The sequence below is a fragment of the Antedon bifida genome, chromosome 6, assembly GCF_963402885.1.
Source record: "Antedon bifida chromosome 6, ecAntBifi1.1, whole genome shotgun sequence".
Classification (NCBI taxonomy): Eukaryota; Metazoa; Echinodermata; class Crinoidea; order Comatulida; family Antedonidae; genus Antedon; species Antedon bifida.
The window spans coordinates 12,162,917-12,235,005 of record NC_136231.1 but is presented as its reverse complement, the minus strand read 5'-3'; the positions used below and the strand labels follow the sequence as shown (position 1 = coordinate 12,235,005).

At 31.8% G+C, this 72,089-nt stretch overlaps 3 protein-coding genes and 1 long non-coding RNA gene across 6 annotated transcripts; 2 read left to right on the top strand and 2 right to left on the bottom strand.

Moving 5' to 3' along the window:
* Nucleotides 1-33,348: 33,348 nt before the first annotated feature.
* LOC144845635 (uncharacterized) lies at nucleotides 33,349-35,307 on the top strand. The gene has a single exon (XM_078703070.1). It carries the CDS (start codon nucleotides 33,349-33,351, stop codon nucleotides 35,305-35,307), a length of 1,959 nt encoding a protein of 652 aa, XP_078559196.1.
* Nucleotides 35,308-35,659: 352 nt separating this feature from the next.
* On the bottom strand, nucleotides 35,660-37,996 carry LOC144845634 (uncharacterized). The gene is made up of 6 exons (XM_078703069.1): nucleotides 37,904-37,996; nucleotides 37,473-37,802; nucleotides 37,241-37,384; nucleotides 36,946-37,153; nucleotides 36,541-36,837; nucleotides 35,660-36,451 (listed from the first exon to the last, which is right to left on the bottom strand). The coding sequence occupies exons 1-6, from the start codon at nucleotides 37,994-37,996 to the stop codon at nucleotides 36,438-36,440; spliced, it is 1,086 nt and encodes a 361-aa protein (XP_078559195.1). The 3' UTR covers nucleotides 35,660-36,437.
* An 85-nt stretch (nucleotides 37,997-38,081) lies between these two features.
* Nucleotides 38,082-42,847, top strand: LOC144844592 (uncharacterized). Of its 2 annotated transcripts, none has more exons than XR_013612444.1 (6): nucleotides 38,082-38,366; nucleotides 39,045-39,154; nucleotides 39,617-39,687; nucleotides 40,465-40,606; nucleotides 41,458-41,492; nucleotides 41,874-42,847. It is a non-coding gene; the product is annotated as an uncharacterized LOC144844592 (long non-coding RNA). The 2 variants fall into 2 exon arrangements; XR_013612443.1 differs by having other exon boundaries at nucleotides 38,082-38,372.
* On the bottom strand, nucleotides 39,136-41,620 carry LOC144844591 (uncharacterized). Of its 2 annotated transcripts, XM_078701568.1 has the most exons (9): nucleotides 41,542-41,620; nucleotides 41,154-41,384; nucleotides 40,989-41,065; nucleotides 40,665-40,861; nucleotides 40,234-40,563; nucleotides 40,002-40,145; nucleotides 39,707-39,914; nucleotides 39,302-39,598; nucleotides 39,136-39,212 (listed from the first exon to the last, which is right to left on the bottom strand). In XM_078701568.1, the coding sequence occupies exons 1-9, from the start codon at nucleotides 41,589-41,591 to the stop codon at nucleotides 39,199-39,201; spliced, it is 1,548 nt and encodes a 515-aa protein (XP_078557694.1). In that variant the 5' UTR covers nucleotides 41,592-41,620; the 3' UTR covers nucleotides 39,136-39,198. The 2 variants fall into 2 exon arrangements, with proteins under 2 accessions (XP_078557694.1, XP_078557693.1); XM_078701567.1 differs by lacking the exon at nucleotides 39,136-39,212 and having other exon boundaries at nucleotides 39,232-39,598.
* Nucleotides 42,848-72,089: the final 29,242 nt, after the last annotated feature.

Sequence of the window (72,089 nt, the reverse complement as noted above, 5' to 3'; positions counted from 1 at the left end):
GTTTCACACAAAACATCAAAGTGTGCAGAATAGCTTCAAATCGCATTTGGAGACGTTTTAGACCAATTTGTGATTTTCGAAAAAACTTGGTTACAGAAAAACATCAAAGTGCTTTAAATCTCATTAGAAACCGTTTTAGACCATTTTGAGCAATTCGATAAAACTTTTCACACAAAAACATCAAAGAGCACAAAATAGCTTAATATCGTATTTAAAAACGTTTTAGACCATTTTGAGCATTTCGACAAAAATTTTTCACAAAAAACATCAAAGTCTACAGAATAGCTTCAAATCGCATTTGGAGACGTTTTAGACCATTTTGTGATTTTCGAAAAAACTTGTTAACATAAAAACACCAAAGTGCTTAGAATAGCTTCAAATCGCATTTGGAGACGTTTTAGACCATTTTGTGATTTTCGAAAAAACTTGGTTACACAAAAACATCAAATTGCTTAAAATCTCATTATAAACCATTTTAGACCATTTTGAGCAATTCGATAAAACCTTTCACATAAAAACATCAAAGAGCACAAAATAACTTAATATCGTATTTAAAAACGTTTTAGACCATTTTGAGCATTTCGACAAAAATTTTTCACACAAAACATCAAAGTGTGCAGAATAGCTTCAAATCGCATTTGGAGACGTTTTAGACCATTTTGTGATTTTCGAAAAAACTTGTTAACATAAAAACACCAAAGTGCTAAGAATAGCTTCAAATCGCATTTGGAGACATTTTAGACCATTTTGTTATTTTCGAAAAAACTTGTTAACATAAAAACACCAAAGTGCTTAGAATAGCTTCAAATCGCATTTGGAGACGTTTTAGACCATTTTGTGATTTTCGAAAAAACTTGGTTATAGAAAAACATCAAAGTGCTTAAAATCTCATTAGAAACCGTTTTAGACCATTTTGAGCAATTCGATAAAACTTTTCACACAAAAACATCAAAGAGCACAAAATAGCTTAATATCGTATTTAAAAACGTTTTAGACCATTTTGAGCATTTCGACAAAAAATGTTCACACAAAACATCAAAGAGCACAAAATAGCTTAATATCGTATTTAAAAACGTTTTAGACCATTTTGAGCATTTCGACAAAAATTTTTCACAAAAACCATCAAAGTGTACAGAATAGCTTCAAATCGCATTTGGAGACGTTTTATACCATTTTGTGATTTTCGAAAAAACTTGTTAACATAAAAACACCAAAGTGCTTAGAATAGCTTCAAATCGCATTTGGAGACGTTTTAGACCATTTTGTGATTTTCGAAAAAACTTGTTAACATAAAAACACCAAAGTGCTTAGAATAGCTTCAAATCGCATTTGGAGACGTTTTAGACCATTTTGTGATTTTCGAAAAAACTTGTTATCATAAAAACACCAAAGTGCTTAGAATAGCTTCAAATCGCATTTGGAGACGTTTTAGACCATTTTGTGATTTTCGAACAAACTTGGTTACAGAAAAACATCAAAGTGCTTAAAATCTCATTAGAAACCGTTTTAGACCATTTTGAGCAATTCGATAAAACTTTTCACACAAAAACATCAAAGAGCACAAAATAGCGTAATATCGTATTTAAAAACGTTTTAGACCATTTTGTGATTTTCGAAAAAACTTGTTAACATAAAAACACCAAAGTGCTTAGAATAGCTTCAAATCGCATTTGGAGACGTTTTAGACCATTTTGTGATTTTCGAAAAAACTTGTTATCATAAAAACACCAAAGTGCTTAGAATAGCTTCAAATCGCATTTGGAGACGTTTTAGACCATTTTGTGATTTTCGAAAAAACTTGGTTACACAAAAACATCAAAGTGCTTAAAATCTCATTATAAACCGTTTTAGACCATTTTGAGCAATTCGATAAAACTTTTCACACAAAAACATCAAAGAGCACAACATAGCTTAATATCGTATTTAAAAACGTTTTAGACCATTTTGTGATTTTCGAAAGAACTTGTTAACATAAAAACACCAAAGTGCTTAGAATAGCTTCAAATCGCATTTGGAGACGTTTTAGACCATTTTGTGATTTTCGAAAAAACTTGGTTACACAAAAACATCAAAGTGCTTAAAATCTCATTATAAACCGTTTTAGACCATTTTGAGCAATTCGATAAAACTTTTCACACAAAAACATCAAAGAGCACAAAATAGCTTAATATCGTATTTAAAAACGTTTTAGACCATTTTGAGCATTTCGACAAAAATTTTTCACACCAAACATCAAAGTGTGCAGAATAGCTTCAAATCGCATTTGGAGACGTTTTAGACCATTTTGTGATTTTCGAAAAAACTTGTTAACATAAAAACACCAAAGTGCTAAGAATAGCTTCAAATCGCATTTGGAGACATTTTAGACCATTTTGTTATTTTCGAAAAAACTTGTTAACATAAAAACACCAAAGTGCTTAGAATAGCTTCAAATCGCATTTGGAGACGTTTTAGACCATTTTGTGATTTTCGAAAAAACTTGGTTATAGAAAAACATCAAAGTGCTTAAAATCTCATTAGAAACCGTTTTAGACCATTTTGAGCAATTCGATAAAACTTTTCACACAAAAACATCAAAGAGCCCAAAATAGCTTAATATCGTATTTAAAAACGTTTTAGACCATTTTGAGCATTTCGACAAAAATGTTTCACACAAAACATCAAAGTGTGCAGAATAGCTTCAAATCGCATTTGGAGACGTTTTAGACCAATTTGTGATTTTCGAAAAAACTTGGTTACAGAAAAACATCAAAGTGCTTTAAATCTCATTAGAAACCGTTTTAGACCATTTTGAGCAATTCGATAAAACTTTTCACACAAAAACATCAAAGAGCACAAAATAGCTTAATATCGTATTTAAAAACGTTTTAGACCATTTTGAGCATTTCGACAAAAATTTTTCACAAAAAACATCAAAGTCTACAGAATAGCTTCAAATCGCATTTGGAGACGTTTTAGACCATTTTGTGATTTTCGAAAAAACTTGTTAACATAAAAACACCAAAGTGCTTAGAATAGCTTCAAATCGCATTTGGAGACGTTTTAGACCATTTTGTGATTCTCGAAAAAACTTGGTTACACAAAAACATCAAATTGCTTAAAATCTCATTATAAACCATTTTAGACCATTTTGAGCAATTCGATAAAACCTTTCACATAAAAACATCAAAGAGCACAAAATAACTTAATATCGTATTTAAAAACGTTTTAGACCATTTTGAGCATTTCGACAAAAATTTTTCACACAAAACATCAAAGTGTGCAGAATAGCTTCAAATCGCATTTGGAGACGTTTTAGACCATTTTGTGATTTTCGAAAAAACTTGTTAACATAAAAACACCAAAGTGCTAAGAATAGCTTCAAATCGCATTTGGAGACATTTTAGACCATTTTGTTATTTTCGAAAAAACTTGTTAACATAAAAACACCAAAGTGCTTAGAATAGCTTCAAATCGCATTTGGAGACGTTTTAGACCATTTTGTGATTTTCGAAAAAACTTGGTTATAGAAAAACATCAAAGTGCTTAAAATCTCATTAGAAACCGTTTTAGACCATTTTGAGCAATTCGATAAAACTTTTCACACAAAAACATCAAAGAGCACAAAATAGCTTAATATCGTATTTAAAAACGTTTTAGACCATTTTGAGCATTTCGACAAAAAATGTTCACACAAAACATCAAAGAGCACAAAATAGCTTAATATCGTATTTAAAAACGTTTTAGACCATTTTGAGCATTTCGACAAAAATTTTTCACAAAAACCATCAAAGTGTACAGAATAGCTTCAAATCGCATTTGGAGACGTTTTATACCATTTTGTGATTTTCGAAAAAACTTGTTAACATAAAAACACCAAAGTGCTTAGAATAGCTTCAAATCGCATTTGGAGACGTTTTAGACCATTTTGTGATTTTCGAAAAAACTTGTTAACATAAAAACACCAAAGTGCTTAGAATAGCTTCAAATCGCATTTGGAGACGTTTTAGACCATTTTGTGATTTTCGAAAAAACTTGTTATCATAAAAACACCAAAGTGCTTAGAATAGCTTCAAATCGCATTTGGAGACGTTTTAGACCATTTTGTGATTTTCGAACAAACTTGGTTACAGAAAAACATCAAAGTGCTTAAAATCTCATTAGAAACCGTTTTAGACCATTTTGAGCAATTCGATAAAACTTTTCACACAAAAACATCAAAGAGCACAAAATAGCTTAATATCGTATTTAAAAACGTTTTAGACCATTTTGTGATTTTCGAAAAAACTTGTTAACATAAAAACACCAAAGTGCTTAGAATAGCTTCAAATCGCATTTGGAGACGTTTTAGACCATTTTGTGATTTTCGAAAAAACTTGTTATCATAAAAACACCAAAGTGCTTAGAATAGCTTCAAATCGCATTTGGAGACGTTTTAGACCATTTTGTGATTTTCGAAAAAACTTGGTTACACAAAAACATCAAAGTGCTTAAAATCTCATTATAAACCGTTTTAGACCATTTTGAGCAATTCGATAAAACTTTTCACACAAAAACATCAAAGAGCACAAAATAGCTTAATATCGTATTTAAAAACGTTTTAGACCATTTTGTGATTTTCGAAAGAACTTGTTAACATAAAAACACCAAAGTGCTTAGAATAGCTTCAAATCGCATTTGGAGACGTTTTAGACCATTTTGTGATTTTCGAAAAAACTTGGTTACACAAAAACATCAAAGTGCTTAAAATCTCATTATAAACCGTTTTAGACCATTTTGAGCAATTCGATAAAACTTTTCACACAAAAACATCAAAGAGCACAAAATAGCTTAATATCGTATTTAAAAACGTTTTAGACCATTTTGAGCATTTCGACAAAAATTTTTCACACAAAACATCAAAGTGTGCAGAATAGCTTCAAATCGCATTTGGAGACGTTTTAGACCATTTTGTGATTTTCGAAAAAACTTGTTAACATAAAAACACCAAAGTGCTAAGAATAGCTTCAAATCGCATTTGGAGACATTTTAGACCATTTTGTTATTTTCGAAAAAACTTGTTAACATAAAAACACCAAAGTGCTTAGAATAGCTTCAAATCGCATTTGGAGACGTTTTAGACTATTTTGTGATTTTCGAAAAAACTTGGTTACAGAAAAACATCAAAGTGCTTAAAATCTCATTAGAAACCGTTTTAGACCAGTTTGAGCAATTCGATAAAACTTTTCACACAAAAACATCAAAGAGCACAAAATAGCTTAATATCGTATTTAAAAACGTTTTTGACCATTTTGAGCATTTCGACAAAAATTTTTCACACAAAACATCAAAGTGTGCAGAATAGCTTCAAATCGCATTTGGAGACGTTTTAGACCATTTTGTGATTTTCGAAAAAACTTGGTTACAGAAAAACATCAAAGTGCTTTAAATCTCATTAGAAACCGTTTTAGACCATTTTGAGCAATTCGATAAAACTTTTCACACAAAAACATCAAAGAGCACAAAATAGCTTAATATCGTATTTAAAAACGTTTTAGACCATTTTGAGCATTTCGACAAAAATTTTTCACACAAAACATCAAAGTGTGCAGAATAGCTTCAAATCGCATTTGGAGACGTTTTAGACCATTTTGTGATTTTCGAAAAAACTTGTTAACATAAAAACACCAAAGTGCTAAGAATAGCTTCAAATCGCATTTGGAGACATTTTAGACCATTTTGTTATTTTCGAAAAAACTTGTTAACATAAAAACACCAAAGTGCTTAGAATAGCTTCAAATCGCATTTGGAGACGTTTTAGACCATTTTGTGATTTTCGAAAAAACTTGGTTATAGAAAAACATCAAAGTGCTTAAAATCTCATTAGAAACCGTTTTAGACCATTTTGAGCAATTCGATAAAACTTTTCACACAAAAACATCAAAGAGCCCAAAATAGCTTAATATCGTATTTAAAAACGTTTTAGACCATTTTGAGCATTTCGACAAAAATGTTTCACACAAAACATCAAAGTGTGCAGAATAGCTTCAAATCGCATTTGGAGACGTTTTAGACCAATTTGTGATTTTCGAAAGAACTTGTTAACATAAAAACACCAAAGTGCTTAGAATAGCTTCAAATCGCATTTGGAGACGTTTTAGACCATTTTGTGATTTTCGAAAAAACTTGGTTACACAAAAACATCAAAGTGCTTAAAATCTCATTATAAACCGTTTTAGACCATTTTGAGCAATTCGATAAAACTTTTCACACAAAAACATCAAAGAGCACAAAATAGCTTAATATCGTATTTAAAAACGTTTTAGACCATTTTGAGCATTTCGACAAAAATTTTTCACACAAAACATCAAAGTGTGCAGAATAGCTTCAAATCGCATTTGGAGACGTTTTAGACCATTTTGTGATTTTCGAAAAAACTTGTTAACATAAAAACACCAAAGTGCTAAGAATAGCTTCAAATCGCATTTGGAGACATTTTAGACCATTTTGTTATTTTCGAAAAAACTTGTTAACATAAAAACACCAAAGTGCTTAGAATAGCTTCAAATCGCATTTGGAGACGTTTTAGACTATTTTGTGATTTTCGAAAAAACTTGGTTACAGAAAAACATCAAAGTGCTTAAAATCTCATTAGAAACCGTTTTAGACCAGTTTGAGCAATTCGATAAAACTTTTCACACAAAAACATCAAAGAGCACAAAATAGCTTAATATCGTATTTAAAAACGTTTTTGACCATTTTGAGCATTTCGACAAAAATGTTTCACACAAAACATCAAAGTGTGCAGAATAGCTTCAAATCGCATTTGGAGACGTTTTAGACCATTTTGTGATTTTCGAAAAAACTTGGTTACAGAAAAACATCAAAGTGCTTTAAATCTCATTAGAAACCGTTTTAGACCATTTTGAGCAATTCGATAAAACTTTTCACACAAAAACATCAAAGAGCACAAAATAGCTTAATATCGTATTTAAAAACGTTTTAGACCATTTTGAGCATTTCGACAAAAATTTTTCACACAAAACATCAAAGTGTGCAGAATAGCTTCAAATCGCATTTGGAGACGTTTTAGACCATTTTGTGATTTTCGAAAAAACTTGTTAACATAAAAACACCAAAGTGCTAAGAATAGCTTCAAATCGCATTTGGAGACATTTTAGACCATTTTGTTATTTTCGAAAAAACTTGTTAACATAAAAACACCAAAGTGCTTAGAATAGCTTCAAATCGCATTTGGAGACGTTTTAGACCATTTTGTGATTTTCGAAAAAACTTGGTTATAGAAAAACATCAAAGTGCTTAAAATCTCATTAGAAACCGTTTTAGACCATTTTGAGCAATTCGATAAAACTTTTCACACAAAAACATCAAAGAGCCCAAAATAGCTTAATATCGTATTTAAAAACGTTTTAGACCATTTTGAGCATTTCGACAAAAATGTTTCACACAAAACATCAAAGTGTGCAGAATAGCTTCAAATCGCATTTGGAGACGTTTTAGACCAATTTGTGATTTTCGAAAAAACTTGGTTACAGAAAAACATCAAAGTGCTTTAAATCTCATTAGAAACCGTTTTAGACCATTTTGAGCAATTCGATAAAACTTTTCACACAAAAACATCAAAGAGCACAAAATAGCTTAATATCGTATTTAAAAACGTTTTAGACCATTTTGAGCATTTCGACAAAAATTTTTCACAAAAAACATCAAAGTCTACAGAATAGCTTCAAATCGCATTTGGAGACGTTTTAGACCATTTTGTGATTTTCGAAAAAACTTGTTAACATAAAAACACCAAAGTGCTTAGAATAGCTTCAAATCGCATTTGGAGACGTTTTAGACCATTTTGTGATTTTCGAAAAAACTTGGTTACACAAAAACATCAAATTGCTTAAAATCTCATTATAAACCATTTTAGACCATTTTGAGCAATTCGATAAAACCTTTCACATAAAAACATCAAAGAGCACAAAATAACTTAATATCGTATTTAAAAACGTTTTAGACCATTTTGAGCATTTCGACAAAAATTTTTCACACAAAACATCAAAGTGTGCAGAATAGCTTCAAATCGCATTTGGAGACGTTTTAGACCATTTTGTGATTTTCGAAAAAACTTGTTAACATAAAAACACCAAAGTGCTAAGAATAGCTTCAAATCGCATTTGGAGACATTTTAGACCATTTTGTTATTTTCGAAAAAACTTGTTAACATAAAAACACCAAAGTGCTTAGAATAGCTTCAAATCGCATTTGGAGACGTTTTAGACCATTTTGTGATTTTCGAAAAAACTTGGTTATAGAAAAACATCAAAGTGCTTAAAATCTCATTAGAAACCGTTTTAGACCATTTTGAGCAATTCGATAAAACTTTTCACACAAAAACATCAAAGAGCACAAAATAGCTTAATATCGTATTTAAAAACGTTTTAGACCATTTTGAGCATTTCGACAAAAAATGTTCACACAAAACATCAAAGAGCACAAAATAGCTTAATATCGTATTTAAAAACGTTTTAGACCATTTTGAGCATTTCGACAAAAATTTTTCACAAAAACCATCAAAGTGTACAGAATAGCTTCAAATCGCATTTGGAGACGTTTTATACCATTTTGTGATTTTCGAAAAAACTTGTTAACATAAAAACACCAAAGTGCTTAGAATAGCTTCAAATCGCATTTGGAGACGTTTTAGACCATTTTGTGATTTTCGAAAAAACTTGTTAACATAAAAACACCAAAGTGCTTAGAATAGCTTCAAATCGCATTTGGAGACGTTTTAGACCATTTTGTGATTTTCGAAAAAACTTGTTATCATAAAAACACCAAAGTGCTTAGAATAGCTTCAAATCGCATTTGGAGACGTTTTAGACCATTTTGTGATTTTCGAACAAACTTGGTTACAGAAAAACATCAAAGTGCTTAAAATCTCATTAGAAACCGTTTTAGACCATTTTGAGCAATTCGATAAAACTTTTCACACAAAAACATCAAAGAGCACAAAATAGCGTAATATCGTATTTAAAAACGTTTTAGACCATTTTGTGATTTTCGAAAAAACTTGTTAACATAAAAACACCAAAGTGCTTAGAATAGCTTCAAATCGCATTTGGAGACGTTTTAGACCATTTTGTGATTTTCGAAAAAACTTGTTATCATAAAAACACCAAAGTGCTTAGAATAGCTTCAAATCGCATTTGGAGACGTTTTAGACCATTTTGTGATTTTCGAAAAAACTTGGTTACACAAAAACATCAAAGTGCTTAAAATCTCATTATAAACCGTTTTAGACCATTTTGAGCAATTCGATAAAACTTTTCACACAAAAACATCAAAGAGCACAACATAGCTTAATATCGTATTTAAAAACGTTTTAGACCATTTTGTGATTTTCGAAAGAACTTGTTAACATAAAAACACCAAAGTGCTTAGAATAGCTTCAAATCGCATTTGGAGACGTTTTAGACCATTTTGTGATTTTCGAAAAAACTTGGTTACACAAAAACATCAAAGTGCTTAAAATCTCATTATAAACCGTTTTAGACCATTTTGAGCAATTCGATAAAACTTTTCACACAAAAACATCAAAGAGCACAAAATAGCTTAATATCGTATTTAAAAACGTTTTAGACCATTTTGAGCATTTCGACAAAAATTTTTCACACCAAACATCAAAGTGTGCAGAATAGCTTCAAATCGCATTTGGAGACGTTTTAGACCATTTTGTGATTTTCGAAAAAACTTGTTAACATAAAAACACCAAAGTGCTAAGAATAGCTTCAAATCGCATTTGGAGACATTTTAGACCATTTTGTTATTTTCGAAAAAACTTGTTAACATAAAAACACCAAAGTGCTTAGAATAGCTTCAAATCGCATTTGGAGACGTTTTAGACCATTTTGTGATTTTCGAAAAAACTTGGTTATAGAAAAACATCAAAGTGCTTAAAATCTCATTAGAAACCGTTTTAGACCATTTTGAGCAATTCGATAAAACTTTTCACACAAAAACATCAAAGAGCCCAAAATAGCTTAATATCGTATTTAAAAACGTTTTAGACCATTTTGAGCATTTCGACAAAAATGTTTCACACAAAACATCAAAGTGTGCAGAATAGCTTCAAATCGCATTTGGAGACGTTTTAGACCAATTTGTGATTTTCGAAAAAACTTGGTTACAGAAAAACATCAAAGTGCTTTAAATCTCATTAGAAACCGTTTTAGACCATTTTGAGCAATTCGATAAAACTTTTCACACAAAAACATCAAAGAGCACAAAATAGCTTAATATCGTATTTAAAAACGTTTTAGACCATTTTGAGCATTTCGACAAAACTTGTTAACATAAAAACATCAAAGTGCTAAGAATAGCTTCAAATCGCATTTGGAGACATTTTAGACCATTTTGTGATTTTCGAAAAAACTTGTTAACATAAAAACACCAAAGTGCTTAGAATAGCTTCAAATCGCATTTGGAGACGTTTTAGACCATTTTGTGATTTTCGAAAAAACTTGGTTACAGAAAAACATCAAAGTGCTTAAAATCTCATTATAAACCGTTTTAGACCATTTTGAGCAATTCGATAAAACTTTTCACACAAAAACATCAAAGAGCACAAAATAGCTTAATATCGTATTTAAAAACGTTTTAGACCATTTTGAGCATTTCGACAAAAAATTTTCACACAAAACATCAAAGTGTGCAGAATAGCTTCAAATCGCATTTGGAGACGTTTTAGACCATTTTGTGATTTTCGAAAAAACTTGGTTACAGAAAAACATCAAAGTGCTAAGAATAGCTTCAAATCGCATTTGGAGACATTTTAGACCATTTTGTTATTTTCGAAAAAACATGTTAACATAAAAACACCAAAGTGCTTAGAATAGCTTCAAATCGCATTTGGAGACGTTTTAGACCATTTTGTGATTTTCGAAAAAACTTGGTTACAGAAAAACATCAAAGTGCTTAAAATCTCATTAGAAACCGTTTTAGACCATTTTGAGCAATTCGATAAAACTTTTCACACAAAAACATCAAAGAGCACAAAATAGCTTAATATCGTATTTAAAAACGTTTTAGACCATTTTGTGATTTTCGAAAAAACTTGCTAACATAAAAACACCAAAGTGCTTAGAATAGCTTCAAATCGCATTTGGAGACGTTTTAGACCATTTTGTGATTTTCGAAAAAACTTGGTTACACAAAAACATCAAAGTGCTTAAAATCTCATTATAAACCGTTTTAGACCATTTTGAGCAATTCGATAAAACTTTTCACACAAAAACATCAAAGAGCACAAAATAGCTTAATATCGTATTTAAAAACGTTTTAAACCATTTTGAGCATTTCGACAAAAATTGTTCACACAAAACATCAAAGTGTGCAGAATAGCTTCAAATCGCATTTGGAGACGTTTTAGACCATTTTGTGATTTTCGAAAAAACTTGATTACACAAAAACATCAAAGTGCTTAAAATCTCATTATAAACCGTTTTAGACCATTTTGAGCAATTCGATAAAATTTTTCACACAAAAACATCAAAGAGCACAAAATAGCTTAATATCGTATTTAAAAACGTTTTAGACCATTTTGTGATTTTCGAAAGAACTTGTTAACATAAAAACACCAAAGTGCTTAGAATAGCTTCAAATCGAATTTGGAGACGTTTTAGACCATTTTGTGATTTTCGAAAAAACTTGGTTACACAAAAACATCAAAGTGCTTAAAATCACATTATAAACCGTTTTAGACCATTTTGAGGATTTCGATAAAACTTTTCACACAAAAACATCAAAGAGCACAAAAGAGCTTAATATCGTATTTAAAAACGTTTTAGACCATTTTGAGCATTTCGACAAAAATTTTTCACACAAAACATCAAAGTGTACAGAATAGCTTCAAATCGCATTTGGAGACGTTTTAGACCATTTTGTGATTTTCGAAAAAACTTGTTAACATAAAAACACCAAAGTGCTAAGAATAGCTTCAAATCGCATTTGGAGACATTTTAGACCATTTTGTTATTTTCGAAAAAACTTGTTAACATAAAAATACCAAAGTGCTTAGAATAGCTTCAAATCGAATTTGGAGACGTTTTAGACCATTTTGTGATTTTCGAAAAAACTTGGTTACAGAAAAACATCAAAGTGCTTAAAATCACATTATAAACCGTTTTAGACCATTTTGAGGATTTCGATAAAACTTTTCACACAAAAACATCAAAGAGCACAAAATAGCTTAATATCGTATTTAAAAACGTTTTAGACCATTTTGAGCATTTCGACAAAAATTGTTCACACAAAACACCAAAGGGCTAAGAATAACTTCAAATCTCATTTAGAGACGTTATAGACCTATTTGTGATTTTCGAAAAAACTTGTTAACATAAAAACACCAAAGTGTTAGAATAGCTTCAAATCGCATTTGGAGACGTTTTAGACCATTTTGTGATTTTCGAAAAAACTTGTTAACATAAAAACACCAAAGTGATTAGAATAGCATCAAATCGAATTTGGAGACGCTTTAGACCATTTGGGTGATTTTCGAAAAAACTTGTTAACATAAAAACATCAAAGTGCTTAAAATCTCATTAGAAACCGTTTTAGACCATTTTGAGCAATTCGATAAAACTTTTCACACAAAAACATCAAAGAGCACAAAATAGCTTAATATCGTATTTAAAAACGTTTTAGACCATTTTGTGATTTTCGAAAAAACTTGTTAACATAAAAACACCAAAGTGCTTAGAATAGCTTCAAATCGCATTTGGAGACGTTTTAGACCATTTTGTGATTTTCGAAAAAACTTGGTTACACAAAAACATCAAAGTGCTTAAAATCACATTATAAACCGTTTTAGACCATTTTGAGGATTTCGATAAAACTTTTCACATAAAAACATCAAAGAGCACAAAATAGCTTAATATCGTATTTAAAAACGTTTTAGACCATTTTGAGCATTTCGACAAAAATTTTTCACACAAAACATCAAAGTGTGCAGAATAGCTTCAAATCGCATTTGGAGACGTTTTAGACCATTTTGTGATTTTCGAAAAAACTTGTTAACATAAAAACACCAAAGTGCTAAGAATAGCTTCAAATCGCATTTGGAGACATTTTAGACCATTTTGTGATTTTCGAAAAAACTTGTTAACATAAAAACACCAAAGTGCTTAGAATAGCTTCAAATCGCATTTGGAGACGTTTTAGACCATTTTGTGATTTTCGAAAAAACTTGGTTACAGAAAAACATCAAAGTGCTTAAAATCACATTATAAACCGTTTTAGACCATTTTGAGGATTTCGATAAAACTTTTCACATAAAAACATCAAAGAGCACAAAATAGCTTAATATCGTATTTAAAAACGTTTTAGACCATTTTGAGCATTTCGACAAAAAATTTTCACAAAAAACATCAAAGTGTACAGAATAGCTTCAAATCGCATTTGGAGACGTTTTAGACCATTTTGTGATTTTCAAAAAAACTTGGTTACAGAAAAACATCAAAGTGCTTAAAATCTCATTAGAAACCGTTTTAGACCATTTTGAGCAATTCGATAAAACTTTTCACACAAAAACATCAAAGAGCACAAAATAGCTTAATATCGTATTTAAAAACGTTTTAGACCATTTTGTGATTTTCGAAAAAACTTGTTAACATAAAAACACCAAAGTGCTTAGAATAGCTTCAAATCGCATTTGGAGACGTTTTAGACCATTTTGTGATTTTCGAAAAAACTTGGTTACACAAAAACACCAAAGTGCTAAGAATAGCTTCAAATCGCATTTGGAGACATTTTAGACCATTTTGTTATTTTCGAAAAAACTTGTTATCATAAAAACACCAAAGTGCTTAGAATAGCTTCAAATCGCATTTGGAGACGTTTTAGACCATTTTGTGATTTTCGAAAAAACTTGGTTACAGAAAAACATCAAAGTGCTTAAAATCTAATTAGAAACCGTTTTAGACCATTTTGAGCAATTCGATAAAACTTTTCACACAAAAACATCAAAGAGCACAAAATAGCTTAATATCGTATTTAAAAACGTTTTAGACCATTTTGTGATTTTCGAAAAAACTTGTTAACATAAAAACACCAAAGTGCTTAGAATAGCTTCAAATCGCATTTGGAGACGTTTTAGACCATTTTGTGATTTTCGAAAAAACTTGGTTACACAAAAACATCAAAGTGCTTAAAATCTCATTATAAACCGTTTAAACCATTTTGAGCAATTCGATAAAACTTTTCACACAAAAACATCAAAGAGCACAAAAGAGCTTAATATCGTATTTAAAAACGTTTTAGACCATTTTGTGATTTTCGAAAAAACTTGTTAACATAAAAACACCAAAGTGCTTAGAATAGCTTCAAATCGCATTTGGAGACGTTTTAGACCATTTTGTGATTTTCGAAAAAACTTGGTTACACAAAAACACCAAAGTGCTTAAAATCTCATTATAAACCGTTTAAACCATTTTGAGCAATTCGATAAAACTTTTCACACAAAAACATCAAAGAGCACAAAATAGCTTAATATCGTATTTAAAAACGTTTTAGACCATTTTGTGATTTTCGAAAGAACTTGTTGACATAAAAACACCAAAGTGCTTAGAATAGCTTCAAATCGCATTTGGAGACGTTTTAGACCATTTTGTGATTTTCGAAAAAACTTGGTTACACAAAAACATAAAAGTGCTTAAAATCTCATTATAAACCGTTTTAGACCATTTTGAGCAATTCGATAAAACTTTTCACACAAAAACATCAAAGAGCACAAAATAGCTTAATATCGTATTTAAAAACGTTTTAGACCATTTTGAGCATTTCGACAAAAATTTTTCACACAAAACATCAAAGTGTGCAGAATAGCTTCAAATCGCATTTGGAGACGTTTTAGACCATTTTGTGATTTTCGAAAAAACTTGTTAAAATAAAAACACCAAAGTGCTAAGAATAGCTTCAAATCGCATTTGGAGACATTTTAGAACATTTTGTTATTTTCGAAAAAACTTGTTAACATAAAAACACCAAAGTGCTTAGAATAGCTTCAAATCGCATTTGGAGACGTTTTAGACCATTTTGTGATTTTCGAAAAAACTTGGTTATAGAAAAACATCAAAGTGCTTAAAATCTCATTAGAAACCGTTTTAGACCATTTTGAGCAATTCGATAAAACTTTTCACACAAAAACATCAAAGAGCACAAAATAGCTTAATATCGTATTTAAAAACGTTTTAGACCATTTTGAGCATTTCGACAAAAATTTTTCACAAAAACCATCAAAGTGTACAGAATAGCTTCAAATCGCATTTGGAGACGTTTTAGACCATTTTGTGATTTTCGAAAAAACTTGTTAACATAAAAACACCAAACTGCTTAGAATAGCTTCAAATCGCATTTGGAGACGTTTTAGACCATTTTGTGATTTTCGAAAAAACTTGGTTACACAAAAACATAAAAGTGCTTAAAATCTCATTATAACCCGTTTTAGACCATTTTGAGCAATTCGATAAAACTTTTCACACAAAAACATCAAAGAGCACAAAATAGCTTAATATCGTATTTAAAAACGTTTTAGACCATTTTGAGCATTTCGACAAAAATTTTTCACACAAAACATCAAAGTGTGCAGAATAGCTTCAAATCTCATTTGGAGGCGTTTTAGACCATTTTGTGATTTTCGAAAAAACTTGTTAACATAAAAACACCAAAGTGCTAAGAATAGCTTCAAATCGCATTTGGAGACATTTTAGACCATTTTGTTATTTTCGAAAAAACATGTTAACATAAAAACACCAAAGTGCTTAGAATAGCTTCAAATCGCATTTGGAGACGTTTTAGACCATTTTGTGATTTTCGAAAAAACTTGGTTACAGAAAAACATCAAAGTGCTTAAAATCTAATTAGAAACCGTTTTAGACCATTTTGAGCAATTCGATAAAACTTTTCACACAAAAACATCAAAGAGCACAAAATAGCTTAATATCGTATTTAAAAACGTTTTAGACCATTTTGTGATTTTCGAAAAAACTTGTTAACATAAAAACTCCAAAGTGCTTAGAATAGCTTCAAATCGCATTTGGAGACGTTTTAGACCATTTTGTGATTTTCGAAAAAACTTGGTTACATAAAAACACCAAAGTGCTAAGAATAGCTTCAAATCGCATTTGGAGACGTTTTAGACCATTTTGTGATTTTCGAAAAAACTTGGTTACAGAAAAACATCAAAGTGCTAAGAATAGCTTCAAATCGCATTTGGAGACATTTTAGACCATTTTGTTATTTTCGAAAAAACTTGTAAACATAAAAACACCAAAGTGCTTAGAATAGCTTCAAATCGCATTTGGAGACGTTTTAGACCATTTTGTGATTTTCGAAAAAACTTGTTAACATAAAAACACCAAAGTGCTTAGAATAGCTTCAAATCGCATTTGGAGACGTTTTAGACCATTTTGTGATTTTCGAAAAAACTTGGTTACATAAAAACACCAAAGTGCTAAGAATAGCTTCAAATCGCATTTGGAGACGTTTTAGACCATTTTGTGATTTTCGAAAAAACTTGGTTACAGAAAAACATCAAAGTGCTAAGAATAGCTTCAAATCGCATTTGGAGACATTTTAGACCATTTTGTTATTTTCGAAAAAACTTGTTAACATAAAAACACCAAAGTGCTTAGAATAGCTTCAAATCGCATTTGGAGACGTTTTAGACCATTTTGTGATTTTCGAAAAAACTTGGTTACAGAAAAACATCAAAGTGCTTAAAATCTAATTAGAAACCGTTTTAGACCATTTTGAGCAATTCGATAAAACTTTTCACACAAAAACATCAAAGAGCACAAAATAGCTTAATATCGTATTTAAAAACGTTTTACACAGCTGTTTCAACTAGTGTTAAGATATTAGAAAAAGTCAAGCGCCCTCAGTGTTAGCAGACGAGGCTCCCCGAGTCGCGCGAACATATAATTTTTGTTTACAAACCATTATTTCGCGAACGCCAAATTAAATTTCGCTATCGTGAGTTTTTATGTAGTAAAAACATTTTTTACAAAACAAAACGATTAAAAAAAGTGTATATTCAATTAAAAAATAAATATTTTATTGTTTCTTTACTATAAATTAATAAATAAACGACGATATTGTCCATTTTACTGAAATATTCTCCCGCACATAAACCAGGAAGTCGAGATAAACTGTGTAATGAAATAGTAAACAATCGTAAGTAGAAAATATCATTGTATTCTTTACTTATTTTTTGGATATAATTCATTTTTTTAGAAAAAGAACGAACTAGAATATAGTCCATCATTATTATATAAACAAAATAATACAAGTTTTGTTAATATAGCCTGGTTCAGTTTTTAGTAAAACTCGCATATTTTGCAACCCCTTTATACATTGTTATTGTTATCGGCGAGAAAACGGTTTGGCGATAGGCTTAGAACGTGCGTTGACGCCCGCGATGACCGTGACAGTAATGTGGGCCTAGAATGACGCTAGGCCCAAACATAGAAAATTCGTAATAGTTAAACCTTTTATTACCCTAATCCTAAATTTAATCATTATAACTGTTACCAAATAATTAATGGCATGTGTTTATAATAATAATTATTGCTTTCCTGGTGCATTTTTAGGCTAGCTGGTGTGACTGAGTGACAGTCCTACAGCCTAGGCTAGGCCTTAATATTAATACATTTGTATAATAATGGTTTAATATTTTGGCTATTAGCTCTCTTGTTTGGATTTGTTTGGACACAAAACTGAAGTACTTTAGATTTAAAAATTGATTTATTTTTAAAGGGAAGTACAGTTGCATCTATTGTTTTTTAGACCATGGCAGTGAAAAAAAAAGAAGCAAAACAATATCGCACAGCGTTGTTAGGCCATACCTGGTAGACATTGAATAAAACAGGGTAGGTAAATAATCATAACCACCTCTTTAGAAAGTTTAATACACACTCCAAACAATGAAATGTGTGTTTGTACTTCCATATTAAAGAACAATGTTAGTATAAAATAACTGTCAAAACAAACAATTGTTACAGTAATTTATAAATATACCTCTTTTTCTTTATTAAATATTTCCTCAATCAACTATTTTTCCAGGTGTCAATATGTTATAATATTCAACACGCGACAGGATGCCGACATCTTGACTGGTAAATTCAAATGTTGTTTCAACTTTACATTGACATTACATATTAACTCAATTGGTCAAGTTGCTCTTTAAATACACATTGTCCCTTTGAGCATAGAATTTCAAAATTGTTTATCCTATTTATATGCATAATAAAGCAAACCTTTGGCTGGAACTTATTTTCCTATGAATTATCCATATATTATCATTATCTGCTACAAGAAATAGTGAACATTTTTTAAATATAATAATTTTGATGCTCATTTTTGATGCAGATTGAAATTTATTTGGTTGACCAATATTGTTAAATCTCAGGTGATCATCTAGCAGACTTTGAGAAAATCAGAAGCTGCAGCACATCGACATGCTACAATGATTAAAATCCAGTCTTTAGAAGAGAATCTTGAGCATTTAAGAAATTAACTCTCAGTGTCACTTGTGACAAAACAGCATAGTAAGATTGCAGAAACTGGCCACAGAATAAATCTAAAAGAACAAGAGGTCAAAGACTTGGTCAGTCCTACATTATACACCTTTAAAATTATGTCTAAAACATGCAATACTATAAAAATAAATGCCATATTTCTTTTATATATTTTATATAGCGAACTACTATGAACCAAGAGATTTGAAACTCTATGTACAAAAATGGACGAGGTATTTAGACAAAATAAATTCCTCGACAGCAGTACCACGGAAGAGAATTTTGCGGGAAATCATGAAGTCACATTTGACGTTTATTTCACCTGAGATCCAGCATGAAGTAACTAGGCCGGTAACTAAGTGCAGAAAAGTTTGAGGAAATAGGAATAGTTTGCTATTTCTCAGTTAATTGTTACAGTATTGCATATATGTACAGTATACTGTATGCATAGTAGTATTTTTTGTTGTTATTGCTAGAACAATGATTTTGTAAATAAATGGTATATGAATTGTAATTGAATTGAATTTTTTGGAAGTTATTTTATTTTAATTTGGTTTATATATTATTGATTGATAACGGAAATTGATGTTATTTACTGATTTATATTGTGATTGCATATCAAAATAATAAATAATATACAATACAAATATGAAAGAAATATGCATTTATAATTAAATATCTAATGTCACAGTACTCTATAGCTTCTTTCTATTAATATATTACAGATCTTTGACTAAGACATGCTAGGTAGGCTGCTAGGCATTTAACCTGCTGATGATGTAGCCTAGCCTATATATAGTATAGGCCTAGCTAGGCCTGTAGCCTGGACTACTCTGTACTCCCCTCCCAATATGAATGATTATTAAAATAGCTTAGGCCTAATTTTTAATTAGGACCAGGAACAAGTAATTAATCAGCTTTATAACAGGTCTACTGTCACTCAGGCCCCCGTATAGACATGTTTACGTGTTAAAAATAAACAGCCATTAGTCTTACACAGCTGGTTTTAACCACGCAAAGGGGCCTGGGCATAGCCTATTATAAGCTAGCATAGGAAAAAATCCAGCCAGGCTATATGAATACGAACCTTCTTAAAACATTCAAGGATAACTAAAGTATCCAACTAAATCAAAGAATTCAACAGAAAAAATTATTTTTAAACTGATATGGAAAACAACATTTATACCTACTTTTTAAATGTATCACTTGAGAAAAAAACTGGCGTTGGGTGTACAATTTTGGTTAACTTTCAATTACATTACCTCTTAAAATCCACGTGATAAAACGCCGACAACATGTTTTTCACCTTCACCCAGGGTTGTTCTAATGAATATTCATTATTTTTCTGACTTTCGCGGTCTTTATTTGTTTTTATTGGCTATTAAAATACAGTCCTTTTATGCTTGATTGCTTCCGGGTTCCTCGTGTGGTTTGTATACAATATGTTTTCTGAATCACTACTCCATAAAACGCTATGAAACGTTGGGGGCGCTACACTTAATTCATATTTCTGGAACAGCTGTGTTTAGACCATTTTGAGCATTTCGACAAAAATTTTTCACAAAAAACATCAAAGTGTACAGAATAGCTTCAAATCGCATTTGGAGACGTTTTAGACCATTTAGTGATTTTCGAAAAAACTTGTTTACACAAAAACATCAAAGTGCTTAAAATCTCATTATAAACCGTTTTAGACCATTTTGAGCAATTCGATAAAACTTTTCACACAAAAACATCAAAGAGCACACAATAGCTTAATATCGTATTTAAAAACGTTTTAGACCATTTTGAGCATTTCGACAAAAATTTTTCACACAAAACATCAAAGTGTGCAGAATAGCTTCAAATCGCATTTGGAGGCGTTTTAGACCATTTTGTGATTTTCGAAAAAACTTGTTAACATAAAAACACCAAAGTGCTAAGAATAGCTTCAAATCGCATTTGGAGACATTTTAGACCATTTTGTTATTTTCGAAAAAACATGTTAACATAAAAACACCAAAGTGCTTAGAATAGCTTCAAATCGCATTTGGAGACGTTTTAGACCATTTTGTGATTTTCGAAAAAACTTGGTTACAGAAAAACATCAAAGTGCTTAAAATCTAATTAGAAACCGTTTTAGACCATTTTGAGCAATTCGATAAAACTTTTCACACAAAAACATCAAAGAGCACAAAATAGCTTAATATCGTATTTAAAAACGTTTTAGACCATTTTGTGATTTTCGAAAAAACTTGTTAACATAAAAACTCCAAAGTGCTTAGAATAGCTTCAAATCGCATTTGGAGACGTTTTAGACCATTTTGTGATTTTCGAAAAAACTTGGTTACATAAAAACACCAAAGTGCTAAGAATAGCTTCAAATCGCATTTGGAGACGTTTTAGACCATTTTGTGATTTTCGAAAAAACTTGGTTACAGAAAAACATCAAAGTGCTAAGAATAGCTTCAAATCGCATTTGGAGACATTTTAGACCATTTTGTTATTTTCGAAAAAACTTGTTAACATAAAAACACCAAAGTGCTTAGAATAGCTTCAAATCGCATTTGGAGACGTTTTAGACCATTTTGTGATTTTCGAAAAAACTTGTTAACATAAAAACACCAAACTGCTTAAAATCTCATTAGAAACCGTTTTAGACCATTTTGAGCAATTCGATAAAACTTTTCACACAAAAACATCAAAGAGCACAAAATAGCTTAATATCGTATTTAAAAACGTTTTAGACCATTTTGAGCATTTCGACAAAAATTTTTCACAAAAAACATCAAAGTGTACAGAATAGCTTCAAATCGCATTTGGAGACGTTTTAGACCATTTAGTGATTTTCGAAAAAACTTGTTTACACAAAAACATCAAAGTGCTTAAAATCTCATTATAAACCGTTTTAGACCATTTTGAGCAATTCGATAAAACTTTTCACACAAAAACATCAAAGAGCACAAAATAGCTTAATATCGTATTTAAAAACGTTTTAGACCATTTTGAGCATTTCGACAAAAATTTTTCACACAAAACATCAAAGTGTGCAGAATAGCTTCAAATCGCATTTGGAGACGTTTTAGACCATTTTGTGATTTTCGAAAAAACTTGTTAACATAAAAACACCAAAGTGCTAAGAATAGCTTCAAATCGCATTTGGAGACATTTTCGACCATTTTGTTATTTTCGAAAAAACTTGTTAACATAAAAACACCAAAGTGCTTAGAATAGCTTCAAATCGCATTTGGAGACGTTTTAGACCATTTTGTGATTTTCGAACAAACTTGGTTACAGAAAAACATCAAAGTGCTTAAAATCTCATTAGAAACCGTTTTAGACCATTTTGAGCAATTCGATAAAACTTTTCACACAAAAACATCAAAGAGCACAAATTAGCTTAATATCGTATTTAAAAACGTTTTAGACCATTTTGAGCATTTCGACAAAAATATTTCACAAAAAACATCAAAGTGCATAGAATAGCTTCAAATCGCATTTGGAGACGTTTTAGACCATTTTGTGATTTTCGAAAAAACTTGTTAACATAAAAACACCAAAGTGCTTAGAATAGCTTCAAATCGCATTTGGAGACGTTTTAGACCATTTTGAGCAATTCGATAAAACTTTTCACACAAAAACATCAAAGAGCACAAAATAGCTTAATATCGTATTTAAAAACGTTTTAGACCATTTTGAGCATTTCGACAAAAAATTTTCACACAAAACATCAAAGAGCACAAAATAGCTTAATATCGTATTTAAAAACGTTTTAGACCATTTTGAGCATTTCGACAAAAATTTTTCACAAAAACCATCAAAGTGTACAGAATAGCTTCAAATCGCATTTGGAGACGTTTTAGACCATTTTGTGATTTTCGAAAAAACTTGTTAACATAAAAACACCAAAGTGCTTAGAATAGCTTCAAATCGCATTTGGAGACGTTTTAGACCATTTTGTGATTTTCGAAAAAACTTGGTTACACAAAAACATAAAAGTGCTTAAAATCTCATTATAAACCGTTTTAGACCATTTTGAGCAATTCGATAAAACTTTTCACACAAAAACATCAAAGAGCACAAAATAGCTTAATATCGTATTTAAAAACGTTTTAGACCATTTTGAGCATTTCGACAAAAATTTTTCACACAAAACATCAAAGTGTGCAGAATAGCTTCAAATCGCATTTGGAGACGTTTTAGACCATTTTGTGATTTTCGAAAAAACATGTTAACATAAAAACACCAAAGTGCTAAGAATAGCTTCAAATCGCATTTGGAGACATTTTAGACCATTTTGTTATTTTCGAAAAAACATGTTAACATAAAAACACCAAAGTGCTTAGAATAGCTTCAAATCGCATTTGGAGACGTTTTAGACCATTTTGTGATTTTCGAAAAAACTTGTTTACAGAAAAACATCAAAGTGCTTAAAATCTCATTAGAAACCGTTTTAGACCATTTTGAGCAATTCGATAAAACTTTTCACACAAAAACATCAAAGAGCACAAAATAGCTTAATATCGTATTTAAAAACGTTTTAGACCATTTTGTGATTTTCGAAAAAACTTGTTAACATAAAAACACCAAAGTGCTTAGAATAGCTTCAAATCGCATTTGGAGACGTTTTAGACCATTTTGTGATTTTCGAAAAAACTTGGTTACACAAAAACATCAAAGTGCTTAAAATCACATTATAAACCGTTTTAGACCATTTTGAGGATTTCGATAAAACTTTTCACACAAAAACATCAAAGAGCACAAAAGAGCTTAATATCGTATTTAAAAACGTTTTAGACCATTTTGAGCATTTCGACAAAAAATTTTCACACAAAACATCAAAGTGTACAGAATAGCTTCAAATCGCATTTGGAGACGTTTTAGACCATTTTGTGATTTTCGACAAAACTTGTTAACATAAAAACACCAAAGTGCTAAGAATAGCTTCAAATCGCATTTGGAGACATTTTAGACCATTTTGTTATTTTCGAAAAAACTTGTTAATATAAAAATACCAAAGTGCTTAGAATAGCTTCAAATCGAATTTGGAGACGTTTTAGACCATTTTGTGATTTTCGAAAAAACTTGGTTACAGAAAAACATCAAAGTGCTTAAAATCACATTATAAACCGTTTTAGACCATTTTGAGGATTTCGATAAAACTTTTCACACAAAAACATCAAAGAGCACAAAATAGCTTAATATCGTATTTAAAAACGTTTTAGACCATTTTGAGCATTTCGACAAAAATTGTTCACACAAAACACCAAAGTGCTAAGAATAACTTCAAATCTCATTTAGAGACGTTATAGACCTATTTGTGATTTTCGAAAAAACTTGTTAACATAAAAACACCAAAGTGTTAGAATAGCTTCAAAACGCATTTGGAGACGTTTTAGACCATTTTGTGATTTTCGAAAAAACTTGGTTACACAAAAACATCAAAGTGCTTAAAATCTCATTAGAAACCGTTTTAGACCATTTTGAGCAATTCGATAAAACTTTTCACACAAAAACATCAAAGAGCACAAAATAGCTTAATATCGTATTTAAAAACGTTTTAGACCGTTTTGAGCATTTCGACAAAAAATTTTCACACAAAACATCAAAGTGTACAGAATAGCTTCAAATCGCATTTAGAGACGTTTTAGACCATTTTGTGATTTTCGAAAAAACTTGTTAACATAAAAACACCAAAGTGCTTAGAATAGTTTCAAATCGCATTTGGAGACGTTTTAGACCATTTTGTGATTTTCGAAAAAACTTGGTTACACAAAAACATCAAAGTGCTTAAAATCTCATTATAAACTTGGTCTAAAACGTCTCCAAATGGGATTTGAAGCTATTCTGCAGACTTTGATGTTTTGTGTGAAACATTTTTGTCGAAATTCTCAAAATGGTCTAAAACGTTTTTAAATACGATATTAAGCTATTTTGTGCTCTTTATTTTTTTGTGTGAAAAGTTTTATCGAAATGCTCAAAATGGTCTAAAACGGTTTCTAATAAGATTTTAAGCACTTTGATGTTTTTGTGTAACCAAGTTTTTTCGAAAATCACAAAATGGTCTAAAACGTCTCCAAATGCGATTTGAAGCTATTCTAAGCACTTTTGTGTTTTTATGTTGACAAGTTTTTTCGAAAATCACAAAATGGTCTATAACGTCTCTAAATGAGATTTGAAGTTATTCTTAGCACTTTGGTGTTTTTATGTTAACAAGTTTTTTCGAAAATCACAAAATGGTCTAAAACGTCTCCAAATGCGATTTGAAGGTATTCTGTACACTTTGATGTTTTGTGTGAAAAATTTTTGACGAAATGCTCAAAATACTCTAAAACGTTTTTAAATACGATATTATGCTATTTTGTGCTCTTTGATGTTTTTGTGTGAAAAGTGTTATCGAAATTCTCAAAATGGTCTAAAACGGTTTATAATGTGATTTTTACAAGCACTTTGATGTTTTTGTGTAACCAAGTTTCATCGAAATGCACAAAGTGGTCTAAAACGTCTCCAAATAAGATTTGAAGCTATTCTAAACACTTTGGTGTTTTTATGTTAACAAGTTTTTTCGAAAATCACAAAATTGTCTAAAACGTCTCCAAATGCGATTTAAAGCTATTCTAAGCACTTTTGTGTTTTTATGTTAACAAGTTTTTTCGAAAATCACAAAATGGTCTAAAACGTCTCCAAATGCGATTTGAAGCTATTCTGCACACTTTAATGTTTTGTGTGAAAAATTTTTGTCGAAATGCTCAAAATGGTCTAAAACGTTTTTAAATACGATATTAAGCTATTTTGTGCTCTTTGATGTTTTTGTGTGAAAAGTATTATCGAATTGCTCAAAATGGTCTAAAACCGTTTCTAATGAGATTTTAAGCACTTTGATGTTTTTCTGTAACCAAGTTTTTTCGAAAATCACAAAATGGTCTAAAACGTCTCCAAATGCGATTTAAAGCTATTCTAAGCACTTTGGTGTTTTTATGTTGACAAGTTTTTTCGAAAATCACAAAATGGTCTAAAACGTCTCCAAATGCGATTTAAAGCTATTCTAAGCACTTTGGTGCTTTTATGTTGACAAGTTTTTTCGAAAATCACAAAATGGTCTAAAACGTCTCCAAATGCGATTTGAAGCTATTCTAAGCACTTTGGTGTTTTTATGTTAACAAGTTTTTTCGAAAATCACAAAATGGTCTAAAACGTCTCCAAATGCGATTTGAAGCTATTCTTCACACTTTGATGTTTTGTGTGAAAAATTTTTGTCGAAATGCTGAAAATGGTCTAAAACGTTTTTAAATACGATATTAAGCTATTTTGTGCTCTTTGATGTTTTTGTGTGAAAAGTTTTATTGAAATGCTCAAAATGGTCTAAAACGGTTTCTAATTAGATTTTAAGCATTTTGATGTTTTTGTGTAACCAAGTTTTTTCGAAAATCACAAAATGGTCTAAAACGTTTCCAAATGCGATTTGAAGCTATTCTAAGCACTTTGGTGTTTTTATGTTGACAAGTTTTTTCGAAAATCACAAAATGGTCTATAACGTCTCCAAATGCGATTTGAAGCTATTCTGCACACTTTGATGTTTTGTGTGAAACATTTTTGTCGAAATTCTCAAAATGGTCTAAAACGTTTTTAAATACGATATTAAGCTATTTTGTGCTCTTTATTTTTTCGTGTGAAAAGTTTTATCGAAATGCTCAAAATGGTCTAAAACGGTTTCTAATAAGATTTTAAGCACTTTGATGTTTTTGTGTAACCAAGTTTTTTCGAAAATCACAAAATGGTCTAAAACATTTCCAAATGCGATTTGAAGCTATTCTAAGCACTTTTGTGTTTTTATGTTGACAAGTTTTTTCGAAAATCACAAAATGGTCTATAACGTCTCTAAATGAGATTTGAAGTTATTCTTAGCACTTTGGTGTTTTTATGTTAACAAGTTTTTTCGAAAATCACACAATGGTCTAAAACGCCTCCAAATGCGATTTGAAGCTATTCTGCACACTTTGATGTTTTGTGTGAAACATTTTTGTCGAAATTCTCAAAATGGTCTAAAACGTTTTTAAATACGATATTAAGCTATTTTGTGCTCTTTATTTTTTTGTGTGAAAAGTTTTATCGAAATGCTCAAAATGGTCTAAAACGGTTTCTAATAAAATTTTAAGTACTTTGATGTTTTTGTGTAACCAAGTTTTTTCGAAAATCACAAAATGGTCTAAAACGTCTCCAAATGCGATTTGAAGCTATTCTGCACACTTTGATGTTTTGTGTGAAACATTTTTGTCGAAATTCTCAAAATGGTCTAAAACGTTTTTAAATACGATATTAAGCTATTTTGTGCTCTTTATTTTTTTGTGTGAAAAGTTTTATCGAAATGCTCAAAATGGTCTAAAACGGTTTCTAATAAAATTTTAAGTACTTTGATGTTTTTGTGTAACCAAGTTTTTTCGAAAATCACAAAATGGTCTAAAACGTCTCCAAATGCGATTTGAAGCTATTCTAAGCACTTTTGTGTTTTTATGTTGACAAGTTTTTTCGAAAATCACAAAATGGTCTATAACGTCTCTAAATGAGATTTGAAGTTATTCTTAGCACTTTGATGTTTTGTGTGAAAATTTTTTGACGAAATGCTCAAAATGCTCTAAAACGTTTTTAAATACGATATTATGCTATTTTGTGCTCTTTGATGTTTTTGTGTGAAAAGTGTTATCGAAATGCTCAAAATGGACTAAAACGGTTTATAATGTGATTTTTACAAGCAGTTTGATGTTTTTGTGTAACCAAGTTTCATCGAAATGCACAAAATGGTCTAAAACGTCTCCAAATAAGATTTGAAGCTATTCTAAACACTTTTGTGTTTTTATGTTAACAAGTTTTTTCGAAAATCACAAAATGGTCTAAAACGTCTCCAAATGCGATTTAAAGCTATTCTAAGCACTTTGGTGCTTTTATGTTGACAAGTTTTTTCGAAAATCACAAAATGGTCTAAAACGTCTCCAAATGCGATTTGAAGCTATTCTAAGCACTTTGGTGTTTTTATGTTAACAAGTTTTTTCGAAAATCACAAAATGGTCTAAAACGTCTCCAAATGCGATTTGAAGCTATTCTTCACACTTTGATGTTTTGTGTGAAAAATTTTTGTCGAAATGCTGAAAATGGTCTAAAACGTTTTTAAATACGATATTAAGCTATTTTGTGCTCTTTGATGTTTATGTGTGAAAAGTTTTATTGAAATGCTCAAAATGGTCTAAAACGGTTTCTAATAAGATTTTAAGCATTTTGATGTTTTTGTGTAACCAAGTTTTTTCGAAAATCACAAAATGGTCTAAAACGTTTCCAAATGCGATTTGAAGCTATTCTAAGCACTTTTGTGTTTTTATGTTGACAAGTTTTTTCGAAAATCACAAAATGGTCTATAACGTCTCTAAATGAGATTTGAAGTTATTCTTAGCACTTTGGTGTTTTTATGTTAACAAGTTTTTTCGAAAATCACACAATGGTCTAAAACGTCTCCAAATGCGATTTGAAGCTATTCTGTACACTTTGATGTTTTGTGTGAAAAATTTTTGTCGAAATGCTCAAAATGGTCTAAAACGTTTTTAAATACGATATTAAGCTATTTTGTGCTCTTTGATGTTTTTGTGTGTAAAGTTTTATCGAAATTTTCAAAATGGTCTAAAACGGTTTTTAATGAGTTTTTAAGCACTTTGATGTTTTTGTGTAACCAAGTTTTTTCGAAAATCACAAAATGGTCTAAAACGTTTCCAAATGCGATTTAAAGCTATTCTAAGCACTTTGGTGTTTTTATGTTGACAAGTTTTTTCGAAAATCACAAAATAGTCTATAACGTCTCTAAATGAGATTTGAAGTTATTCTTAGCACTTTGGTGTTTTTATGTTAACAAGTTTTTTCGAAAATCACACAATGGTCTAAAACGCCTCCAAATGCGATTTGAAGCTATTCTGCACACTTTGATGTTTTGTGTGAAACATTTTTGTCGAAATTCTCAAAATGGTCTAAAACGTTTTTAAATACGATATTAAGCTATTTTGTGCTCTTTATTTTTTTGTGTGAAAAGTTTTATCGAAATGCTCAAAATGGTCTAAAACGGTTTCTAATGTGATTTTAAGCACTTTGATGTTTTTGTGTAACCAAATTTTTTCGAAAATCACAAAATGGTCTAAAACGTCTCCAAATGCGATTTGAAGCTATTCTGTACACTTTGATGTTTTTATGTTAACAAGTTTTTTCGAAAATCACAAAATGGTCTAAAACGTCTCCAAATGCGATTTGAAGCTATTCTGCACACTTTGATGTTTTGTGTGAAAAATTTTTGTCGAAATGCTCAAAATGGTCTAAAACGGTTTGTAATGAGATTTTAAGCACTTTGATGTTTTTCTGTAACCAAGTTTTTTCGAAAATCACAAAATGGTCTAAAACGTCTCCAAATGCGATTTAAAGCTATTCTAAGCACTTTGGTGTTTTTATGTTGACAAGTTTTTTCGAAATCACAAAATGGTCTAAAACGTCTCCAAATGCGATTTAAAGCTATTCTAAGCACTTTGGTGTTTTTATGTTGACAAGTTTTTTCGAAAATCACAAAATGGTCTAAAACGTCTCCAAATGCGATTTGAAGCTATTCTAAGCACGTTGGTGTTTTTATGTTGACAAGTTTTTTCGAAATTCACAAAATGGTCTATAACGTCTCTAAATGAGATTTGAAGTTATTCTTAGCACTTTGGTGTTTTGTGTGAAAAATTTTTGTCGAAATGCTCAAAATGGTCTAAAACGTTTTTAAATACGATATTAAGCTATTTTGTGCTCTTTGATGTTTTTGTGTGTAAAGTTTTATCGAAATTTTCAAAATGGTCTAAAACGGTTTTTAATGAGTTTTTAAGCACTTTGATGTTTTTGTGTAACCAAGTTTTTTCGAAAATCACAAAATGGTCTAAAACGTCTCCAAATGCGATTTAAAGCTATTCTAAGCACTTTGGTGTTTTTATGTTGACAAGTTTTTTCGAAAATCACAAAATGGTCTATAACGCCTCTAAATGAGATTTCAATTATTCTTAGCACTTTGGTGTTTTTATGTTAACAAGTTTTTTCGAAAATCACACAATGGTCTAAAACGTCTCCAAATGCGATTTGAAGCTATTCTGTACACTTTGATGTTTTGTGTGAAAAATTTTTGTCGAAATGCTAAAAATGGTCTAAAACGTTTTTAAATACGATATTAAGCTATTTTGTGCACTTTGATGTTTTTGTGAGAAAAGTTTTATCGAAATCCTCAAAATGGTCTAAAACGGTTTATAATGTGATTTTAAGCACTTTGATGTTTTTGTGTAACCAAATTTTTTCGAAAATCACAAAATAGTCTAAAACGTCTCCAAATAAGATTTGAAGCTATTCTAAGCACTTTGGTGTTTTTATGTTAACAAGTTTTTTCGAAAATCACAAAATGGTCTAAAACGTTTTTAAATACGATATTAAGCTATTTTGTGCTCTTTGATGTTTTTGTGTGAAAAGTTTTATCGAATTGCTCAAAATGGTCTAAAACGGTTTATAATGAGATTTTAAGCACTTTGATGTTTTTGTGTAACCAAGTTTTTTCGAAAATCACAAAATGGTCTAAAACGTCTCCAAATGCGATTTGAAGCTATTCTAAGCACTTTGGTGTTTTTATGTTAACAAGTTTTTTCGAAAATCACAAAATGGTCTAAAACGTCTCCAAATGCGATTTGAAGCTATTCTGCACACTTTGATGTTTTGTGTGAAAATTTTTTTCAAAATGGTCTAAAACGGTTTCTAATAAGATTTTAAGCACTTTGATGTTTTTGTGTAACCAAGTTTTTTCGAAAATCACAAAATGGTCTAAAACGTCTCCAAATGCGATTTGAAGCTATTCTGCACACTTTGATGTTTTGTGTGAAAATTTTTTTCAAAATGGTCTAAAACGGTTTCTAATAAGATTTTAAGCACTTTGATGTTTTTGTGTAACCAAGTTTTTTCGAAAATCACAAAATGGTCTAAAACGTCTCCAAATGCGATTTGAAGCTATTCTAAGCATTTTGGTGTTTTTATGTTGACAAGTTTTTTCGAAAATCACAAAATGGTCTATAACGTCTCTAAATGAGATTTGAAGTTATTCTTAGCACTTTGGTGTTTTTATGTTAACAAGTTTTTTCGAAAATCACACAATGGTCTAAAACGTCTCCAAATGCGATTTGAAGCTATTCTGTATACTTTGATGTTTTGTGTGAAAATTTTTTGTCGAAATGCTCAAAATGGTCTAAAACGTTTTTAAATACGATATTAAGCTATTTTGTGCTCTTTGATGTTTTTGTGAGAAAAGTTTTATCAAAATCCTCAAAATGGTCTAAAACGGTTTCTAATGTGATTTTAAGCACTTTGATGTTTTTGTGTAACCAAATTTTTTCGAAAATCACAAAATAGTCTAAAACGTCTCCAAATAAGATTTGAAGCTATTCTAAGCACTTTGGTGTTTTTATGTTAACAAGTTTTTTCGAAAATCACAAAATGGTCTAAAACGTTTTTAAATACGATATTAAGCTATTTTGTGCTCTTTGATGTTTTTGTTTGAAAAGTTTTATCGAATTGCTCAAAATGGTCTAAAACGGTTTATAATGAGATTTTAAGCACTTTGATGTTTTTGTGTAACCAAGTTTTTTCGAAAATCACAAAATGGTCTAAAACGTCTCCAAATGCGATTTGAAGCTATTCTAAGCACTTTGGTGTTTTTATGTTAACAAGTTTTTTCGAAAATCATAAAATGGTCTAAAACGTCTCCAAATGCGATTTGAAGCTATTCTGTACACTTTGATGTTTTTATGTTAACAAGTTTTGTCGAAATGCTCAAAATGGTCTAAAACGTTTTTAAATACGACTGTCACAAGTGACATAAAGTTGTGTATATATTTTGCAAGTCATTCTTACTTTTCCTTTTGTTTTCACTATTTGAACCTTTCTTTTGTTTTAGGAAGCTATTGTGTGAAGCCAGTGGAGCAGAGTTTTTGTGTTGCAGAGAAGGATTGTGTGGTGTTTGCTGATTGGAGGAGAGGTATAAGAGTTAAGTTAGTGTGTGAGTTGCTGATTGGTGGAGAAGGATAAGGTGGTGATATGTGGAAAATTGAGGGAATTTTGAGGTAGATGGAAATTGAGAGGAGACAGAGAAGGAGGGCTATGTTATGTTAAGCCAGAAAGGGATAAGTGAATATTGATATGAGAAACTAAGACGTGCAGGAGAAGAAGTAATTGAATTATGGTGAAATAGAGCTGAAGCAGAAAGGAAATAAAGAGATATACATGAAGTTAATAAATTGTGAGTTGGAGATAATTATGGTGATATAGAGCTGAAGCAGAAAGGAAGTAAAGTGATATACATGAAGTTAATAAATTGTGAGTTGGAAGTAATACTATAAGGCTGTACTTAAATGTAGAACTGTTAATTGTTGAGATTACTGAGGATTAATTGAAATTGTGTATGTAAATTGACGGAAGAAATAACTGTTGGAAACAGCAGAAGTTGTTGCATGGAAAGAATTGTTTGGAAATATTGAAGAGTAACTGGATTGATACTGATATTATTTTACGTGGAAAAGGAGAAAGAAATAATTGGTCGGGGAGCGGATTGCAGGACAGAACGACATCAAGAAACATTTTAACTTTATATTTGATTTATTTATATGTCAGAAAATAGGAAGAATTATAATTGAGGCGTGGGAGTTGTTTATTTGCAGAATCGTTTTAACTTTTATCTTTCTAATTTGTTTTGTGTCAGCGTAGGAGAGAAGGCAAGAAGGAACGATATTGTGGACATTTATTATTGTTTAATTATCCATTTTGTGATATTATTGTATTTGAAAGGGGGGGTTTCGGGGATTTATTTAAAAATAAGAAGATTGTTGATATTTTGTTTGGAAGGATTGGGAAATTTGGGGAATTGCATAAAGTGTGTGGGGAATAGAATACTGTATCATTGTTTGAGAATTGGTTGGGTTTTTTTTGTGGGTTTTTTTTTGGGGGTTTGAATTATAAAAGAAAGAATTGGTTGTCGAAGATTATTATTAAATTTTACTTTTTACATTTATATGTGTACAGTTGTGGCTATTTACCGTTGTTCACCGTTGGTTACCAGCAATTACATGTCCGAAAGAGCCGTAATTGCGGCTGTGTGACATTTATGGGGGCTCGTCCGGGAAACTTTGTAACCTAGCGTGAACATTGGTAGATGAAACAATTGTACGTGATTCTTGGATTGTCTATTTGCCATATTATTGGCATACTGTATACTTATATTGGATACTTATATATATATATATTTTTTTTTTCTTAAGAAATGGATCTCACTAAAATTGTTGACGCAGGAAAAGCGTTGGGGTTAGATGGAGTGGAATTAAGCGAGTTTGTGGAAAAGAGAGAGGAAGCTGCCAGAGAGAGAGAAGAGAGAGCACGAGAGAGAGAAGAGAGAGCACTAGAGAGAGAAGAGAGAAACAGGGAGAGAGAAGAAAAACAGCGAAACAGGGACAGGGAGAGAGAAGAAATGGAGCGAAACAGAGACAGGGAAGAGAGAGAGAGAAGAGAGGCACTAGAGAAGGAAGAGAGAGAGAGAAGAGAGGCACTAGAGAAGGAAGAGAGAGAGAGAAGAGAGGCACTAGAGAAGGAAGAGAGAGAGAGAAGAGAGGCACTAGAGAAGGAAGAGAGAGAGAGAAGAGAGGTACTAGAGAGGGACGAAGCAGAGAGAAAAAGAGCGAGTGAAGAAAAAGAGAGAGAAAACGAAAGGGCGAAAGAAGCTGAGAATCAGGCCTATCTTATAGAAATGCGAAGGTTAGAAATCCAATTAGAACAAGAAAAGAATCGGGCACGGCCGGGTGGTAGAGTATTACCCAATCCTGAGTCACGGGTTAAGGCCAGTAAACCTAAATTACCCCCTTTCCATGATCGAACAGATGACCTAGATGCCTATCTGAAAAGGTTTGAACGGTATGCGACTAGTCAGGAGTGGAAAGAAATTGAGTGGCCGGTTAACTTAAGTGCCCTACTAACTGGGAAGGCTCTCGAGGTTTATTCCAGGTTGTCGTCAGCTGAAGCTAACGATTACAAACTGTTGAAATTGGCTCTTCTAAAACGGTTTCAGTTAACCGCCGATGGATTTCGACATAAGTTACGAACAGCTAAGCCCGAATACGGAGAAAGCGGCCCGCAAGTTGCTGCGAGGATAAGCAATTATCTTGATAGGTGGATTGACCTAGCAGAGGGGGAAAAAACCTTTCAGGGGTTAAAAGATTTATTGCTGCGAGAGCAGTTTACCGATGGGTGTGGGAAGGACCTAGCTCTGTTCCTAAGGGAACGTCAACCGAAAACGATACAAGCGATGGCTGAAATTGCGGAGCAATATTTGGAAGCTCGTGGGGGATTATTTGGTAAACCAATAGAGTTTAAACAAAAAGAGCCAAATTCTCCTCAACTCTCCTCTAATAATGTTCCCAGTACATCCTCATCACAAAGCCCTTCTAGTTTCCGTAGTCCAACTTGTTTTATATGTCATCGTGTAGGTCACCTAGCTAGAAATTGCAGAGCCTCAACTATGCATAAGCCAAACTCTCCTCCAAAATGTTACCGATGCTTAAAAACAGGACATATTGCCAGAAATTGTAGACAGGACGCCAACAGTTGCGCTGGGTTGTCTACTTCACCACAAACAGAGTCTGATTGCCAGAAATGTACAAACCAACACGAATGTAAAGCCAAAGAAGAAATTCCCGATGTGGGGGCCAGTATGGTTACGAAAATGTCAGAGTCTTTAAATCAATGTTGTATCAATAATGATGGTGATAAGGTCACTCTTCAATGTGGGCACTGTCTTCCAATTATGACAGCGGCTCTAAATAATTCAATTAGTAAAATGCCCGTTTATACAGGTTGTGTTGGGTCACGCTGCGTCTCTGTTCTTCGTGACAGTGGCTGTAGTGGGGTGGTTGTGAAGAAAGATCTTGTATCAGCCGAACAACTTACTGGTAAGGAGAAAACCTGTGTGCTGATTGATGGCACGGTCCGCAACTTACCGGTTGCATTAATACATGTTAATACTCCATTTTTTTCAGGAAAGACGTATGCACTATGTATGAATAACCCTATTTATGACTTGATATTAGGTAATATTGCAGGAGTACGAGCACCAGGAAATCCAGATCCCACATGGACAGAGCGAAATCTTCAAGGATGTTCTGTTGTTACCCGGTCTCAAGCTAACACTATGGATAAACCATTCAGAACACTTAAAACTACAGAAATACACAAGCAAATCATCACAGCGGGAATTATGAAAACCGCCCAGCAACAAGATATCAGCCTTGCAAAATTCAAGGATCTTGCAGAGAAACAAACTACAACTGTGAGTAACAAACAAGCCGAGGCTAGGTTTATTTATCATAAAGACCTATTATATAGGCAATTTTCCTCTCCTAATATTGAACACGGGGATAAGTTTACCCAACTAGTAGTGCCAGCTGACTATCGACGCCAGGTAATGCGCCAAGCCCATGAAACCTTATTAGGAGGACACCAAGGGGTAAAAAAGACGACAGATAAAGTGTTGACAACATTTTGGTGGCCTGGGGTAACTGCAGATATTACTCGATATTGTCGATCCTGTGACATTTGTCAGAGAACTGTACAAAAAGGTAGAGTTACGAAAGTGCCTCTAGGAAGCATGCCTTTGATCGAGGTGCCGTTTGAACGGATTCACGGCAGTTTCCAGCGAGACAAAAAGTGGTGAGCCCTCTATAGTTTCGATGCTCGCTTTTTCTTATTTTATGTTATAGAGGGCGCTAGTTTAAATACCCGGAAGACTATTTTTAATACCCTGGTAAAAGAGAGGGAATAAACTGACCAATAGACAGTGTTATAATTGAAAATTTAATGAATATTCATGTTATATTCGAAGAAGAAGGCATGTAATTGATATTCGAAGCCAGCGGTCACTCCGTTTCTCAAGACTTCCCGAGATATGAGTATTGAAATCTTACGTCTATTTTGCGACAAAAAACAGTAAAAAATAGCAGTTTAATTACAGGGTAATGGTAAGGTTATATTTTTTTTTTGCAATTTACATAAACATCGGCGCCTAGTCGATGTGAAAATTCAAAAACTTGATAAACAATATTTAAAAAATCTCGCTGACGTCTAATCCAGTTTAATAATTATATACACAGAAAGTCGGGGCCCATTTGCCTGTTTTGCACACGTGGGTGTGCTGCTAAAGGCCTAGGCCTAACAAAGGTTTGTCACTACGTACTAGGTTTAAGCCACGAAAAATAAATATTGGCCTAGAATAATATACTCTTAGTAGGCCTAGCCCAAGTATATGTCGTTAAGAGGGGAAATCAGCAGGGCCAGGCTTAGTAACAGCTCTATCTAGACTAGGCTAGGCCTAATTTTTTAATATGGTACCATCAAGACATAGGTAGGCCTAGGAGAATAGGTATACTTACTAACTAGCTTTCATGAGGGCCTAAGTTATTCTACAGTAGAAAATGTGAAAATATCATAGTCTATCTTCCTATGGCTTGAATATTACTAAACTATGGCAGCAACAGCATTGCATTTGTAGAATAAAAAATAAAATTTTGATTTTAATTTTGACAGTATAGTCCTAATAATAATATAATATTTCATCATGTATTTCAATCGCTAGTCCACCATTTTTTTAAATATTGATGATAAATATTTATAATTCAAAAATTGTATTACAGGTTCCAAAAATACCACCAACACAAACAAGTACGACTACTTTATTGATGCAAGTGTGGTTCATAAGAGAATACATAATAAAGAAGAAGATGGCACTCCGTCAGATTTATCAGTAAGCCTATATTTTCTTTTATTTCGTATTCTTTGTCGTGTACTTTATTCTTCTTTTTCTGAAAAATATAAACAGGTTTATTTAATTTTTGGTGAGCAGGGAGCTAAAATGCACAAATAGTGTAATCAATAAAGTGTAAATTGTTACCAATTTTTCTTCTTTTGGGTTCAACTATTTCTTCTATTATGCATGGCTGAGTGGTAATTGCATGTGACCGCATCATGGATGTTAACTGTCCAAGTCTGTCATGCATCCCAGCAACTGTTCTTTTCCTTTTATTAAGCGCGGCGTGAATAGACTCCCCACCTTGCTCGCTAACCAGTCCCAGACCAAATCTCCAAGCCTTTAATTGGGGAATGACATGTTCCTCGAGCATATGTAATTTTGGAGATATACTTTTGTTGGTTTTTCGATATTCCTCCATAAAGTCTTTTATGGCTTCATCTGAATTTTTTTTTGTAGAAGAGAAAAGAAACAGTTACAGTGTGTTGTAGGAAAAGAAACAATGGCATGTCTACGGAATACCTTGTAAGGTAAGCATAATTACATTACCATTTTCTTGAATATCAACATCTGTGACAGGTTTTGAATGATTCAAGTTGTTGTGAACCCTAGAAAATTTTGAAAGGAGTGCATCGTACTTGGTGACCAATTCTTTTACTCTTTTGTCAATTAGCTGAATTTTTCCGATAGGAATCTCAGCTTCTTGAATTTTCATTTCATGTAGTGGAGCATTCACTAGTTCATTCCTAACATGGTCCTATTAAAAACAAATATACATTTTAAAAACTACAATTTTAATAATTAACAGTTGAAACAATATCAATTAAAAGAATAGTTAATTTACCTGACAACATTTATGAACATGGTTACCAATAAATGATTTACCATGATAGGCTTGCCGTTGGATGCGATTTTTTTGTAGCACACGTTCCAGTGATGTGACAATTGGACCCGTTCCAAATGGAAGCCCATTTTCCATGCATTTTGTCTGTAAAATAAAATATAATACAAGTTTTGTCTTTACAGTATGTGTCTGGCAAGACGCATCTATGTCATTTATTGTTTGAGTAACTTACCAGTGACTCAATCTCTTCTCTCAATTTGACTATCTTTCCCACATTGGTAATTATGCTACCATCAACACTTCCTTTAAGATAGATTAATGGCATTGCATCCTCCATCTCAGTCAACTTTAATTTCTTTTCTTCAATCTTTTCTTTGATATCAATTTGTGTTTGGATCTGATGTTGAATTATTTTATCAAACTTTGATTCAGAAGTGTCATCAAGTTCTCCATTTTTCCTTAGTGAATATATGAGGCAATCTATGCTGTGCGCCTCCGTCTCTAGCATATCAAAGAGCTTCTTGAATATGCCCAATGACAAGTGCAGGCTAGGAACAGACACCTAAAAGATATAAATTTTAATACCAACCGTGCCATATAATGAAGTAAGTACATTTGTTTCTCTAATATAAAGATAATTAAAAACAAAACTGATGTACTTACATGATCTACCTCAATTGATACTAAGGGATTATTAACAACGCTCATGGAAACATCCTTAGATCGGCTTTCAATTCCGCCATCTTCCATAAACATTCTGTAGTTGGCTCTGATTGAAGCCAATGAGCGCTGTTTGGCGGGTGGTGCCTGCGAGACAAAAAGTGGTGAGCCCTCTATAGTTTCGATGCTCGCTTTTTCTTATTTTATGTTATAGAGGGCGCTAGTTTAAATACCCGGAAGACTATTTTTAATACCCTGGTAAAAGAGAGGGAATAAACTGACCAATAGACAGTGTTATAATTGAAAATTTAATGAATATTCATGTTATATTCGAAGAAGAAGGCATGTAATTGATATTCGAAGCCAGCGGTCACTCCGTTTCTCAAGACTTCCCGAGATATGAGTATTGAAATCTTACGTCTATTTTGCGACAAAAAACAGTAAAAAATAGCAGTTTAATTACAGGGTAATGGTGAGGTTATATTTTTTGTTTGCAATTTACATAAACATCGGCGCCTAGTCGATGTGAAAATTCAAAAACTTGATAAACAATATTTAAAAAATCTCGCTGACGTCTAATCCAGTTTAATAATTATATGCACAGAAAGTCGGGGCCCATTTGCCTGTTTTGCACACGTGGGTGTGCTGCTAAAGGCCTAGGCCTAACAAAGGTTTGTCACTACGTACTAGGTTTAAGCCACGAAAAATAAATATTGGCCTAGAATAATATACTCTTAGTAGGCCTAGCCCAAGTATATGTCGTTAAGAGGGGAAATCAGCAGGGCCAGGCTTAGTAACAGCTCTATCTAGACTAGGCTAGGCCTAATTTTTTAATATGGTACCATCAAGACATAGGTAGGCCTAGGAGAATAGGTATACTTACTAACTAGCTTTCATGAGGGCCTAAGTTATTCTACAGTAGAAAATGTGAAAATATCATAGTCTATCTTCCTATGGCTTGAATATTACTAAACTATGGCAGCAACAGCATTGCATTTGTAGAATAAAAAATAAAATTTTGATTTTAATTTTGACAGTATAGTCCTAATAATAATATAATATTTCATCATGTATTTCAATCGCTAGTCCACCATTTTTTTAAATATTGATGATAAATATTTATAATTCAAAAATTGTATTACAGGTTCCAAAAATACCACCAACACAAACAAGTACGACTACTTTATTGATGCAAGTGTGGTTCATAAGAGAATACATAATAAAGAAGAAGATGGCACTCCGTCAGATTTATCAGTAAGCCTATATTTTCTTTTATTTCGTATTCTTTGTCGTGTACTTTATTCTTCTTTTTCTGAAAAATATAAACAGGTTTATTTAATTTTTGGTGAGCAGGGAGCTAAAATGCACAAATAGTGTAATCAATAAAGTGTAAATTGTTACCAATTTTTCTTCTTTTGGGTTCAACTATTTCTTCTATTATGCATGGCTGAGTGGTAATTGCATGTGACCGCATCATGGATGTTAACTGTCCAAGTCTGTCATGCATCCCAGCAACTGTTCTTTTCCTTTTATTAAGCGCGGCGTGAATAGACTCCCCACCTTGCTCGCTAACCAGTCCCAGACCAAATCTCCAAGCCTTTAATTGGGGAATGACATGTTCCTCGAGCATATGTAATTTTGGAGATATACTTTTGTTGGTTTTTCGATATTCCTCCATAAAGTCTTTTATGGCTTCATCTGAATTTTTTTTTGTAGAAGAGAAAAGAAACAGTTACAGTGTGTTGTAGGAAAAGAAACAATGGCATGTCTACGGAATACCTTGAAAGGTAAGCATAATTACATTACCATTTTCTTGAATATCAACATCTGTGACAGGTTTTGAATGATTCAAGTTGTTGTGAACCCTAGAAAATTTTGAAAGGAGTGCATCGTACTTGGTGACCAATTCTTTTACTCTTTTGTCAATTAGCTGAATTTTTCCGATAGGAATCTCAGCTTCTTGAATTTTCATTTCATGTAGTGGAGCATTCACTAGTTCATTCCTAACATGGTCCTATTAAAAACAAATATACATTTTAAAAACTACAATTTTAATAATTAACAGTTGAAACAATATCAATTAAAAGAATAGTTAATTTACCTGACAACATTTATGAACATGGTTACCAATAAATGATTTACCATGATAGGCTTGCCGTTGGATGCGATTTTTTTGTAGCACACGTTCCAGTGATGTGACAATTGGACCCGTTCCAAATGGAAGCCCATTTTCCATGCATTTTGTCTGTAAAATAAAATATAATACAAGTTTTGTCTTTACAGTATGTGTCTGGCAAGACGCATCTATGTCATTTATTGTTTGAGTAACTTACCAGTGACTCAATCTCTTCTCTCAATTTGACTATCTTTCCCACATTGGTAATTATGCTACCATCAACACTTCCTTTAAGATAGATTAATGGCATTGCATCCTCCATCTCAGTCAACTTTAATTTCTTTTCTTCAATCTTTTCTTTGATATCAATTTGTGTTTGGATCTGATGTTGAATTATTTTATCAAACTTTGATTCAGAAGTGTCATCAAGTTCTCCATTTTTCCTTAGGGAATATATGAGGCAATCTATGCTGTGCGCCTCCGTCTCTAGCATATCAAAGAGCTTCTTGAATATGCCCAATGACAAGTGCAGGCTAGGAACAGACACCTAAAAGATATAAATTTTAATACCAACAGTGCCATATAATGAAGTAAGTACATTTGTTTCTCTAATATAAAGATAATTAAAAACAAAACTGATGTACTTACATGATCTACCTCAATTGATACTAAGGGATTATTAACAACGCTCATGGAAACATCCTTAGATCGGCTTTCAATTCCGCCATCTTCCATAAACATTCTGTAGTTGGCTCTGATTGAAGCCAATGAGCGCTGTTTGGCGGGTGGTGCCTTTAATTGCATTTCTGCTTTTGGTTTTTCACAAAAGAGACAGCAGTATCGAGCTAAAAGTATTCAAATTTTTTCACAATGTTTAAAAATGCTAAAATATGCAGTAATACAGTATAAATAAAATTGGCTTAGAAAGATTTTGTATAAATTAAATGATGATAAAATAATTTAATAGTTTACCATTTGGTCCATTTAATCCATAGAGTTTTGTTAAATACTCATAGTCCCCAAAACAGAAAACTCTCAGTGTGTAATTGCTGAAAGAAATTATACATATATTTTTATTTTATTACTTATATACGCATCCACATAATTGTTAAGTTGATATACTAGTTGTATTCTTACCGCCATTTTTCCCCGTTCAAAGCAACAACTTGGTGGGCCACTTCCGGAAGAGTCCGGTTAATATTAAACATCATGTCAGGGGCATCAAATATTAGTATGACGATGATGTTGTTAATTGAATTTGGTTTGGCGAGGCTACAAATCTGTACCTCAAATTTGGTACTTCCACCTCCCTTATCCCCGCCAAACTTTATCCAAATCTCGTTATTATTGGGAGATAGGTTGTTCAGTCTGTAAAAAAATAAAAAAATAGTAAATATTAATTCAGTTTATAATTAATTTCTTTTAACTTTTATTTCCATAGCAAAATCCATATGAACAAAAGTAAAGTCCTAAAAAGTAAGTTCTACACTTTGTAAGCACATATTTAAATTTAACTTCAGCGTACCTTGAGTGTTCATCAAGATATGAAAATACAACTTTTTTAATGTTCTTCATTCTGACAGTAGGCGTTGATCTTAATTCTATCCCGTCTGAGGACGTCTCAGACCTAAAACATAGCATTTCCATTGTGGATTCAAAATAATCCCCAATGAGATCATTTTGCCGCTGCCGCATCCTTTTCTCTGATGGTATTTTCCCTTTCTCCACATATCTAGTACATAAAAAGGATTAATAATGTAGTCTCACTTTATTACTAGACATACTTGACTGTGTCTAAAATGCTTGTATTCATGCATGGTTTTATTTAATCACATAATTGTTTGTTTACCTTCTTAGCTTTCGTAGCTGGTTCCATGCCAGGTGGCAGTCTGACACCATTGCCAGAGCCTTATCTATATCTATAGACGAAGTTGATGCTATGTTGGCTGCTTTTAAGACCGCTTGACTCATATGTTTGGCTGAGTACACTTTCTGATGGAAATCACCAGCCTCACTATTGCCAACTGATTTTATGATGCTGCTTATGCTATTTGCTCGTCTTGAAACAGTTCGAGAACTGGCCTTATCACTTGGGACTTTGGTGTTTGGTATGATAGCAATCTTTGCTGGCTGTAGATAAGAATTGTATTTATATGTTTTATGCTAACAATTCTGTCATAATAATATTAATCTACTTTTTATAACATGCAATATGATAATTACAGAATTTGTTTTAAAGTACTCACCCGACCATTTGTTGCAATCAGCATTTCCTTACTTTTCTTAAGTTGATTGTAAACAACTTTTTCTGCAAACGTTTGTATTGTTTGGGAGACATGACTATCTTCTAGTGATTTCTCTAACACCGATACAGCTTTTGAAACATTATGATACACCACTTCTTTAGTTGTCTGGTGTTCACAAATATGTCTCTGATGTTCAGAGTATTTTATGAACTTATTGCACGAGCATTGTAATTCTAGCGATTTTAGAGACTCTATTACAATTTGGGAGGCGGGTTTAAATTCCAGCATGTGCATTGGCTTTGCGCACACAAGACATGAACATACGTTAACATGGAGGGTACTAAACAAATTATACAGACAACTAGAACAATAGTGATGTGAACAGTTTGACTCAAGACTGTTGAAAGACAAAATCGAGTTGCATATTTGGCAAATGAAAGGTTCAGAATTGATTTTGTCATTGATTGTAAATTTTGATGGAATAATGTCGCATTCTGTTTCAGAAAATAATGTGTTGAGTTTTATTTGTTTTAGTCTTTTACCTGGTTTTGACTGTTCTGATAATAAATAACATGTGAAACATGATTGTTGTGTGTGTTGTCTCCAGATGTACCTTTGAGTTGTGCTAACCTTCTTGTTATAGCTTGAAAATTGACAGTTCTTGCAAATGAATGGTGGATGTACATCTTTGTTTTCATGAGTTAAATCGATATTTAAAAATGTCAGGACGCTATCTTTTAGTTTAGTTACTTCAAATTTTCGCTGATTTCGTGTTAACTTGACACCACATACACGACATAAATTACTCAATGCATATGTATGGTACTCCATTTCACAAGACAATAAATAACAGTAACATACCACATACAGTCAATGCAAAACCAATACACAATTCTTTAAAATAATATATAATTAACTTTGCTCTAGGCCTATTTTTACCTATAAAATCACTGGAATTTTGAACAGAAATAAGTCAATTTCAAATTTAGCTCAAATCAATTTGAAAGTAGACGTCAGCCTGAATTTTGAGCTAAATAAAGAATAAAGTCTCCGCTTTCACTTGGAATTAACGGTGTTGCTCGAAAAAATTGCAGAGATTTGCTATCAGACGATCAAAAGCTTGAACTTACCGCGACGATAAACTTTCGCCGTGAGGGCGCTATTTATGTATATTTTCGGCTTTTGAAACTATCGCAAACATCGTTAAAATTTCGCTTTTTTAATAATATTTTTTAATCCTAGACCATTTTCCCTAATACAAAATACAATAATAAAGCAAACACTGTAAGATTCGAGGAAAACTTTATTAATTGGTCATTGTAAGACTGTATTTACTTCGTATAATACACTTTCTGTTTATAGCTAGCTAATGTAAACATTTCGCTCGATGTTGGTGGGCTATAAATAGCTGCTCAAGGCTCGCGCCAGGCGTATCAATCAAAAGCGCGTTGTAAACACTTTGTGTCTCGGATATCGCGTTTGAAACTGCCGTGATTGCCGTTGATATAGTTGGTCCCATTTTCCCCATGTCTAAAGGTCGTAATCGTTATATACTCACAATAATAGATTTTGCTACTCGTTATCCAGAGGCAGTGCCTCTACCAAATATTGAAGCTGAACGGGTTGCTGAGGCCTTGGTTGGTGTTTTCTCTAGACTTGGTATCCCGAAAGAAATGCTTACCGATAGGGGATCACAATTTACATCTGAAGTCATGAGGCAAGTTAGTAAGTTGTTGTCTATACGTCAGGTAATGACATCTCCATATCACCCAGCTTGTAATGGTTTGGTCGAACGGTTCAATGGAACACTCAAACAAATGCTGAAACGTATGTGTGCAGAAAGGCCTACTGATTGGGATCGTTACATTGACCCACTACTTTTTGCGGTTAGGGAATCTTCACAGGAAAGTTTAGGGTTTTCTCCTTTTGAACTGTTATATGGCCGTACCGTACGAGGACCCATGTCCATCCTAAGGGAATTGTGGACCGAAGAAATCGAAACACCAGAAACAAAAACCACCTACCAGTACGTTATGGATTTACGGGAACGACTACATGAAACCTGTCAGATGGCTCAGAAGAATCTACAAAAATCTAAGGTCAGGTACAAACAATATTATGACAAAAAGAGTAAGTCCCGGGAATTTGAGGTTGGGGATAAGGTACTACTTTTATTACCCACAGACAAAAACAAACTATTGCTTCAATGGAAAGGTCCTTTTAAGGTTGTAAAGAAATTTGGGTATCTAGACTACCAAATTGACATTAACGGGAAATTCAAAATATTTCACGCCAATCTCTTGAAAAAGTATTATGAGCGAACCGCAGACATTAGTGCTGCCTTAGGGGTATCCGAGCCTTCTGGTATCCTTGAATTAGCTAGCACCGCTGTTATTGAATGCGAACCTAATGAAACATTTACAAATAACCAAAATTATCATCTATCGAATGAGAATCTTTTACAGCTCCACCCTCTACTAGCAAAAGAAACAACAGCCGACATCCACATCAACGAAAGCCTGGATGATACACTAAAGCATGAGGTGCACCGACTTATCGGAAACTACAAAGATGTACTGACGGATTTACCGGGTAAGACTACACTTGGGCAGCATGAAATCAAGCTGGAAACTGATGATACAATCCGTTCCAAGCCCTATCCACTTCCACATGCGTTGCGAGGTACCATTAAGGATGAGGTAAATATGATGTTAAATCTGGGTGTAGTGGAGCCTTCAGGGACACCGTTTGCCTCTCCAATAGTATTGGTAAAGAAACCGGATGGGTCAAATCGATTCTGCGTGGACTTTCGAAAACTTAATCAGGTTACAGTTTTTGACGCCGAACCGATTCCGGACCAAGAGGAACTGTTCACAAAGTTGGCCCATGATCATTATTTTACTAAGATAGATTTAAGTAAAGGGTATTGGCAAGTTCCCATGGATGAAGCGTCAAAACCTTTAACAGCCTTTCTAACACCAGATGGTTTGTTTCAATTTAATGTCATGCCGTTCGGCTTAGTCAATGCACCAGCTACTTTCAGTCGTATCATGAGAAAATTACTCAAAGGAATGGATAATACACTTAATTATATTGATGACATTCTAATTCACACAGCTTCTTGGGATCAACATATGAAATGTTTGTCTGAATTGTTTGGACGTCTCCGCAGGGCCAATCTAACTGCTCGACCAAGCAAATGTTTCATTGGTTATGAAACAATCGAGTTTCTTGGCCATGTGGTAGGGAAAGGAAATGTTCAACCTCGAGTGGAGAAGATACAAAGCATCTTGTCAGCCAAACAACCAGAAACAAAGAAACAACTCCGGTCATTCCTTGGGATGACCAACTACTATAGAAAGTTCATTCCTAATTACTCTGTGATTGCTTGTCCATTAACCGACAAAACGAAGAATCGGGAACCTAACCGAATATGTTGGGAGAAGGCCCAGGAAAGTGCGTTTGTTAAACTTAAGGAAAAATTAAACAGTACTCCAATTTTATGCCTTCCTAATTTAAACAAAGATTTTATCTTGAGAACAGATGCGTCCGAATATGGAGTGGGAGCGGTTCTAATGCAGCAGTATGGTGACGTGAAGTTTCCCGTGGCGTACGCTAGCAAGAAACTGCTTCCTCGAGAAAAAGCATATTCAGTGATGGAAAAAGAATGCTTAGCCATTGTATGGAGTGTACGAAAATTTGAGTCTTATTTATATGGACGAAACTTCACGTTGGAAACTGATCACCAGCCGCTTGTGTTTATGCACAGAGCGAAATTGTCCAATGGGCGAATTATGAGATGGGCCCTGGCTCTACAACCGTACAAGTTCCGAATAGAGGCGATTAAAGGCAGTGAAAATGTAGGAGCTGATTATTTAAGTCGAGTGTAAATAGGACCCGTCACGGTATGGAGAAAATGTTGATACATTATTCTTTTAGAGGGGAGTAAATGTCACAAGTGACATAAAGTTGTGTATATATTTTGCAAGTCATTCTTACTTTTCCTTTTGTTTTCACTATTTGAACCTTTCTTTTGTTTTAGGAAGCTATTGTGTGAAGCCAGTGGAGCAGAGTTTTTGTGTTGCAGAGAAGGATTGTGTGGTGTTTGCTGATTGGAGGAGAGGTATAAGAGTTAAGTTAGTGTGTGAGTTGCTGATTGGTGGAGAAGGATAAGGTGGTGATATGTGGAAAATTGAGGGAATTTTGAGGTAGATGGAAATTGAGAGGAGACAGAGAAGGAGGGCTATGTTATGTTAAGCCAGAAAGGGATAGGTGAATATTGATATGAGAAACTAAGACGTGCAGGAGAAGAAGTAATTGAATTATGGTGAAATAGAGCTGAAGCAGAAAGGAAATAAAGAGATATACATGAAGTTAATAAATTGTGAGTTGGAGATAATTATGGTGATATAGAGCTGAAGCAGAAAGGAAATAAAGTGATATACATGAAGTTAATAAATTGTGAGTTGGAAGTAATACTATAAGGCTGTACTTAAATGTAGAACTGTTAATTGTTGAGATTACTGAGGATTAATTGAAATTGTGTATGTAAATTGACGGAAGAAATAACTGTTGGAAACAGCAGAAGTTGTTGCATGGAAAGAATTGTTTGGAAATATTGAAGAGTAACTGGATTGATACTGATATTATTTTACGTGGAAAAGGAGAAAGAAATAATTGGTCGGGGAGCGGATTGCAGGGCAGAACGACATCAAGAAACATTTTAACTTTATATTTGATTTATTTATATGTCAGAAAATAGGAAGAATTATAATTGATAATACAAGCAGAACGGGAGCAGAGGCGTGGGAGTTGTTTATTTGCAGAATCGTTTTAACTTTTATCTTTCTAATTTGTTTTGTGTCAGCGTAGGAGAGAAGGCAAGAAGGAACGATATTGTGGACATTTATTATTGTTTAATTATCCATCTTGTGATATTATTGTATTTGAAAGGGGGGGTTTCGGGCATTTATTTAAAAATAAGAAGATTGTTGATATTTTGTTTGGAAGGATTGGGAAATTTGGGGAATTGCATAAAGTGTGTGGGGAATAGAATACTGTATCATTGTTTGAGAATTGGTTGGGTTTTTTTTGTGGGTTTTTTTTTGGGGGTTTGAATTATAAAAGAAAGAATTGGTTGTCGAAGATTATTATTAAATTTTACTTTTTACATTTATATGTGTACAGTTGTGGCTATTTACCGTTGTTCACCGTTGGTTACCAGCAATTACATGTCCGAAAGAGCCGTAATTGCGGCTGTGTGACAACGACATTAAGCTATTTTGTGCTCTTTGATGTTTTTGTGTGAAAAGTTTTATCGAATTGCTCAAAATGGTCTAAAACGGTTTATAATGAGATTTTAAGCACTTTGATGTTTTTGTGTAACCAAGTTTTTTCGAAAACCACAAAATGGTTTAAAACGTCTCCAAATGCGATTTGAAGCTATTCTAAGCACTTTGGTGTTTTTATGTTAACAAGTTTTTTTCGAAAATCACAAAATGGTCTAAAACGTCTCCAAATGCGATTTGAAGCTATTCTGTACACTTTGATGTTTTTTGTGAAAATTTTTTATCGAAATGCTCAAAATGGTCTAAAACGATTTTAAATACGATATTAAGCTATTTTGTGCTCTTTGATGTTTTTGTGTGAAAAGTTTTATCGAATTGCTCAAAATGGTCTAAAACGGTTTCTAATGAGATTTTAAGCACTTTGATGTTTTTGTGTAACCAAGTTTTTTCGAAAATCACAAAATGTGACCCGATCTCGCAAAACCCTCTCTTTGTCGGCAATTCAAAATTCACGTAATCAGTCAAAATACGTCCAAATCGACTACCCTGGCAGATTACATGTTTTTGCATTTTCGAAATATTTCACTATTTAAGAATACGTCTACCTGATTTAAACTCCCGAAATTTAATTAAAATTATGAAAAAAGAGAGTTTTAAAAACATGTATTCAAATTCAGTTGAATGTTGCCGAGTTTGACGACATTTTTATCGCCAGTTCGCTGCACAATGTTGAAAGGTCACACATCAAAATAAAGCTCATCCATTTGACATTCCAAATATGGAAGTTTTAGGGCGGAGTTTAAAGAAGGAACCAATGAAAACGTTGATTTACTATGACATAATTTCAGAAAATTCGGTTCTTCGAAGTTTCTGGAACAGCGAACTGCGTGTGTTGCTATGGCGCATCATCGTAATAACAAACGTTATTGGTCAACGCGCTAGATGTTATACGCTCTACGCGCGGAAATAAAAAGTTGTTTACATTTTTGTGAGGTTATTTTCATTTTACACACAGCATGTCGTATTAATTGGAATAAAAACGATTTTAATATTCAAAGTGTTCGGCGTGTTCTGCAATAGCTGTAGCCTGTATTTGTTTATTCCATAGTAAAATAGACAAGTCAAAAACAATTCACGTCATCAATTCAATTGTATTTTCTATATTTTTTTGGGCTAGGCCTAGGCCTAGGCCTTAATTTTATTATGGTTGTAGGCCTACTACTACTGGGCCTAGCTTTATTGTCAATAAATAGTTTTCTTTATACATTTTATATATCCAATCGGCTCTTAATTATTTATTTAATTTATTGTCCAGTCCTTTCATCTTAAATGTTTTTTAAACTCATTGGATTCGAGTCCAAACATTACAGCGAATCTTCCACGTTATAAAAAAAACAAATGTATTAAATCGTCAATACAATGTTAGTAGCTAGCAAGCTGTGACTCTGCAAGGCGCCAAACTTGTCTAGGCTAGTTTACTACTAACGCCAGCCCCAATGTCGATGCACCGCTGCCATACACGGCCTGATGAACACCCATGGCATCAGTGACAGTAGGTGGGCGATGACGGCGAAAATCTGAATAGGCCTAGCTAGGCCTAGGCCTGCTTGGTTTTTCGCTTTTGATATCGTAAACACCTCCGAAACCAGTTAAAATAAGCTTGACGTTATAATGCTGCTTTTCAATAGTGCAAAATAGTTAATTCGAGTGACTAAATAGGTTAAAACGGCGTCTGAAATCAGTCAAATTGACTATGATGTGCACGCTGCTATTATATCGCACACACTTCCTGGTATGAAGTCATTGTGCCTTAGACCAAAATACCGCGTTGCTACGGAGTGAGTTTTCAGCGCGTATCAAAAAGAATTTCATTGCAAACTTCAAACGCGATTTTTTCGTAAACTAATTGAATGATTTGTAAGTTTTTAAAATGTAATAACTTTTTAAATATTTACTAAATTTTTATGAAATAAACACCACTACAAAGCTTATGATTCAAATAATCCAAATATATAAAAAAATACAAAATGAATATTTCCGACAAAAGTAGGGTTTTGCCAGATCGGGTCACAAATGGTCTAAAACGTCTCCAAATGCGATTTGAAGCTATTCTAAGCACTTTGGTGTTTTTATGTTAACAAGTTTTTTCGAAAATCACAAAATGGTCTAAAACGTCTCCAAATGCGATTTGAAGCTATTCTGCACACTTTGATGTTTTGTGTGAAAAATTTTTTCAAAATGGTCTAAAACGGTTTCTAATAAGATTTTAAGCACTTTGATGTTTTTGTGTAACCAAGTTTTTTCGAAAATCACAAAATGGTCTAAAACGTCTCCAAATGCGATTTGAAGCTATTCTGCACACTTTGATGTTTTGTGTGAAACATTTTTTCAAAATGGTCTAAAACGGTTTCTAATAAGATTTTAAGCACTTTGATGTTTTTGTGTAACCAAGTTTTTTCGAAAATCACAAAATGGTCTAAAACGTCTCCAAATGCGATTAGAAGCTATTCTAAGCACTTTGGTGTTTTTATGTTGACAAGTTTTTTCGAAAATCACAAAATGGTCTATAACGTCTCTAAATGAGATTTGAAGTTATTCTTAGCACTTTGGTGTTTTTATGTTAACAAGTTTTTTCGAAAATCACACAATGGTCTAAAACGTCTCCAAATGCGATTTGAAGCTATTCTGTATACTTTGATGTTTTGTGTGAAAATTTTTTGTCGAAATGCTCAAAATGGTCTAAAACGTTTTTAAATACGATATTAAGCTATTTTGTGCTCTTTGATGTTTTTGTGAGAAAAGTTTTATCAAAATCCTCAAAATGGTCTAAAACGGTTTCTAATGTGATTTTAAGCACTTTGATGTTTTTGTGTAACCAAATTTTTTCGAAAATCACAAAATGGTCTAAAACGTCTCCAAATGCGATTTGAAGCTATTCTAAGCACTTTGGTGTTTTTATGTTAACAAGTTTTTTCGAAAATCATAAAATGGTCTAAAACGTCTCCAAATGCGATTTGAAGCTATTCTGTACACTTTGATGTTTTTATGTTAACAAGTTTTTTGGAAAATCACAAAATTGTCTAAAACGTCTCCAAATGCGATTTGAAGCCATTCTAAGCACTTTGGTGTTTTTATGTTAACAAGTTTTTTCGAAAATTACAAAATGGTCTATAACGTCTCTAAATGAGATTTGAAGTTATTCTTAGCACTTTGGTGTTTTTATGTTAACAAGTTTTTTAGAAAATCACACAATGGTCTATAACGTCTCCAAATGCGATTTGAAACTATTCTGTACACTTAAATGTTTTGTGTGAAAAATTTTTGTCGAAATGCTCAAAATGGTCTAAAACGTTTTTAAATACGATATTAAGCTATTTTGTGCTCTTTCATGTTTTTGTGTGTAAAGTTTTATCGCAATTTTCAAAATGGTCTAAAACGGTTTCTAAAGAGATTTTAAGCACTTTGATGTTTTTGTGTAACCCAAGTTTTTTCGAAAATCACAAAATGGTCTAAAACGTCTCCAAATGCGATTTAAAGCTATTCTAAGCACTTTGGTGTTTTTATGTTGACAAGTTTTTTCGAAAATCACAAAATGGTCTATAACGTCTCTAAATGAGATTTCAATTATTCTTAGCACTTTGGTGTTTTTATGTTAACAAGTTTTTTCGAAAATCACACAATGGTCTAAAACGTCTCCAAATGCGATTTGAAGCTATTCTGTACACTTTGATGTTTTGTGTGAAAAATTTTTGTCGAAATGCTAAAAATGGTCTAAAACGTTTTTAAATACGATATTAAGCTATTTTGTGCACTTTGATGTTTTTGTGAGAAAAGTTTTATCGAAATCCTCAAAATGGTCTAAAACGGTTTATAATGTGATTTTAAGCACTTTGATGTTTTTGTGTAACCAAATTTTTTCGAAAATCACAAAATAGTCTAAAACGTCTCCAAATAAGATTTGAAGCTATTCTAAGCACTTTGGTGTTTTTATGTTAACAAGTTTTTTCGAAAATCACAAAATGGTCTAAAACGTTTTTAAATACGATAATAAGCTATTTTGTGCTCTTTGATGTTTTTGTGTGAAAAGTTTTATCGAATTGCTCAAAATGGTCTAAAACGGTTTATAATGAGATTTTAAGCACTTTGATGTTTTTGTGTAACCAAGTTTTTTCGAAAATCACAAAATGGTCTAAAACGTCTCCAAATGCGATTTGAAGCTATTCTAAGCACTTTGGTGTTTTTATGTTAACAAGTTTTTTCGAAAATCACAAAATGGTCTAAAACGTTTCCAAATGCGATTTGAAGCTATTCTGTACACTTTGATGTTTTGTGTGAAAAATTTTTGTCGAAATGCTCAAAATGGTCTAAAACGTTTTTAAATACGACATTAAGCTATTTTGTGCTCTTTGATGTTTTTGTGTGAAAAGTTTTATCGAATTGCTCAAAATGGTCTAAAACGGTTTATAATGAGATTTTAAGCACTTTGATGTTTTTGTGTAACCAAGTTTTTTCGAAAATCACAAAATGGTTTAAAACGTCTCCAAATGCGATTTGAAGCTATTCTAAGCACTTTGGTGTTTTTATGTTAACAAGTTTTTTTCGAAAATCACAAAATGGTCTAAAACGTCTCCAAATGCGATTTGAAGCTATTCTGTACACTTTGATGTTTTTTGTGAAAATTTTTTATCGAAATGCTCAAAATGGTCTAAAACGATTTTAAATACGATATTAAGCTATTTTGTGCTCTTTGATGTTTTTGTGTGAAAAGTTTTATCGAATTGCTCAAAATGGTCTAAAACGGTTTCTAATGAGATTTTAAGCACTTTGATGTTTTTCTGTAACCAAGTTTTTTCGAAAATCACAAAATGGTCTAAAACGTCTCCAAATGCGATTTGAAGCTATTCTAAGCACTTTTGTGTTTTTATGTTAACAAGTTTTTTCGAAAATCACAAAATGGTCTAAAACGTCTCCAAATGCGATTTGAAGCTATTCTGCACACTTTGATGTTTTGTGTGAAAATTGTTTGTCGAAATGCTCAAAATGGTCTAAAACGTTTTTAAATACGATATTAAGCTATTTTGTGCTCTTTGATGTTTTTGTGTGAAAAGTTTTATCAAATTGCTCAAAATGGTCTAAAACGGTTTCTAATGAGATTTTAAGCACTTTGATGTTTTTCTGTAACCAAGTTTTTTCGAAAATCACAAAATGGTCTAAAACGTCTCCAAATGCGATTTAAAGCTATTCTAAGCACTTTGGTGTTTTTATGTTGACAAGTTTTTTCGAAAATCACAAAATGGTCTAAAACGTCTCCAAATGCGATTTGAAGCTATTCTAAGCACTTTGGTGTTTTTATGTTGACAAGTTTTTTCGAAAATCACACAATGGTCTAAAACGTCTCCAAATGCGATTTGAAGCTATTCTGCACACTTTGATGTTTTTATGTTAACAAGTTTTTTCGAAAATCACAAAATGGTCTAAAGCGTCTCCAAATTCGATTTGATGCTATTCTCATCACTTTGGTGTTTTTATGTTAACAAGTTTTTTCGAAAATCACAAAATGGTCTAAAACGTCTCCAAATGTGATTTAAAGCTATTCTGTTCACTTTGATGTTTTTATGTTAACAAGTTTTTTCGAAAATCACAAAATGGTCTAAAACGTCTCCAAATGCGATTTGAAGCTATTCTAAGCACTTTGGTGTTTTTATGTTGACAAGTTTTTTCGAAAATCACCATGTTAAACATTTCACACAAAAACATCAAAGAGCACAAAATAGCTTAATATCGTATTTAAAAACGTTTTAGACCATTTTGTGATTTTCGAAAAAACTTGCTAACATAAAAACACCAAAGTTCTTAGAATAGCTTCAAATCGCATTTGGAGACGTTTTAGACCATTTGGTGATTTTCGAAAAAACTTGGTTACACAAAAACATCAAAGTGCTTAAAATCTCATTATAAACCGTTTTAGACCATTTTGAGCAATTCGATAAAACTTTTCACACAAAAACATCAAAGAGCACAAAATAGCTTAATATCGTATTTAAAAACGTTTTAGACCATTTTGTGATTTTCGAAAGAACTTGTTAACATAAAAACACCAAAGTGCTTAGAATAGCTTCAAATCGCATTTGGAGACGTTTTAGACCATTTTGTGATTTTCGAAAAAACTTGGTTACACAAAAACATCAAAGTGCTTAAAATCTCATTATAAACCGTTTTAGACCATTTTGAGCAATTCGATAAAACTTTTCACACAAAAACATCAAAGAGCACAAAATAGCTTAATATCGTATTTAAAAACGTTTTAGACCATTTTGAGCATTTCGACAAAAATGTTTCACACAAAACATCAAAGTGTGCAGAATAGCTTCAAATCGCATTTGGAGACGTTTTAGACCATTTTGTGATTTTCGAAAAAACTTGGTTACAGAAAAACATCAAAGTGCTTTAAATCTCATTAGAAACCGTTTTAGACCATTTTGAGCAATTCGATAAAACTTTTCACACAAAAACATCAAAGAGCACAAAATAGCTTAATATCGTATTTAAAAACGTTTTAGACCATTTTGAGCATTTCGACAAAAATTTTTCACAAAAAACATCAAAGTCTACAGAATAGCTTCAAATCGCATTTGGAGACGTTTTAGACCATTTTGTGATTTTCGAAAAAACTTGTTAACATAAAAACACCAAAGTGCTTAGAATAGCTTCAAATCGCATTTGGAGACGTTTTAGACCATTTTGTGATTTTCGAAAAAACTTGGTTACACAAAAACATCAAATTGCTTAAAATCTCATTATAAACCATTTTAGACCATTTTGAGCAATTCGATAAAACTTTTCACATAAAAACATCAAAGAGCACAAAATAACTTAATATCGTATTTAAAAACGTTTTAGACCATTTTGAGCATTTCGACAAAAATTTTTCACACAAAACATCAAAGTGTGCAGAATAGCTTCAAATCGCATTTGGAGACGTTTTAGACCATTTTGTGATTTTCGAAAAAACTTGTTAACATAAAAACACCAAAGTGCTAAGAATAGCTTCAAATCGCATTTGGAGACATTTTAGACCATTTTGTTATTTTCGAAAAAACTTGTTAACATAAAAACACCAAAGTGCTTAGAATAGCTTCAAATCGCATTTGGAGACGTTTTAGACCATTTTGTGATTTTCGAAAAAACTTGGTTATAGAAAAACACCAAAGTTCTAAGAATAGCTTCAAATCGCATTTGGAGACATTTTAGACCATTTTGTTATTTTCGAAAAAACATGTTAACATAAAAACACCAAAGTGCTTAGAATAGCTTCAAATCGCATTTGGAGACGTTTTAGACCATTTTGTGATTTTCGAAAAAACTTGGTTACAGAAAAACATCAAAGTGCTTAAAATCTCATTAGAAACCGTTTTAGACCATTTTGAGCAATTCGATAAAACTTTTCACACAAAAACATCAAAGAGCACAAAATAGCTTAATATCGTATTTAAAAACGTTTTAGACCATTTTGAGCATTTCGACAAAAATGTTTCACACAAAACATCAAAGTGTGCAGAATAGCTTCAAATCGCATTTGGAGACGTTTTAGACCATTTTGTGATTTTCGAAAAAACTTGGTTACAGAAAAACATCAAAGTGCTTTAAATCTCATTAGAAACCGTTTTAGACCATTTTGAGCAATTCGATAAAACTTTTCACACAAAAACATCAAAGAGCACAAAATAGCTTAATATCGAATTTAAAAACGTTTTAGACCATTTTGAGCATTTCGACAAAAATTTTTCACAAAAAAAATTAAAGTCTACAGAATAGCTTCAAATCGCATTTGGAGACGTTTTAGACCATTTTGTGATTTTCGAAAAAACTTGTTAACATAAAAACACCAAAGTGCTTAGAATAGCTTCAAATCGCATTTGGAGACGTTTTAGACCATTTTGTGATTTTCGAAAAAACTTGGTTACACAAAAACATCAAATTGCTTAAAATCTCATTATAAACCATTTTAGACCATTTTGAGCAATTCGATAAAACTTTTCACATAAAAACATCAAAGAGCACAAAATAACTTAATATCGTATTTAAAAACGTTTTAGACCATTTTGAGCATTTCGACAAAAATTTTTCACACAAAACATCAAAGTGTGCAGAATAGCTTCAAATCGCATTTGGAGACGTTTTAGACCATTTTGTGATTTTCGAAAAAACTTGTTAACATAAAAACACCAAAGTGCTAAGAATAGCTTCAAATCGCATTTGGAGACATTTTAGACCATTTTGTTATTTTCGAAAAAACTTGTTAACATAAAAACACCAAAGTGCTTAGAATAGCTTCAAATCGCATTTGGAGACGTTTTAGACCATTTTGTGATTTTCGAAAAAACTTGGTTATAGAAAAACACCAAAGTGCTAAGAATAGCTTCAAATCGCAGTTGGAGACATTTTAGACCATTTTGTTATTTTCGAAAAAACATGTTAACATAAAAACACCAAAGTGCTTAGAATAGCTTCAAATCGCATTTGGAGACGTTTTAGACCATTTTGTGATTTTCGAAAAAACTTGGTTACAGAAAAACATCAAATTGCTTAAAATCTCATTAGAAACCGTTTTAGACCATTTTGAGCAATTCGATAAAACTTTTCACACAAAAACATCAAAGAGCACAAAATAGCTTAATATCGTATTTAAAAACGTTTTAGACCATTTTGAGCATTTCGACAAAAAATTTTCACAAAAACCATCAAAGTGTACAGAATAGTTTCAAATCGCATTTGGAGACGTTTTAGACCATTTTGTGATTTTCGAAAAAACTTGTTAACATAAAAACACCAAAGTGCTTAGAATAGCTTCAAATCGCATTTGGAGACGTTTTAGACCATTTTGTGATTTTCGAAAAAACTTGTTAACATAAAAACACCAAAGTGCTTAGAATAGCTTCAAATCGCATTTGGAGACGTTTTAGACCATTTTGTGATTTTCGAAAAAACTTGTTATCATAAAAACACCAAAGTGCTTAGAATAGCTTCAAATCGCATTTGGAGACGTTTTAGACCATTTTGTGATTTTCGAACAAACTTGGTTACAGAAAAACATCAAAGTGCTTAAAATCTCATTAGAAACCGTTTTAGACCATTTTGAGCAATTCGATAAAACTTTTCACACAAAAACATCAAAGAGCACAAAATAGCTTAATATCGTATTTAAAAACGTTTTAGACCATTTTGTGATTTTCGAAAAAACTTGTTAACATAAAAACACCAAAGTGCTTAGAATAGCTTCAAATCGCATTTGGAGACGTTTTAGACTATTTTGTGATTTTCGAAAAAACTTGTTATCATAAAAACACCAAAGTGCTTAGAATAGCTTCAAATCGCATTTGGAGACGTTTTAGACCATTTTGTGATTTTCGAAAAAACTTGGTTACACAAAAACATCAAAGTGCTTAAAATCTCATTATAAACCGTTTTAGACCATTTTGAGCAATTCGATAAAACTTTTCACACAAAAACATCAAAGAGCACAAAATAGCTTAATATCGTATTTAAAAACGTTTTAGACCATTTTGAGCATTTCGACAAAAATTTTTCACACCAAACATCAAAGTGTGCAGAATAGCTTCAAATCGCATTTGGAGACGTTTTAGACCATTTTGTGATTTTCGAAAAAACTTGTTAACATAAAAACACCAAAGTGCTAAGAATAGCTTCAAATCGCATTTGGAGACATTTTAGACCATTTTGTTATTTTCGAAAAAACTTGTTAACATAAAAACACCAAAGTGCTTAGAATAGCTTCAAATCGCATTTGGAGACGTTTTAGACCATTTTGTGATTTTCGAAAAAACTTGGTTATAGAAAAACATCAAAGTGCTTAAAATCTCATTAGAAACCGTTTTAGACCATTTTGAGCAATTCGATAAAACTTTTCACACAAAAACATCAAAGAGCCCAAAATAGCTTAATATCGTATTTAAAAACGTTTTAGACCATTTTGAGCATTTCGACAAAAATGTTTCACACAAAACATCAAAGTGTGCAGAATAGCTTCAAATCGCATTTGGAGACGTTTTAGACCAATTTGTGATTTTCGAAAAAACTTGGTTACAGAAAAACATCAAAGTGCTTTAAATCTCATTAGAAACCGTTTTAGACCATTTTGAGCAATTCGATAAAACTTTTCACACAAAAACATCAAAGAGCACAAAATAGCTTAATATCGTATTTAAAAACGTTTTAGACCATTTTGAGCATTTCGACAAAAATTTTTCACAAAAAACATCAAAGTCTACAGAATAGCTTCAAATCGCATTTGGAGACGTTTTAGACCATTTTGTGATTTTCGAAAAAACTTGTTAACATAAAAACACCAAAGTGCTTAGAATAGCTTCAAATCGCATTTGGAGACGTTTTAGACCATTTTGTGATTTTCGAAAAAACTTGGTTACACAAAAACATCAAATTGCTTAAAATCTCATTATAAACCATTTTAGACCATTTTGAGCAATTCGATAAAACCTTTCACATAAAAACATCAAAGAGCACAAAATAACTTAATATCGTATTTAAAAACGTTTTAGACCATTTTGAGCATTTCGACAAAAATTTTTCACACAAAACATCAAAGTGTGCAGAATAGCTTCAAATCGCATTTGGAGACGTTTTAGACCATTTTGTGATTTTCGAAAAAACTTGTTAACATAAAAACACCAAAGTGCTAAGAATAGCTTCAAATCGCATTTGGAGACATTTTAGACCATTTTGTTATTTTCGAAAAAACTTGTTAACATAAAAACACCAAAGTGCTTAGAATAGCTTCAAATCGCATTTGGAGACGTTTTAGACCATTTTGTGATTTTCGAAAAAACTTGGTTATAGAAAAACATCAAAGTGCTTAAAATCTCATTAGAAACCGTTTTAGACCATTTTGAGCAATTCGATAAAACTTTTCACACAAAAACATCAAAGAGCACAAAATAGCTTAATATCGTATTTAAAAACGTTTTAGACCATTTTGAGCATTTCGACAAAAAATGTTCACACAAAACATCAAAGAGCACAAAATAGCTTAATATCGTATTTAAAAACGTTTTAGACCATTTTGAGCATTTCGACAAAAATTTTTCACAAAAACCATCAAAGTGTACAGAATAGCTTCAAATCGCATTTGGAGACGTTTTATACCATTTTGTGATTTTCGAAAAAACTTGTTAACATAAAAACACCAAAGTGCTTAGAATAGCTTCAAATCGCATTTGGAGACGTTTTAGACCATTTTGTGATTTTCGAAAAAACTTGTTAACATAAAAACACCAAAGTGCTTAGAATAGCTTCAAATCGCATTTGGAGACGTTTTAGACCATTTTGTGATTTTCGAAAAAACTTGTTATCATAAAAACACCAAAGTGCTTAGAATAGCTTCAAATCGCATTTGGAGACGTTTTAGACCATTTTGTGATTTTCGAACAAACTTGGTTACAGAAAAACATCAAAGTGCTTAAAATCTCATTAGAAACCGTTTTAGACCATTTTGAGCAATTCGATAAAACTTTTCACACAAAAACATCAAAGAGCACAAAATAGCTTAATATCGTATTTAAAAACGTTTTAGACCATTTTGTGATTTTCGAAAAAACTTGTTAACATAAAAACACCAAAGTGCTTAGAATAGCTTCAAATCGCATTTGGAGACGTTTTAGACCATTTTGTGATTTTCGAAAAAACTTGTTATCATAAAAACACCAAAGTGCTTAGAATAGCTTCAAATCGCATTTGGAGACGTTTTAGACCATTTTGTGATTTTCGAAAAAACTTGGTTACACAAAAACATCAAAGTGCTTAAAATCTCATTATAAACCGTTTTAGACCATTTTGAGCAATTCGATAAAACTTTTCACACAAAAACATCAAAGAGCACAAAATAGCTTAATATCGTATTTAAAAACGTTTTAGACCATTTTGTGATTTTCGAAAGAACTTGTTAACATAAAAACACCAAAGTGCTTAGAATAGCTTCAAATCGCATTTGGAGACGTTTTAGACCATTTTGTGATTTTCGAAAAAACTTGGTTACACAAAAACATCAAAGTGCTTAAAATCTCATTATAAACCGTTTTAGACCATTTTGAGCAATTCGATAAAACTTTTCACACAAAAACATCAAAGAGCACAAAATAGCTTAATATCGTATTTAAAAACGTTTTAGACCATTTTGAGCATTTCGACAAAAATTTTTCACACAAAACATCAAAGTGTGCAGAATAGCTTCAAATCGCATTTGGAGACGTTTTAGACCATTTTGTGATTTTCGAAAAAACTTGTTAACATAAAAACACCAAAGTGCTAAGAATAGCTTCAAATCGCATTTGGAGACATTTTAGACCATTTTGTTATTTTCGAAAAAACTTGTTAACATAAAAACACCAAAGTGCTTAGAATAGCTTCAAATCGCATTTGGAGACGTTTTAGACTATTTTGTGATTTTCGAAAAAACTTGGTTACAGAAAAACATCAAAGTGCTTAAAATCTCATTAGAAACCGTTTTAGACCAGTTTGAGCAATTCGATAAAACTTTTCACACAAAAACATCAAAGAGCACAAAATAGCTTAATATCGTATTTAAAAACGTTTTTGACCATTTTGAGCATTTCGACAAAAATTTTTCACACAAAACATCAAAGTGTGCAGAATAGCTTCAAATCGCATTTGGAGACGTTTTAGACCATTTTGTGATTTTCGAAAAAACTTGGTTACAGAAAAACATCAAAGTGCTTTAAATCTCATTAGAAACCGTTTTAGACCATTTTGAGCAATTCGATAAAACTTTTCACACAAAAACATCAAAGAGCACAAAATAGCTTAATATCGTATTTAAAAACGTTTTAGACCATTTTGAGCATTTCGACAAAAAATTTTCAAAAAAACATCAAAGTGTACAGAATAGCTTCAAATCGCATTTGGAGACGTTTTAGACCATTTTGTGATTTTCGAAAAAACTTGTTAACATAAAAACACCAAAGTGCTTAGAATAGCTTCAAATCGCATTTGGAGACGTTTTAGACCATTTTGTGATTTTCGAAAAAACTTGGTTACACAAAAACATCAAATTGCTTAAAATCTCATTATAAACCATTTTAGACCATTTTGAGCAATTCGATAAAACTTTTCACATAAAAACATCAAAGAGCACAAAATAGCTTAATATCGTATTTAAAAACGTTTTAGACCATTTTGAGCATTTCGACAAAAATTTTTCACACAAAACATCAAAGTGTGCAGAATAGCTTCAAATCGCATTTGGAGACGTTTTAGACCATTTTGTGATTTTCGAAAAAACTTGTTAACATAAAAACACCAAAGTGCTAAGAATAGCTTCAAATCGCATTTGGAGACATTTTAGACCATTTTGTTATTTTCGAAAAAACTTGTTAACATAAAAACACCAAAGTGCTTAGAATAGCTTCAAATCGCATTTGGAGACGTTTTAGACCATTTTGTGATTTTCGAAAAAACTTGGTTATAGAAAAACATCAAAGTGCTTAAAATCTCATTAGAAACCGTTTTAGACCATTTTGAGCAATTCGATAAAACTTTTCACACAAAAACATCAAAGAGCACAAAATAGCTTAATATCGTATTTAAAAACGTTTTAGACCATTTTGTGATTTTCGAAAGAACTTGTTAACATAAAAACACCAAAGTGCTTAGAATAGCTTCAAATCGCATTTGGAGACGTTTTAGACCATTTTGTGATTTTCGAAAAAACTTGGTTACACAAAAACATCAAAGTGCTTAAAATCTCATTATAAACCGTTTTAGACCATTTTGAGCAATTCGATAAAACTTTTCACACAAAAACATCAAAGAGCACAAAATAGCTTAATATCGTATTTAAAAACGTTTTAGACCATTTTGAGCATTTCGACAAAAATTTTTCACACAAAACATCAAAGTGTGCAGAATAGCTTCAAATCGCATTTGGAGACGTTTTAGACCATTTTGTGATTTTCGAAAAAACTTGTTAACATAAAAACACCAAAGTGCTAAGAATAGCTTCAAATCGCATTTGGAGACATTTTAGACCATTTTGTTATTTTCGAAAAAACTTGTTAACATAAAAACACCAAAGTGCTTAGAATAGCTTCAAATCGCATTTGGAGACGTTTTAGACCATTTTGTGATTTTCGAAAAAACTTGGTTATAGAAAAACACCAAAGTGCTAAGAATAGCTTCAAATCGCATTTGGAGACGTTTTAGACCATTTTGTGATTTTCGAAAAAACTTGTTAACATAAAAACACCAAAGTGCTTAGAATAGCTTCAAATCGCATTTGGAGACATTTTAGACCATTTTGTTATTTTCGAAAAAACATGTTAACATAAAAACACCAAAGTGCTTAGAATAGCTTCAAATCGCATTTGGAGACGTTTTAGACCATTTTGTGATTTTCGAAAAAACTTGGTTACAGAAAAACATAAAAGTGCTTAAAATCTCATTAGAAACCGTTTTAGACCATTTTGAGCAATTCGATAAAACTTTTCACACAAAAACATCAAAGAGCACAAAATAGCTTAATATCGTATTTAAAAACGTTTTAGACCATTTTGAGCATTTCGACAAAAAATTTTCACAAAAACCATCAAAGTGTACAGAATAGTTTCAAATCGCATTTGGAGACGTTTTAGACCATTTTGTGATTTTCGAAAAAACTTGTTAACATAAAAACACCAAAGTGCTTAGAATAGCTTCAAATCGCATTTGGAGACGTTTTAGACCATTTTGTGATTTTCGAAAAAACTTGTTAACATAAAAACACCAAAGTGCTTAGAATAGCTTCAAATCGCATTTGGAGACGTTTTAGACCATTTTGTGATTTTCGAAAAAACTTGTTATCATAAAAACACCAAAGTGCTTAGAATAGCTTCAAATCGCATTTGGAGACGTTTTAGACCATTTTGTGATTTTCGAACAAACTTGGTTACAGAAAAACATCAAAGTGCTTAAAATCTCATTAGAAACCGTTTTAGACCATTTTGAGCAATTCGATAAAACTTTTCACACAAAAACATCAAAGAGCACAAAATAGCTTAATATCGTATTTAAAAACGTTTTAGACCATTTTGTGATTTTCGAAAAAACTTGTTAACATAAAAACACCAAAGTGCTTAGAATAGCTTCAAATCGCATTTGGAGACGTTTTAGACCATTTTGTGATTTTCGAAAAAACTTGTTATCATAAAAACACCAAAGTGCTTAGAATAGCTTCAAATCGCATTTGGAGACGTTTTAGACCATTTTGTGATTTTCGAAAAAACTTGGTTACACAAAAACATCAAAGTGCTTAAAATCTCATTAGAAACCGTTTTAGACCATTTTGAGCAATTCGATAAAACTTTTCACACAAAAACATCAAAGAGCCCAAAATAGCTTAATATCGTATTTAAAAACGTTTTAGACCATTTTGAGCATTTCGACAAAAATGTTTCACACAAAACATCAAAGTGTGCAGAATAGCTTCAAATCGCATTTGGAGACGTTTTAGACCAATTTGTGATTTTCGAAAAAACTTGGTTACAGAAAAACATCAAAGTGCTTTAAATCTCATTAGAAACCGTTTTAGACCATTTTGAGCAATTCGATAAAACTTTTCACACAAAAACATCAAAGAGCACAAAATAGCTTAATATCGTATTTAAAAACGTTTTAGACCATTTTGTGATTTTCGAAAGAACTTGTTAACATAAAAACACCAAAGTGCTTAGAATAGCTTCAAATCGCATTTGGAGACGTTTTAGACCATTTTGTGATTTTCGAAAAAACTTGGTTACACAAAAACATCAAAGTGCTTAAAATCTCATTATAAACCGTTTTAGACCATTTTGAGCAATTCGATAAAACTTTTCACACAAAAACATCAAAGAGCACAAAATAGCTTAATATCGTATTTAAAAACGTTTTAGACCATTTTGAGCATTTCGACAAAAAATTTTCACACCAAACATCAAAGTGTGCAGAATAGCTTCAAATCGCATTTGGAGACGTTTTAGACCATTTTGTGATTTTCGAAAAAACTTGTTAACATAAAAACACCAAAGTGCTAAGAATAGCTTCAAATCGCATTTGGAGACATTTTAGACCATTTTGTTATTTTCGAAAAAACTTGTTAACATAAAAACACCAAAGTGCTTAGAATAGCTTCAAATCGCATTTGGAGACGTTTTAGACCATTTTGTGATTTTCGAAAAAACTTGGTTATAGAAAAACATCAAAGTGCTTAAAATCTCATTAGAAACCGTTTTAGACCATTTTGAGCAATTCGATAAAACTTTTCACACAAAAACATCAAAGAGCCCAAAATAGCTTAATATCGTATTTAAAAACGTTTTAGACCATTTTGAGCATTTCGACAAAAATGTTTCACACAAAACATCAAAGTGTGCAGAATAGCTTCAAATCGCATTTGGAGACGTTTTAGACCAATTTGTGATTTTCGAAAAAACTTGGTTACAGAAAAACATCAAAGTGCTTTAAATCTCATTAGAAACCGTTTTAGACCATTTTGAGCAATTCGATAAAACTTTTCACACAAAAACATCAAAGAGCACAAAATAGCTTAATATCGTATTTAAAAACGTTTTAGACCATTTTGAGCATTTCGACAAAAATTTTTCACAAAAAACATCAAAGTCTACAGAATAGCTTCAAATCGCATTTGGAGACGTTTTAGACCATTTTGTGATTTTCGAAAAAACTTGTTAACATAAAAACACCAAAGTGCTTAGAATAGCTTCAAATCGCATTTGGAGACGTTTTAGACCATTTTGTGATTTTCGAAAAAACTTGGTTACACAAAAACATCAAATTGCTTAAAATCTCATTATAAACCATTTTAGACCATTTTGAGCAATTCGATAAAACCTTTCACATAAAAACATCAAAGAGCACAAAATAACTTAATATCGTATTTAAAAACGTTTTAGACCATTTTGAGCATTTCGACAAAAATTTTTCACACAAAACATCAAAGTGTGCAGAATAGCTTCAAATCGCATTTGGAGACGTTTTAGACCATTTTGTGATTTTCGAAAAAACTTGTTAACATAAAAACACCAAAGTGCTAAGAATAGCTTCAAATCGCATTTGGAGACATTTTAGACCATTTTGTTATTTTCGAAAAAACTTGTTAACATAAAAACACCAAAGTGCTTAGAATAGCTTCAAATCGCATTTGGAGACGTTTTAGACCATTTTGTGATTTTCGAAAAAACTTGGTTATAGAAAAACATCAAAGTGCTTAAAATCTCATTAGAAACCGTTTTAGACCATTTTGAGCAATTCGATAAAACTTTTCACACAAAAACATCAAAGAGCACAAAATAGCTTAATATCGTATTTAAAAACGTTTTAGACCATTTTGAGCATTTCGACAAAAAATGTTCACACAAAACATCAAAGAGCACAAAATAGCTTAATATCGTATTTAAAAACGTTTTAGACCATTTTGAGCATTTCGACAAAAATTTTTCACAAAAACCATCAAAGTGTACAGAATAGCTTCAAATCGCATTTGGAGACGTTTTATACCATTTTGTGATTTTCGAAAAAACTTGTTAACATAAAAACACCAAAGTGCTTAGAATAGCTTCAAATCGCATTTGGAGACGTTTTAGACCATTTTGTGATTTTCGAAAAAACTTGTTAACATAAAAACACCAAAGTGCTTAGAATAGCTTCAAATCGCATTTGGAGACGTTTTAGACCATTTTGTGATTTTCGAAAAAACTTGTTATCATAAAAACACCAAAGTGCTTAGAATAGCTTCAAATCGCATTTGGAGACGTTTTAGACCATTTTGTGATTTTCGAACAAACTTGGTTACAGAAAAACATCAAAGTGCTTAAAATCTCATTAGAAACCGTTTTAGACCATTTTGAGCAATTCGATAAAACTTTTCACACAAAAACATCAAAGAGCACAAAATAGCTTAATATCGTATTTAAAAACGTTTTAGACCATTTTGTGATTTTCGAAAAAACTTGTTAACATAAAAACACCAAAGTGCTTAGAATAGCTTCAAATCGCATTTGGAGACGTTTTAGACCATTTTGTGATTTTCGAAAAAACTTGTTATCATAAAAACACCAAAGTGCTTAGAATAGCTTCAAATCGCATTTGGAGACGTTTTAGACCATTTTGTGATTTTCGAAAAAACTTGGTTACACAAAAACATCAAAGTGCTTAAAATCTCATTATAAACCGTTTTAGACCATTTTGAGCAATTCGATAAAACTTTTCACACAAAAACATCAAAGAGCACAAAATAGCTTAATATCGTATTTAAAAACGTTTTAGACCATTTTGTGATTTTCGAAAGAACTTGTTAACATAAAAACACCAAAGTGCTTAGAATAGCTTCAAATCGCATTTGGAGACGTTTTAGACCATTTTGTGATTTTCGAAAAAACTTGGTTACACAAAAACATCAAAGTGCTTAAAATCTCATTATAAACCGTTTTAGACCATTTTGAGCAATTCGATAAAACTTTTCACACAAAAACATCAAAGAGCACAAAATAGCTTAATATCGTATTTAAAAACGTTTTAGACCATTTTGAGCATTTCGACAAAAAATGTTCACACAAAACATCAAAGAGCACAAAATAGCTTAATATCGTATTTAAAAACGTTTTAGACCATTTTGAGCATTTCGACAAAAATTTTTCACAAAAACCATCAAAGTGTACAGAATAGCTTCAAATCGCATTTGGAGACGTTTTATACCATTTTGTGATTTTCGAAAAAACTTGTTAACATAAAAACACCAAAGTGCTTAGAATAGCTTCAAATCGCATTTGGAGACGTTTTAGACCATTTTGTTATTTTCGAAAAAACTTGTTAACATAAAAACACCAAAGTGCTTAGAATAGCTTCAAATCGCATTTGGAGACGTTTTAGACCATTTTGTGATTTTCGAAAAAACTTGGTTATAGAAAAACATCAAAGTGCTTAAAATCTCATTAGAAACCGTTTTAGACCATTTTGAGCAATTCGATAAAACTTTTCACACAAAAACATCAAAGAGCACAAAATAGCTTAATATCGTATTTAAAAACGTTTTAGACCATTTTGTGATTTTCGAAAGAACTTGTTAACATAAAAACACCAAAGTGCTTAGAATAGCTTCAAATCGCATTTGGAGACGTTTTAGACCATTTTGTGATTTTCGAAAAAACTTGGTTACACAAAAACATCAAAGTGCTTAAAATCTCATTATAAACCGTTTTAGACCATTTTGAGCAATTCGATAAAACTTTTCACACAAAAACATCAAAGAGCACAAAATAGCTTAATATCGTATTTAAAAACGTTTTAGACCATTTTGAGCATTTCGACAAAAATTTTTCACACAAAACATCAAAGTGTGCAGAATAGCTTCAAATCGCATTTGGAGACGTTTTAGACCATTTTGTGATTTTCGAAAAAACTTGTTAACATAAAAACACCAAAGTGCTAAGAATAGCTTCAAATCGCATTTGGAGACATTTTAGACCATTTTGTTATTTTCGAAAAAACTTGTTAACATAAAAACACCAAAGTGCTTAGAATAGCTTCAAATCGCATTTGGAGACGTTTTAGACTATTTTGTGATTTTCGAAAAAACTTGGTTACAGAAAAACATCAAAGTGCTTAAAATCTCATTAGAAACCGTTTTAGACCAGTTTGAGCAATTCGATAAAACTTTTCACACAAAAACATCAAAGAGCACAAAATAGCTTAATATCGTATTTAAAAACGTTTTTGACCATTTTGAGCATTTCGACAAAAATTTTTCACACAAAACATCAAAGTGTGCAGAATAGCTTCAAATCGCATTTGGAGACGTTTTAGACCATTTTGTGATTTTCGAAAAAACTTGGTTACAGAAAAACATCAAAGTGCTTTAAATCTCATTAGAAACCGTTTTAGACCATTTTGAGCAATTCGATAAAACTTTTCACACAAAAACATCAAAGAGCACAAAATAGCTTAATATCGTATTTAAAAACGTTTTAGACCATTTTGAGCATTTCGACAAAAAATTTTCAAAAAAACATCAAAGTGTACAGAATAGCTTCAAATCGCATTTGGAGACGTTTTAGACCATTTTGTGATTTTCGAAAAAACTTGTTAACATAAAAACACCAAAGTGCTTAGAATAGCTTCAAATCGCATTTGGAGACGTTTTAGACCATTTTGTGATTTTCGAAAAAACTTGGTTACACAAAAACATCAAATTGCTTAAAATCTCATTATAAACCATTTTAGACCATTTTGAGCAATTCGATAAAACTTTTCACATAAAAACATCAAAGAGCACAAAATAGCTTAATATCGTATTTAAAAACGTTTTAGACCATTTTGAGCATTTCGACAAAAATTTTTCACACAAAACATCAAAGTGTGCAGAATAGCTTCAAATCGCATTTGGAGACGTTTTAGACCATTTTGTGATTTTCGAAAAAACTTGTTAACATAAAAACACCAAAGTGCTAAGAATAGCTTCAAATCGCATTTGGAGACATTTTAGACCATTTTGTTATTTTCGAAAAAACTTGTTAACATAAAAACACCAAAGTGCTTAGAATAGCTTCAAATCGCATTTGGAGACGTTTTAGACCATTTTGTGATTTTCGAAAAAACTTGGTTATAGAAAAACATCAAAGTGCTTAAAATCTCATTAGAAACCGTTTTAGACCATTTTGAGCAATTCGATAAAACTTTTCACACAAAAACATCAAAGAGCACAAAATAGCTTAATATCGTATTTAAAAACGTTTTAGACCATTTTGTGATTTTCGAAAGAACTTGTTAACATAAAAACACCAAAGTGCTTAGAATAGCTTCAAATCGCATTTGGAGACGTTTTAGACCATTTTGTGATTTTCGAAAAAACTTGGTTACACAAAAACATCAAAGTGCTTAAAATCTCATTATAAACCGTTTTAGACCATTTTGAGCAATTCGATAAAACTTTTCACACAAAAACATCAAAGAGCACAAAATAGCTTAATATCGTATTTAAAAACGTTTTAGACCATTTTGAGCATTTCGACAAAAATTTTTCACACAAAACATCAAAGTGTGCAGAATAGCTTCAAATCGCATTTGGAGACGTTTTAGACCATTTTGTGATTTTCGAAAAAACTTGTTAACATAAAAACACCAAAGTGCTAAGAATAGCTTCAAATCGCATTTGGAGACATTTTAGACCATTTTGTTATTTTCGAAAAAACTTGTTAACATAAAAACACCAAAGTGCTTAGAATAGCTTCAAATCGCATTTGGAGACGTTTTAGACCATTTTGTGATTTTCGAAAAAACTTGGTTATAGAAAAACACCAAAGTGCTAAGAATAGCTTCAAATCGCAGTTGGAGACATTTTAGACCATTTTGTTATTTTCGAAAAAACATGTTAACATAAAAACACCAAAGTGCTTAGAATAGCTTCAAATCGCATTTGGAGACGTTTTAGACCATTTTGTGATTTTCGAAAAAACTTGGTTACAGAAAAACATAAAAGTGCTTAAAATCTCATTAGAAACCGTTTTAGACCATTTTGAGCAATTCGATAAAACTTTTCACACAAAAACATCAAAGAGCACAAAATAGCTTAATATCGTATTTAAAAACGTTTTAGACCATTTTGAGCATTTCGACAAAAAATTTTCACAAAAACCATCAAAGTGTACAGAATAGTTTCAAATCGCATTTGGAGACGTTTTAGACCATTTTGTGATTTTCGAAAAAACTTGTTAACATAAAAACACCAAAGTGCTTAGAATAGCTTCAAATCGCATTTGGAGACGTTTTAGACCATTTTGTGATTTTCGAAAAAACTTGTTAACATAAAAACACCAAAGTGCTTAGAATAGCTTCAAATCGCATTTGGAGACGTTTTAGACCATTTTGTGATTTTCGAAAAAACTTGTTATCATAAAAACACCAAAGTGCTTAGAATAGCTTCAAATCGCATTTGGAGACGTTTTAGACCATTTTGTGATTTTCGAAAAAACTTGTTAACATAAAAACACCAAAGTGCTTAGAATAGCTTCAAATCGCATTTGGAGACGTTTTAGACCATTTTGTGATTTTCGAAAAAACTTGTTAATCATAAAAACACCAAAGTGCTTAGAATAGCTTCAAATCGCATTTGGAGACGTTTTAGACCATTTTGTGATTTTCGAAAAAACTTGGTTACACAAAAACATCAAAGTGCTTAAAATCTCATTATAAACCGTTTTAGACCATTTTGAGCAATTCGATAAAATTTTTCACACAAAAACATCAAAGAGCACAAAATAGCTTAATATCGTATTTAAAAACGTTTTAGACCATTTTGTGATTTTCGAAAGAACTTGTTAACATAAAAACACCAAAGTGCTTAGAATAGCTTCAAATCGCATTTGGAGACGTTTTAGATCATTTTGTGATTTTCGAAAAAACTTGGTTACACAAAAACATCAAAGTGCTTAAAATCTCATTATAAACCGTTTTAGACCATTTTGAGCAATTCGATAAAACTTTTCACACAAAAACATCAAAGAGCACAAAATAGCTTAATATTGTATTTAAAAACGTTTTAGACCATTTTGAGCATTTCGACAAAAATTTTTCACACAAAACATCAAAGTGTGCAGAATAGCTTCAAATCGCATTTGGAGACGTTTTAGACCATTTTGTGATTTTCGAAAAAACTTGTTAACATAAAAACACCAAAGTGCTAAGAATAGCTTCAAATCGGATTTGGAGACATTTTAGACCATTTTGTTATTTTCGAAAAAACTTGTTAACATAAAAACACCAAAGTGCTTAGAATAGCTTCAAATCGCATTTGGAGACGTTTTAGACCATTTTGTGATTTTCGAAAAAACTTGGTTACAGAAAAACATCAAAGTGCTTAAAATCTCATTAGAAACCGCTTTAGACCATTTTGAGCAATTCGATAAAACTTTTCACACAAAAACATCAAAGAGCACAAAATAGCTTAATATCGTATTTAAAAACGTTTTAGACCATTTTGAGCATTTCGACAAAAATGTTTCACACAAAACATCAAAGTGTGCAGAATAGCTTCAAATCGCATTTGGAGACGTTTTAGACCATTTTGTGATTTTCGAAAAAACTTGGTTACAGAAAAACATCAAAGTGCTTTAAATCTCATTAGAAACCGTTTTAGACCATTTTGAGCAATTCGATAAAACTTTTCACACAAAAACATCAAAGAGCACAAAATAGCTTAATATCGTATTTAAAAACGTTTTAGACCATTTTGAGCATTTCGACAAAAATTTTTCACAAAAAACATCAAAGTCTACAGAATAGCTTCAAATCGCATTTGGAGACGTTTTAGACCATTTTGTGATTTTCGAAAAAACTTGTTAACATAAAAACACCAAAGTGCTTAGAATAGCTTCAAATCGCATTTGGAGACGTTTTAGACCATTTTGTGATTTTCGAAAAAACTTGGTTACACAAAAACATCAAATTGCTTAAAATCTCATTATAAACCATTTTAGACCATTTTGAGCAATTCGATAAAACTTTTCACATAAAAACATCAAAGAGCACAAAATAACTTAATATCGTATTTAAAAACGTTTTAGACCATTTTGAGCATTTCGACAAAAATTTTTCACACAAAACATCAAAGTGTGCAGAATAGCTTCAAATCGCATTTGGAGACGTTTTAGACCATTTTGTGATTTTCGAAAAAACTTGTTAACATAAAAACACCAAAGTGCTAAGAATAGCTTCAAATCGCATTTGGAGACATTTTAGACCATTTTGTTATTTTCGAAAAAACTTGTTAACATAAAAACACCAAAGTGCTTAGAATAGCTTCAAATCGCATTTGGAGACGTTTTAGACCATTTTGTGATTTTCGAAAAAACTTGGTTATAGAAAAACACCAAAGTGCTAAGAATAGCTTCAAATCGCATTTGGAGACATTTTAGACCATTTTGTTATTTTCGAAAAAACATGTTAACATAAAAACACCAAAGTGCTTAGAATAGCTTCAAATCGCATTTGGAGACGTTTTAGACCATTTTGTGATTTTCGAAAAAACTTGGTTACAGAAAAACATCAAAGTGCTTAAAATCTCATTAGAAACCGTTTTAGACCATTTTGAGCAATTCGATAAAACTTTTCACACAAAAACATCAAAGAGCACAAAATAGCTTAATATCGTATTTAAAAACGTTTTAGACCATTTTGAGCATTTCGACAAAAATGTTTCACACAAAACATCAAAGTGTGCAGAATAGCTTCAAATCGCATTTGGAGACGTTTTAGACCATTTTGTGATTTTCGAAAAAACTTGGTTACAGAAAAACATCAAAGTGCTTTAAATCTCATTAGAAACCGTTTTAGACCATTTTGAGCAATTCGATAAAACTTTTCACACAAAAACATCAAAGAGCACAAAATAGCTTAATATCGAATTTAAAAACGTTTTAGACCATTTTGAGCATTTCGACAAAAATTTTTCACAAAAAAAATTA

Bases quoted from the DNA above. Each gene is read 5' to 3' on its own strand.
- LOC144845635 (XM_078703070.1), top strand. From the start codon at position 33,349: ATGCGAAGGTTAGAAATCCAATTAGAACAAGAAAAGAATCGGGCACGG.
- LOC144844591 (XM_078701567.1), bottom strand. From the start codon at position 41,591: ATGAAGAACATTAAAAAAGTTGTATTTTCATATCTTGATGAACACTCA. The intron at 41,066-41,153 runs GTAAGAATACAA...AATTTCTTTCAG, and splicing joins TTGAACGGGGAAAAATGGCG to CAATTACACACTGAGAGTTT. The intron at 39,915-40,001 runs GTAAATTAACTA...TGTTTTTAATAG, and splicing joins ATGTTCATAAATGTTGTCAG to GACCATGTTAGGAATGAACT.
- LOC144845634 (XM_078703069.1), bottom strand. From the start codon at position 37,996: ATGTTTATGGAAGATGGCGGAATTGAAAGCCGATCTAAGGATGTTTCC. The intron at 37,803-37,903 runs GTAAGTACATCA...TATATCTTTTAG, and splicing joins TATCAATTGAGGTAGATCAT to GTGTCTGTTCCTAGCCTGCA. The intron at 37,154-37,240 runs GTAAATTAACTA...TGTTTTTAATAG, and splicing joins ATGTTCATAAATGTTGTCAG to GACCATGTTAGGAATGAACT.